The sequence below is a fragment of the Lynx rufus genome, unplaced genomic scaffold (genome assembly GCF_022079265.1).
Source record: "Lynx rufus isolate CCGP_SWC_20201006 ecotype Redwood Valley unplaced genomic scaffold, mLynRuf1.p SCAF_25, whole genome shotgun sequence".
Taxonomy (NCBI): domain Eukaryota; kingdom Metazoa; phylum Chordata; class Mammalia; order Carnivora; family Felidae; genus Lynx; species Lynx rufus.
Genome location: NW_025814840.1, coordinates 8,574,143 through 8,645,487, shown reverse-complemented (window position 1 = coordinate 8,645,487; position 71,345 = coordinate 8,574,143). Strand labels below are relative to the sequence as shown.

The following is a 71,345-nucleotide window of genomic DNA, read 5'->3' as shown; positions in this document are numbered from 1 at the left end:
ATCTCGCGGTCCGTGAGTTCGAGCCCCGCATTGGGCTCTGGGCTGATGGCTCAGAGCCTGGAGCCTGTTTCCGATTCTGTGTCTCCCTCTCTCTCTGCCCATCCCCCGTTCATGCTCTGTCTCTCTCTGTCCCAAAAATAAATAAAAAAAGTTGAAAAAAAAATTAAAAAAAAATGTATCAGAATATTGTATAGTATTTGTATTATTATCAGAATATATTTTCTATATAATATGTAAAAGTGGACATTCTATCACACATTACATAATATTCTGTTATATATCCATATAATCTGTGTTTTGTTTTGTTTTTTAATTTTTTTTTTTCAACGGCTCAGAGTCCAGATGATAAAACTCAGGCCTCTCCCACAACTGGGTGCCAAACTGATGTGGTTGGGAGTGGGGTTCTGAAGCCAACGGCCAACAAAGAATTCTTGAGATGTTTTCAGTGCAAAAAGATAGTTTTTATTATAGCATGGGAACAGGACCCAGGGACAGAAAGAGCTACATTGTATGTGTGAGGGGTGAGTGATTATGGAAGATTTTCTATCCTATGGAGGGGAGGGTGATGTTAGGGCTCCAGGAAATTGAGTCTTTAGGTCTCTGGAAGTCTGGCTACTGATAAGATTGCTTTTTTTCTTATAAATCATTAAGACAGTTGTAAACTGATGGAGATGAATCCCGTGTGGCTGTGATCTCTATCAGCTAACCGACTGTGATCTCTATCAGCTAACCGTTTGTTTTTCCCTTTCCTTTGTTCTCGGGCAGCAGCCAGGATTGCCTGAGGAGTGTCACACGTAGATCCACCTGGGGGGGGTGGTGGCGGTTACGGGATGTTAGCTTGTGATTTGCCCTCAGCTTGCCTTCTGCTCCCTCATCACTAGAACAGACGCACCGCACTGCCTGTTTGCACAGACTCCCCACCGCTGGCTCAGCAGCCCCTGGAGACTCCCCTTAGTTGGGGCGAGCGGTGCACACTCCGGGGGGGGGGGTGAGGGCTGAGAGAACCACACGCCCTCTCCTAAGACTGCTCTCTGCAGTTTCACTGTCTGCACCAAACATGTGCTCCAACTGGACAGGGGGCCAGTTTCCCAGCCGCTCCCTGAACACCCCCCTGAACTTTCTGGCCTCTGGGCTTTGGCTCCTGCCAGCCTCTGCCCCCTCCCCTGGTAGCTGCCCACTGAAAAGCCTCCTGTTCTTCCTGGTCTATGGCACTCAGGCCACACCTCTTTAACAGCAACTGCTTCCTGTTGTTCTGAGGCTGGCCTTTCAAGGCCATGTCACAGCTCCTCTGTCTGATGGCCCCTTGTCTCAGCCCTCCACCCCCCAGCCAGTGGGCTGCTGCTCCCTGAAACTGCTCTGATAAACCTGTACAGGAATTGCTGCCTTATTGCTCTTGGTGATAATAACAGCTACTCTTTCGGAGAGATTATTATGTGCTAGTAGCCGTGCTAATCACCTGGACGCTTTGCGAAACTGATGCCTTTCCGGGGCGCCTGGGTGGCTCAGTCGGTTGAGCGTCCGACTTCAGCTCAGGTCATGATCTTGTGGTTCGTGAGTTCGAGCCCCGCCTTGGGCTCTGTGCTGACAGCTCGGAGCCTGGAGCCTGCTTCAGATTCTGTGTCTCCCTCTCCCTCTGCCCCTCCCTTGCTCATGCTCTGTCTCTGTCTCTGTCTCTCTCTCAAAAATAAATAAACATTTAGAGAAACTAAAAATAAAATGATGCCTTTCCATTTTCATGATGCCCAGGAGCAGACATATAGGCAGATGAAGGGCCCAGACCTCACACTTCTCTAGGTCCCTCACCAGCAGCGTGGCAGTTCCATTTACACAAGGGTAGGTCAACCAGCCAAAGAGATCTGAAACTTGCATCCGTGGGGTCGCCCCAGGGTCCCAGAAGGGGGAGAGCAAACCCTTTCTGCTGCCTAGAGCAGCATTTCTTTGGAGGGACAGTGTGGCATTGGGCTGCCAGAGTGGTGCCGGCTCACTCGGGAAGACCCATGTTGTTTATCTACACGGGGCACCCGCACAAATGTTTGCCTCCGGCCTACAAAGCCTAGGGATGACCCTGCCTCTAAGGCCAGCCTGGTTATGATTGCCCTTTTATAGATGAGAAGATTGAGGCTTAGGGAAGCTGAGAAACCCTCCCCAAAATCTCCCAGGAGAGCTGAAACTTGCATATTATCTTTGACGCCAGAATGCAAGCTCTTCGCTCACCCACGACACTGTCCTTCTCTTCCTTTACAATTTCAACGTGTGCCCTCTCTCCCCAGGTCTCCTGTGGGCAGGGGCAGTGTGCCGGAGCCCTGTGATTTCCCGGTCTGCCTGGCACGGCACCATGCACGTGATAGCTCGGGAACGGCAGTACTTGATGGAAAAGCTAGAGCATTCCCCCATAGTTAAAGTCAACCCAGTGAGATTTCCTGATCTCCAGGATTCTTAACTGCTCCATGGTGCTCTGTGCTGGAGGCCATAGCAAACCATCCCCAGCATGGTCGCTCGAAGCCACGGACATGTATTCACTTAGTTCTAGAGGCCACAAGCCAGAATCAAGGGTGTTGCGGTGCCAGACTCCCTCCGAAGCCTCTTGGGGAGAATCCATCCCTGCCTCTCGTAGTGTCTGGTGGCTCCCGGTGTTATTGGACCTGTGGCTGCATTATCCGGTCTCCGCCTCCACTTCCCCATGGTCTCCTTCCCTGTGTGGCCCTGCGTCTTCTCCTTTTCTGTCACAAGGACACTGTCGTTGGATTTAGGGCTTAGCCTAACCCCGAGATAATCTCAAGACCTTTAAGTTGGAGAAAAATAAAACGTAGTAGCCCCAGGCACCGCACTCATACTTCATCTCATTCTCACAAACACTGTGCAAAGTCAGGCCTTATTAGTCCCATTTTAAAGATGGGAAATGTGAGACTCTGAGAAGCTGTCCAAAGTTTTAGAGCTAGAAACTCACAAGTGTGGCCAGGTTTACATAGCATAGTCCTCACATCCTTCTCCCTTCCTCCCTCCCTCCCTCCCTTCCTTCCTCCCTCCCTCCTTTCCTTCCTTCCTTCCTTCCTTCCTTCCTTCCTTCCTTCCTTCCTTCCTTCCTTCCTTCCATAAATATTGAATAACTACTGCATGTGAAGAACGATTCTAGGTGTTGAAGATACAAAAAACAAAAACAAAAATCTCTGCATGAGGCTGATATTCTAATGGGAGAGACAGACATTAAGCCATCATGTAAAATGCATTGTATTTTGAATGATGACATTGCTATGGAAAAGTTTTAAAGCAACGTGCGTACCTTGTTTGGACTTTTATTCAAACATATCGACTGTAACAAGACATCTTTCAGATAACAGGGAAATTTGAATATGAACTGGTATGTGATACTGTTAATTTGTTACATCTGAGGATGGCATGGTAGCTATGTTTCTAAAATGTAACTAATTGAAAGACGCAGGCTGAAATATTTGTGGATAAACCAAGATTGCAAAAATGTGGCTGATGATTGATGTGTGACGATAGATTCCTACGGAAGGGCCTTCATACTCTTCTAATTTTGTAGATATTTGAAAACTTCCATAATATAAAGTTTTGGATAGGAGTGGCAGTTAAGACATGTAAGAGATGTTGTAAGACCCCAACAGGTAGATGAGGTGTTACAGCAAAGGCTTCCATGAGGCGTGGAAAGAACCATGTGACTCTCTGAATGTTCCAGGCAGAAGTGGGAGATAGGCAGAGCTCTGAGGTGTGAGGTGTGAGGTGTGAGGAGGCAGGGCTCCACCCCAAAGAAACTGGGCCAAACCGTAAATAGGAAATGAAAATACGACAGCTATAGCTTCCCCTCAGCTTTATAGATGTTAATAATGTACTTTATTGTGTGTTATGTAACAGGACATTTTCACCCAGTATCACAACACTACGTAAGTTGTGGCATCATTTGAGACCAGTACTTCAGACTTTAAAAAGGAATTGAAATTTTGAGTGTAGACATCACGACTCTTCAAAAGCCGAAAACAGTGGCCGATTTTCAAACTAGAAAAGGCCACTGAAGGATCCTACAGATTTTAACATCTAATAAGGTAAGTGTAATTTGCTAGAACCCACAGAGTCAAAAAGCTCTTTGGGGTCCTTAACATTTGTAAAAGCCTGAGGGATTTTTGAGACCAAAAAATGAGAAAATCACTGTGGATTATCCTCAGCCTTGACAGGTCCGTTTCTTCCTATGACCTCACACAGAGCTATTGTTTTAAGAATTCCAAGGACCTCACACGGAGCTATTGTTTTAAGAATTCCAAGGACCTCACACAGAGCTATTGTTTTAAGAATTCCAAGGACCAAACCTGTTTCCTGGCTGGGCTTGACCCTTGTAGATCAGGGAGCAGCTTTTCAATGACCTGAGGGACTTTAACCAAAATAAGCTGTTTCCTCCTCAGTGTTTTTTTTTTTTGTCTGGTGGTTATTTACTTACTTTTTCTTTTTCTCATTTTTTTCTATTTTTCATTTCTAAATTCTCCTTCATTATTTTCTTTTTCCTTTCTTCTTAGTTTGTTAGTATTTGTTTGCTTATTTGTTTTTTGGTCTGGTGTTGTGTTTTTGATTCTGCCATAAAGACAAGTTCATCAGGTGAACTTTGAACTGATTCGGACCAAACTCCTCACCAGCTTTTCCCAAATGTAAGGGGCCCTCAGGACACCCTGAACTCCAATTGCAGTGAACATCCGACACAGCGACACATTTGAAGGAGTGGAGGCTGAAGAAACACTCTTACTAGGAAGGGTGCTAGTGGAGGGGAGGTGTGTGAGCACCTAGCGACTTCTGGCGGGAAGGAAAAGGGGTGAAGGCCGATGCCGTCAGTTAGCATCTGCTGTGCAAGCCGTCACCAGAACTATATTGTCCATAGAGATTTAGAGGCAGAAAACCCACTTTTGGGTGCTAGCATGAATATCAAGATTGCATACTTTGGCTTCAGTGGCAAACACATCTTTTACAATAAGCTGCATACCTTCTGTGGCAGCCCCTCCCTGCCCCCCCCACCCCCCATGCTGCCTCCAGAGCTCTTCCAGGGTCCAAAGTACAACCTGGTGGGATGTATGGAGTCTGGAAGTCATCCAGTATACATTGGTCAATGGATTCCTGCCTTTTGAAGGACAGAAACTCAAAGAGCCCCGGGAGGGGTACTGAGTGGAATATATCCCATTGAGTTCTAGTCAATGGAATGTGACAATCTGCTCGAGAAATTTCTCATTCTCAATCCCAGCAAGAGAGGAACTTTGGAGCAAACTGGGAAGGCTCCGTGGATTACTGTGGATCATGAATACGAGGAACTAACACCCTGCATGGAGCCAATCTCCGACTACCAGGGCCCTCGGCAGACTGAATTCGGGGTGTTCGTGGGTTACACGTGGAAGGAGAGACCCAGGACTCACTGACAGGCCAGAAATGCAACGGGGAAGTGGCCACGTATCTGCTCCTGCGTGATAAGAGATCCGAGCCTGAGGGCTATGCCACCACCCTGAAGCCTGAGCCTTCAGCCGATTTAACCAGCAGCCGCCGTCCTCACCATCCACCAAGGTACAGCATGGGCTCTTTGCCAGCCACAGGCTGCACGATTTCAGCAGCCAGCCCTTCCCACCCTAACTGAGATTACTCTGAGAGAGGAGCCAGGCAGATCCTGACGAGGCTCAGGGGACAGGGTGCCAGCTCCCTACCCAGCTTGCAGGGAAAGGAGACCCCTGCCCCTCCCCCCACCCCCGCCCCTCCTGCCCCCACCGCCAGCGGTGACCTCTCCACCAGCATAGATCAGCGCAGGAACTCCTCACTTTTGGGGAGAGCTAGCCTTGGCCGGGCCAGAATGGCAAAGACAGACGAACTGTGTCAGGATCCCACAGCTTCCGCCTCTGCCACCCCTCCCAGACCCCTTGGGGTCTCCCGGCACCCCTGCTCCAGGAGCCCAAGCAGGCCAAGCAGAGAGCACCTGGAGGACCCACCACCCAGCAAAACCCCCGCTGTGTTTTGGTGGCTTCTCGTCTGCCCACAATGTCAGCGGGGGTGGTGGAGACCCGGGGGTGTCCGAAGGGACCTCCACCGCCCAGACAGATGCTTCGCCCTAAGGTGAGACCTTCGCCTCTCCCCACGGCAAGGGCCACTGCTCGCAGGGGACCGCTGGGAGCTTCTCCGGGAAGTCCAAGTTCAAATCTGCAGGCAGAAATCTTTGTCCAAGGTTTTCCGGAACAAGACTCCAAGGAACCTGAAAGCAAAGACAGAGGGAAAGCACTTCCCTCTCACATGGCGGGCAGCTGAGGCAGCGATGCAGAAAGGAAACGAGTTTCCAGTGGCCAAGCGACACTCACTACACTTCAGGTGGGGGAGGAAGGATCATCGGCTCTATGGAGCCCAATGAGCTGACGTGGGAGACAGGCTAGTGATTCACGCAGACCAACGCCAGAGCAGCTGCGGCGGGCCTGGGCCGCCCAGAACCTTCCAGGACGGCCTCCCCCCCCCCCCCCCCCCCCCCCCCGGGGCAGAGCTTTGCCTCCAGAACCATGACTGCCCGGGGGCCAAGGGGAGTCGCCTGGCCGCTGCAGGCCACGCTCTGCCCACCTGGACCAAACCACAGCCAGGCCCTGAGGGTTTCCCTGGAGCATCAGCCCCTCTCCTGTCCTTCTCTGGCTTCTCTTCTGCCTTGCGGGGGAGGGGAGACGACACTGTGAGGTAAACAGATACAATTCCGGCAAGGACAGCCAGCAGCTACTTGCTGGAGCTTGCTGAAGGCAGTGAGCCACCATCCCTGGCAGAGACTCGAGGCAGCAGGGCACTGGGAACCCTGACTGGGGAAAAGGCAAGACTGCACACCATGCTGGTCGGAGACTGTTGGCCCTGGGAAGCTGGAGGAGGGCTAAGGAGAGCAGGACACCTCATGTGACTGTCTGGGGAGCAAATGTAGCTTTCTGTCGCTGGCCCTGAGTTGGGAGTGTGAACATAGGGAGGAAAACAAAACGGGGCAGTCACTGATCTAAATTCTGGTGCCTGTTGCTTTCCTGGATTAAGGGGCCCAAAGTGGTCACCGATTTCAGGCTGCAGATTAATGGGGCCACAAATCGATGAAGACCTATAACTCTGGACACGTCTTCCTCCGGGGAAAATTAACATCCAGGGAACAACCTTTGAAAGCTCTTCCACCTGGAGGAATCCCCATAACCCTTCAGAACCATCCCGGAATAGGGCTGGGGTGCTGCAGTTGTCTACTTTTGGGGACACTGGCACATCGTGCAGAACCATGTATCAACTGGCCCAAACAGTCTCTTCCTTGGTCAACTAGTCACACGGAACTCCCCACGAGGACATAAGTAATGACCGAAAAAGAAGAGGGTGTGTTAGGAGTGTGGGTTGTGGGATCTTGCTCGTGGGACTTATTTTGCCTGTAGGTCCTACAGAGGCTCAGTATCATAGGTGTCTTTCCACTTGATGATGCACGGCTCTTGTGCACACCCAACTTGGTAGTCTGCTGGGTCAGACTACGTCTAATTTATCATGAGTAGGCAAGCCATATATAACTTGGGGGTCCCTGGGCAAGCACTCAGTCTCTACTGGAGCCCCAGAAAAGCTAGACACGGTTCCTCATAGGAGAAAGTAATTTGCAGGGGATGTATAGCTGTGTTTTAAGATCCTAAAGCTGTGTTCTGTGATTCTCCCGGCAGAGGCCCCGCAGAGCACCCCTACCTGCCCTAGACACCTCGGGCACCATTTAATCTGCTGAGTCACCTGGCAAAAGTCCCGGAGCAGCTCGCCTGCAGCTCAGACCGCTTGCAGACCCTTCTCTTTTGCGGGCCCACTCAAAACTGGCAGCCTTTAGGGTAATTCAGAAAATGGGTCAAAGGAGCAGGTGCGAATGAGGTACATGTCGTCTCCAAACTCCAAGGAGCGCTGCTAGGCTCGGTGCCTCTTTCTCCGTGGTCAGGAGGAACACTGGAAACCACTGTCGACACGCCTCAGACACTGGACTCCTAGAAACGTCATTAAGGTGGCAGACCTCTAAAATTTTAAGGGGCTCATTTCCCACCTGCTGATACACAGGTGTCCTACCCAGGAGTCTAGAATGGTTGCAACTCCTGCTTTCCACGTCCACATCAGCATAGTAGTGCCAACACAGTGGGCAGCATGATGTCTTGTCAAATGGAAGAATGATCGGTCTCTGCAGGGGCAGTAGTGACAGAGGACTGGAGAATTCTATATCCCTGAGCTTGGGCAGGGAAGGTGGATTTCTTGTCCTACCAGCTCAAAGCATACTGTTTTTGTGGGTGTTTACCAACACAAATAGATAATGCAGCATTGACCAGATACCCAGCTACATAGCACACGACAGAGAGCATGTTGACTTGCTCTAAAAACAAAAAGACATCTGGAACAGCAGCTAAATTGGAGTGGCCACCTGAATCAGCTGATAACAGACTGTCACCAAAATTCACCTGCCTTTTGTACAGACACAATTGAGCAATTCTTTAAAAAGGAAGACATCGGCATTATGATTGCACAATAGGGGTGCCTGGGTGCCTCAGTTGGTTAAGTATATAACTTCAGCTCAGGTCATGGTGTCACGGTTGGTGATTCTAAGCCGCGCATTGGGCTCTGTGCCAACAGCTCAGAGCCTGGAACCTGTTTCGGATTCTGGGTCTCCTCTCTGCTCCTCCCCCCTTGCACTCTGTCTCTCTTTCTCTCAAAAACAAATAAGCATAAAAAAAAGATTGCACAATAAACGACCAGAATTCAAATCCGTCTGTCTGGTTCCAAACTTTAAGGCCCGCCCCCACCACCAACATTAGACCTCAGAGGCTTTCTGGTCACATTCCACCCTCCCCCATGCCCCCCCCCCCCAAGTCTAGACCTGAAGATTCATGACCAGGAATAGTCTCATTTTTTGGTAAACAAATTAAAAAAAAAAAAGATTCATCTTCTTACAAATATTAAGTAGACTGCGAAGTAGTTACCCCAAATAAGACCCAACCCTTCCGCAAACATTGCATGGTTTCTGATGAACATCCAAATGGTAACTGGCTGTCTTGATGGCCGTTTGGTACCTTTATCCTCAGCGGCCGCGCTGGGCGCGAGCAGTGGGAGCGGGGACCTTCGGGGGCCAAGTGTCCACCACCCACCGGCCTCGCCCCAGTGACTTCTCCGTCTCCTCTCGCGCCCAGCCCCGGGGCCTGGGCGGCAGCGTTCGCCAAAGCTGCGGGATGCACGCAAGCCCCAGCGGAGACCCTGCACAACGAAAAATTCATTTTCAAGCTGCCCACCAAGGATAAAAAGACCTTAGGCTCCGTGGCCAACCTGCAAACGGCCATCGCAGACCGTGAAGGGCTTGGAGGAAAAAGCGGAGGGGTTCACGGTGCTGGGATACAGCCACCGCGCGGGGGGTGTGCACACAGAGGAGGCCCAGAATGTTGAAACTCACATGTAACGTGCCTTGCCTCGTAGGTAACAGCAGGCCTTCTAGAACAGCCTAGCCCAAACAGGACTGTGCACTCCTTCACCGGGGAACAGAGGCTTCCCGGGGATGAGGGCGGCGCGCGGGGGCGCGGGCGCGCTCCGCACGCACCCGAGGCCGGTGCGCGCCTCCCTCCGCGGCCACTTTGGAGCCCAGCACATTACTCCAGCTCTGACAACCTGCTAACTGATCGTTTGAAAGGATCACAAGGGCACGCGTTTGCAACCGAGGTGAACACCACTCGGAAGAAAATACAAGTCCTGTCACCTGACTGGCTTCATGTTGGAAGTCAGCGCGCAGAAGAAGCCTCATCCATGAAAGTGCTAGGGACTCGGTGCCCTCACTGTACCAGTTGAAGACAGAGACATTGGCCTTCCCAACAGAATGATTCATCTTCGGGGGAAGGGGGTCCCGTTTCCCCAGGAGAAAGAGGGCGCAGGGGTAAGAAATGCCTGGATGACATCACAGCAGCCAGGCCCCTACCCATTCCCCGTGTGCCTACGCAGCCTTCCCTAGAAAGAGCGCTTCAGGACCGGCAGAAACAGTCATGAGGAGATGCAAAGCAAGCGCACAGAACAAGAATTAGCTCAGAGACGGAGTTCAAACGCAGAAGAGCTACGGTCCAGAGGGGGCAGGACAGAGAAGGGATGGAGAGCATTACCGCGTACTGTGAGGACAGGAATTGGGCTCCTCTGACTCCCTCCCTACTGAGCTGTGGTCATCCTATGGGCTTTGTAACAGCCTTAAGGTCAGTGTCCGATGATGTTGAGGGCAGGAACTTCATGAAGTTACACCGAGGAACCTACAAAAAATGCCCAGTTATCTGTCAAAAGATGACTTTCAGGTGTTTGAAAAGTGTAATGTTCGAATATTGTGTTTAATCATACCGTATTGAACTTAAAATTTTTTAAAACGTTTATTTATCTTAGAGAGAGGGCGGGGGCACGAGCGGGGGAGGGCCAGAGAGCGAGGAAGACACAGAATCCGAAGCAGGCTCCAGGCTCCGAGCTGTCAGCACAGAGCCCCACACGGGCTCCAACCCTCCGATTGGGGGGACATCATGGCCTTAACCGACTGAGCCACTCAGGCACCCCTGCACTGTGTTGAGCTTTGGTACCATGGCATGGGTTGCTCGGAGTACCGCTTATAGTAGAGCACTTTCTTTTTTTTCTTTGAGCCAAATGAAAGCAGGTGACTGCTGTTTGCCTTATTCTCACCTTTGTCATAGTCTTTATTACATTTCTTCCAGTGAAAGACTTCGTTGTGCCAGGTGTTACTTAAAACGAATTAGGAAGACGTAGCTCTTTTTTTTCAATGAAGAAGGGAACAGTCTGGAGAATTTTAGGCATATTTTCGTAAGGTTATTGAGCTATTGGATGTGAAGAACCTGGGAAGAAGCTCATAGAAAATGCTTACAAAAGTTTATTTCCCTCTCTGCCTTCCCTTAGGAAGAATGTTCTCTTTCTTCTGGTTGGACATAAGGGGCATTTCTACTGAAAGCTGGGGCATGAAGGGTCTGTCTAGGTGACTGGATTTTCCTGGAGGACACTGGGATCTGGGAAGCGTCTAAGGTGAAGGAAGTACCTGAGTTTATGCTCTTCCTGTGTTGAGTACATTGACGTAACAGATACGTTTACCCGACGTTAACACTGGGAAAGGAAATCCATATTTTCAAAAGCTAGAGTTGAATTGCTCTTGCCAATACAGCACTTTAAATTTCCCCCAGAGGGACATACATAACATACAGTAATAATGACATAGTATCTTCCCTGATTTCTCAGTCCCTTCCCCATTAACAGCTGAACTATTTTACAAGTCTGAGCACAACAGACATTTGAGAACTGGCAACTTAGGAGAAGCCAGCAGAAAAGGTTTGTCTATAGTCAAGCACCCAGTTACATGATCCAGTCACTGGCCCACTCCCTTGGGACACCTACTTTCTTACTTTGTACCAACATGATTTATGGTGATGATGGACAAAAGTCATCTTTTCTTTCTCTCTCTCTCTCTTTCTTCCTTTCTTCTCCTTCCTTCCTTCCTTCCTTCCTTCCTTCCTTCCCTTCCCTTCCCTTCCCTTCCCTACCCTTCCCTTCCTTCCTTTCTTCTCTTTCTTTCTTTCTTTCTTTCCTTTCCTTTCCTTTCCTTCCTTCCTTCCTTTCCTTTTTCTTTTCTTTCTTTCTTTCTTTCTTTCTTTCTTCCTTTCCTTTCCTTTCCTTCCTTTCCTTTTTCTTTTCTTTTCCTTCCTTCCTTCCTTCCTTCCTTCCTTCCTTCCTTCCTTCCTTCCTTCCTTCCATTTGGACCAGGAAGAGATGCCTCCCCTACTCTCTACAAGTAGTGTTACAAAGTAGTAAGTGTGCAAAAACTATCATGGCATAATGCAAGACCAGAGACAATTCTTTGCCCTGTTCTATTATTGTGTTAATATTTACTTAAATTATGACTCACAAAATGGTACTCTCACAGATGAAGGAAGCATTGGTAAGACTTAAAATTTTTTTTTAATGTTTATTTATTCTTGAGAGGGAGAGACAGAGCATGAGCGGGAGAGGGAGGGATAGAGAGGGAGACACAGAATCCAAAGCAGGCTCCAGGCTCTGAGCTGTCTGCACAGAGCCGGACACAGGGCTTGAACCCACAAACCATGAGATCATGACCTGAGCTGAAGTCAGAGGCTTAACCAACTGAGCCACCCAAGTGCCCCAGTAACACTTTACATGGCAGAGGAAGTACCTTATTGGCTTCTACAGGATTGTGCAGGTATACCCAACACAATGACTCTAGCAGCATCTCATGAAGGGGAGAAGCCATAAGAATCCCCTGAGATTTATACACGGTAGAAACTGAGGCTCCCTGGACCTGCATTTTTCATGCTCATTAAGAGCATCTTGAGGGAACAAGCCACTGCACTAATGTGATTTGTTTTATGCTATCAATCCAGTACTAATCATGAAATGGTCTTTCATTAAAGAGCTTCTAATTTTATCTAAGGGTCAAATATATAAAGCTCTCTGCTATAAGGACCAGAAATTGCCTGGAAGGTTCAGCTAATTTTATCCCAGCTCTTGCCTTCTCCTTAATAGCATTTGGAGAAATAGCAGTCAGTTTCTCTGATCGCACTGCATACACAGCAAAGAGTCAAAATAAGAATATGTGTAACAGTTTTGAGAAAAATCAGCCAATTTTGCAAAATATTATCAGTTGTCTATCGTATGTTCTGAGGGACACTGAAGTCATATGCCATAATGAGTGAGAGTGCCTAATAAGGTATCGTTTATTTGACTGCTTAATGCTGAGTCCTATATTTTGGCCACAATAATACTAAGCAGTTGTCCATCTGAACGTCAAGTCACATCTGGCAAACTTGCATTGGTGAACACTTTTTATTTTTTATTTTTATTCTTATATATTTTTAATTTTTGACCTTTTTTGCTGTTTACTTTTAATTTTTAAAGTTTTTATTTTAAGTACAGTTAGTCAACATACAGTGTTCTATTAGTTTCAGGTGTACAACATAGTAATTCAACACTTCCGTACGTCACCCAGTACTCATCAGGACAAGTGCATTCCTCAATCCTCATCACCTGTTTCACTCATCCCCCCAGCTACCTCCCCTCTGGTAACTGTCAGTTTGTTCTCTATAGTTAAAAGTTTGTTTCTTGGTTTGCCTCTCTTATTTTTTCCCCTTTGCTTGTTTGTTTTGCTTCTTAAATTCCACATATGAGTGAAATCAGATGTTATTTGTCTTTCTCTGACTTATTTCATTTAGCATAATACTCCCTAGCTCCATCCAGGTCATTGCAAGTGGCAAGATTTCTTTCAAAAAAGAATCCTAACCCTAATTTTTTTTCATTCAACAAATATTTGTTGAGTACCCACTAGGCATACTTAAACAAAACAGAGATCACTGTCTTTGTTTTAATATAACTTATTGTCAAGTTAGCTAACATACAGAGTGTAATGTGTGCTCTTGGCTTCGGGAGTAGAGTCCCATGATTCACTGCTTACATACATCACCCAGTGCTCTCCCAACAAGCGCCATCCTCAGTGCCCATCATCCATTTTCCCCTCCCCCCTGCTCCCCATCAACCCTCAGTTTTCTGTATTTAAGAGTGTCTTATGGTTTGCCTCCCGCTGACCCTAACTTTTTATGGCTGAATAATATTCCATTGTGTAACACACACACACACACACACACACACACACACACACACACATCTTCTTTATCCATTCATCAGTCTGTGGACGTTTAGGCTGCCTTCATAATTTGGCTATTGTAAATCATGCTGCTATAAACATAGGGGTGCCTGTATCACATTGAGTTGGTGTTCTTGTATTCTTTGGGTAAATACCCAGTAGTGCAATTGCTGAATCATAGGGTAGTTCTATTTTTAACTTTCTAAGGACCCTCCATATTGTTTTCCACAGTGGCTGCGCCAGTTTGCATTCCCACCAACAGTGCACGAGGGTTCCCTTTTCTCTTTCTCTTTCCCTTTCTCTTTCTCTTTCTCTTTCCTTTCCCTTTCTCTCCACATCCTCTTCAGCATCTCTTGTTTCTTGTGTTGTTGTAGCCATTCTGACAGGTGTGAGATGATATCTCATTGTGATTTTGATTTGCATTTCCCTAATGACGAGTGATGTTGAGCATCTTTTCATGTATCTGTTGGCCATCTGGATATTTTCTTTGGAGAAATGCCTGTTCACGTCTTCTGCCCATTTATTAATTGGATTATTTGTTTTTTGGGTGTTGAATTTTATAAGTTCTTTATATATTTTGGATACTAAATCTTTATCAGATATATCATTTGCAAATATCTTCTCCCATTCTGTAGGTTTCCATTTAGTTTTGTCATTGTTTCCTTCACTATGCAGAAACTTTTTATTTTGATGGAGTCCCAGTAGTTTATTTTTGCTTTTGTTTCCCTTGCCTCAGGAGACATATCTAGGAAAAAATTTGCCATGGCCAATGTCAAAGAAGTTCCTGCCTCTGTTCTTTTCTAGGATTTTTATTGTTTCAGGTCTTACATTTAGGTCTTTAATCCATTTTGAATTCATTTTTGTGTGTTTTTGGTGTAAGAAAGTGGTTCAGTTTCTTTCTTTTACATGTTGCTGTCCAGTTTTCCCAGCACCATTTGTTGAAGAGACATTCTTTTTCCCATTGGAAATTCTTTCCTACTTTGTCCAAGATTAATTGGCCATATAGTTGTGGGTTCATTTCTGAGTTTTCTATTCTGTTCTATTGTCTATGTGTCTATTTTTGTGCTAGTACCGTACAGTTTTGATTACTACAGCTTTGTGATATAACTTGAGGTCCAGAATTGTGATGCCTCCAGTTTTCTTTTTCTTTAAAATTTTTTTAAAAATATTTATTTATTTTTGAGAGAGAGAGAGAGAGAGAGAGAGACAGAGACACAGTGCAAGTGGGGGAGGAACAGAGCCGGGGGGGACACAGATTCCAAAGCAGGCTCCAGGCTCCAAGCTGTCAGCACAGAGCCTGATGCAGGGCTCAAACCCACAAATCGTGAGATCATGACTTGAGCTGAAGTCGGACACTTAACCAACTGAGCCACCCAGGCACCGCTCCAGTTTTGCTTTCCTTTTGGAAGATTGCTTTGGCTATTTGAGGTCTTTTGTGGTTCCGTACAAATTTTAGGATTGTTCGCTCTAGCTCTGTGAAAAATGCTGGTGGTATTTTGACAGGGACTGCATTAAATGTATAGATTGCTTTGGGTAGTATAGATGTTTTAACAATACCTATTATTCCAATCCATGGTGAACATTTTTAAGTTGTGACAGCTTGTTGTATTTACCTAGACCTGTAGGCACCATCTTTTGAGTTGACAAACTTTCCTAATGTTTAACACTAGCCCTTGCATATAATGAATGCTCAATATGTGCTAATTGACTCAGTGAACACTTTTTAAAATGCAAGAGAAATTAAAATAATTCAAGTTCAAATCTCAACAACAAAAGTATTCTTTCTGTAGCTCTTGGTTATAAAGTTTAAGGTTACATACACCTTATTAAAAATGCTTTTTCACAGAGGCACCTGGGTGGCTCAGTCAGTTAAGTGTCTGACTTTGGCTCAGGTCATGATCTTGTGGTTCGTGAGTTCGAGCCCCATGTCGGGCTCTGTGCTGACACCTCAGAGCCTAGAGCTTACTTCCTATTCTGTCTCCCTTTCCCTCTCCCTCTTCCCCCCTCCCGTTTGTGCTCTGTCTCTCTCAAAAACAAATAAACATTTAAAAAAATTAAAATAAATCTGTGCTCATCAAGTGATTTGTGGTGAATCATAACTTTCTTTGCATGTTTGTTTATTTCCTTTGGAGGGTTGAAGGACAGAAATAACTCCTACCACGGTGAACAGAAAGAATCTCAGAGACTGGGTTGTTTTCCCGAACATAAAACTAACCAAGGATCCGAGAATATTAAACTTGATATCTCTAGTTATTTGGTAGCAATCCATTCAAAGATCTCTTATACAGTCTCTCACAAAATAGAACAGTGCACGGGTAAAGTCCAACACCGAGATCACAACCTCCAATTGCTTTTATGGTCTTTCTTTCTAAAGTTGGAAGAATATTTGGACACATGTCAGGTTGGAACAAAAACAATGATCCTTGCATGTAAAAAGCTTAACAAGTTTTTGTCAAGGTTTGAGAGTTCAGAGGAAAAGTCACACCTGGGACAAGTATGGAGAAGTGGAGGAAAGCAGATTATGAAACTGGAGTCTCAGACAGAAGAATTACTCCTAATTCAGTGCCCCTGAATAAACTTGTAGGAAGAAGGTGACCATTGGTGACCATGCCCATGCATTTAAAGAAATGCCACAGCTGGTCTCAGTTTCAGTACCCTCACTTTTGCTAGCAGACAGGACTTAGATTCAGAGCTTCAAACTTTATTTTTTTATTTATTAGAAAATATTTTTAACATTTATTTATTTTTGAGAGACAGAGCGAGACAGAGCATGAGTGGGGGAGGGGCAGAGAGAGGTGAGTACACAGAATCCAAAGCAGGCTCACAACTGTGCTGACAGCTCAGAGCCTGACGTGGGGCTCGAATCCACAAACCACAAGATCATGACCTGATCCGAAGTCGGACGCTCAACTGACTGAGCCACCCAGGAGCCCCTGGAGCTTCAAACTTTAGATCAGCTTCAATCTACCCATCAGCGACCTTTCCCACCTTTGATTCTGAGAGAAAACAAGCTGAATTGGACCTCCTTCTTATGGTACGAATTGTTTCTGACGACCTGATCAGGAAAGTTTCTTTGGGGCTTGTCCAAACAATAGCATCATGGGCCAGAATAGGGCCTATTACTTGTCCCTTCCTTCAATTGTGTGAGGGAGAACTCCTGGAATGGTGGATTTTCAAGCTGTTCACGGCTTGTGTCAAGGCAGAAAATTGGAACAAGATCACCAACCTTGTGGCGAGACTAAGTCTGTGCCATCTAGCACTGGGGACCAGGCTACACCATCACAGATCCATGGATTACTGCTGGATCTAATAGGCTTGCTTTTCACTCTGGACACTTGGGCAAGGGAGTCTTAGAGGTGGCGGAGGACAATTAGGTGGAGGAGAAGGGAAAGTGAAAGCCAGATTGGTCCCGATATCCTGACAGTGATCTCGCTTGGGAAGAACAGTTCCAGCAAGAAATGAGATAAGAATTTGTAAAGACCTGTAGGAGTCTCTTGCCTTAGCTGCCAACGGTGACAGGTCAGCCTTCTTCTGTAAAGTGCAAATGTTCTTGGACTTGTCGCTGTGCCCCCGAAAGAGATGGTCATTGGGAAGAGAAGACACACTGGACAAGAGCCCCCTAGAATTTGTAGTGAAGTGTGAGTCAAGGCTTTGGAATTGTTTTCATGAAATTTACCAGAGTAATATGGAAAATATTTTTGATATACAAACGAATTTCTGAATTGGAATCTTATAAAGTGTGCTTCTCAAACACTCATCGTATGAGTCACCTGAGAATCTTGTGGGTATACAGATGAATCAGTAGGTCTGGGGTGGGGTCTCAGATTCTGCATTTCTAACACTCCCAGGGGAGGTCAACGTTCTGCCCTTGGGACTGCGCTTTGTATGTAACAATGTCATAAAGGTTGGGACAGGCTGGTAACGCCAGCAAAATGGAGATAGGAGAAAATCAAGGTGCACTTGGAAAAGGTGGGACTCAGACTGGAAGAAAAGAACTGAGATGCTGCCACGCTTCCATCATCATGGTGCCAGATAGGGGCCTTAGACTCCTGCAGACGGGGACCAGGACAGCGAGCCTGTAGCAGATGCTGAATGGGGAGTGGAGGGACCGAAAGAACTGCTGTGAACAGAGTGCAGACCCAGACCGAGGCCACCGAGGAAAGGGCCACCAGAGACCCAGTCCCATTTAATTCACACCTTGTGGCCTGCATGGTGGTATGCATGAATTTTTGTTTTGAAGAGCTCCTCCAGTGGTGTGTGCTAAATGAGAGCTCACGACGGAATGCCTGCCCGTGGAGGATACCGAGGGCCTACAAGTCCTCGGCACAGTTGTGTGAAAAAAAACAATCTCCTCTTTCTGTGATTTCATCTGATTCTAGCTTGGAGGGGCCACAGCAGGGATGGGGGTAAGCGATAGGAGGAGCAGGAGAAGGGGAAAGAGCAGAGCACCGCCCCCTTCCTGAGGCTGGGTTCCATCTCCAGGCAGGTCTGAGATGAAGGAGTGGGGGATTGACATTGGAATTGACATTGGAATTGGACTGGTCGGTCGTGGCAGGGTCAGCCCAGCGGACTTTTAAGGGACGGGGAGGTGGATTTCAAACACAGCCCCTTGGAGCGCAGTAATGTGGTTCCCCCTGTCCCCTCCCAGGCTCGGCCCATCAGACATGAACTAGTACCAATGCACAGGTTTGAACAAGGACAACTAAGAACAGACTGGAAAAGGTGAAGGGTGGGGAAGGCAGAGGCCTTTTCTCTGCACTGCAGGGTGGCTGAACTTGAACCCAACCCTGCAGCTCCAACGGATTTATTCCTTTGCAGTGGAGAGCCAGCTTTCTCCCTGCACTCACTGAAGCCTTAAAGTCCCGAGGGCTTTAATTTTCTGGAAGCGTTAAGTTCTGACTCACACAGGAAGGGATGGGTTGCAGGAAGGGGTGGAGGGTAAGGAGAGATTCTAGAACCCAAATAAGGAGCAAGCCAGCAGATGTAAAGGTGCAGAACATCTTTTAAAGCTAATGTTGCGTCTGCTGGTTCCATCTGTAGTTGCTTCCTGAACTGTGTGTAGATCTGTGCTCTCTAGAAAAGTGCACATGAATTCTGCAACACCTGCAAAGACATGATCTTATGCAGTATCATTGTGAGTTTGGCCCTGGATCCTAGAACTGGCTGGAATTTCGAATTGGCTCTGCCTTCCATGCTGCCAGGGTTCGTAATGTAACCAGGACCCTGTGGGAGAACATGGCACGACTGGCCACTGGGCCCACTGTGGCCTTTCCTGGGGCTCAGCCTGCCCCTTTCTCTTCTCCTGAAGGTCCCAGGGATTTGGCCTAGTCCTTGCCTTCTCTAGAAGATTCCTTCTCTGTATTGAAATGAATGGTACAGACTAAAAGCCTAATGCTTACTCTTTCTCTAATAGCTCTCCTGAGGTGTTTTTTTTTTAATTTGCCTTGTTTTATAACCACAAATCACTTTTTAAATGATAATATATTTTTTGTTTATTTTTTAATATTTTTGAGAGAGAGAGAGCAAGTGAGCGTGCAAGCAGGGGAGAATCAGAGAGAGAGAGAGAGAGAGAGAGAGAGAATCTCAAGCAGACTCCACACTCAGCATGGAACCCCACGTGGGGCTTGATCTCACAACCCTGGGATCATGACCTGAGCCAAAATCAAAAGTCAGACACACAACCAAGTGAGCCATCCAGGCGCCCCTAAATTATAATATATTATAGAGCTCCAACAGAAATTTGTGGATTATAATGTGACACGGGATAGAAGGCCCTTAGACAAATAGGTGAAAGACATAAGCACAATTTTGTTGTTTCAAAATACTGTGTGAGTGTATAATAGAATGACCACCAACTCCTCAATCATAACCAATATTAAAATAAGACAAAACATTTTCTTTTAAGATTTTTTTCTGTTTTTCTTTTTGATTTTCTTTTTTCTTTTTTAAAATTTACATCCAAATTAGTTAGCATATAGTGCAACAATGATTTCAGGAGTAGATTCCTTAGTGCCCTTTACCCATTTAGCCCATCTCCCCTCCCACAACCCCTCCCGTAACCTTCAGTTTGTCCTCCATATTTATGTGTTGTCCCCCTCCCTGTTTTTATATTATTTTTGTTTCCCTTCCCTTATGTTCATCTGTTTTGTGTCTTAAATTCCTCATATGAGTGAAGTCATATGATTTTTGTCTTTCTCTGGCTAATTCACTTAGCACAATACCCTCCAGTTCCATTCACGTAGTTGCAAATGGCAAGATTTCATTCTTTTTGATTGCCGAGTAATACTCCATTGTGTGTGTGTGAGTGTGTGTGTGTGTGTGTGTGTGTGTGTGTGTGTGTGTATACACATACCACATCTTCTTTATCCATTCATCCATCAATGGACATTTGGGCTCTTTCCATACTTTGGCTATTGTTGATAGTGGTGCAATAAACATGGGGGTGCATGTGTCCCTTCAAAACAGCACACCTGTATCCCATGGAGAAATGCCTAGTTGTGCAATTGCTGGGTTGTAGGGTAGTTCCATTTTTAGTTTTTTGAGGAACCTCCATACTGTTTTCCAGAGTGGCTGCACCAGCTTGCATTCCCACCAACAATGAAAAACAGATCCTCTTTGTCCGCATCCTCGCTAACATCCGTTGTTGCCTGAGTTGTTAATGTGAGCCATTCTTACAGGAGTAAGGTGGTATCTCATTGTGGTTTTGATTTGCATTTCCCTGATGATGAGTGATGTTGAGCATTTTTCATGTGTCAGTTGGCCATCTGGATATCTTCTTTGGAGAAATGTCTATTCATATCTTTTGCCCATGTCTTCACTGGATTATTTGTTTTTTGGGTGTTGAGTTTGATAAGTTCTTTATAGACATTGGAAACTAACCCTTTATCTGATGTCATTTGCAAATATCTTCTCCCATTCTGTCAGTTGCCTTTTAGTTTTGCTGATTGTTTCCTTTGCTATGCAGAAGCTTTTTATTTTGATGAGGTCCCAGTTGTTCATTTTTGCTTTTGTTTCCCTTGCCTCCAGAGACGTGTTGAGAAGAAGTTGCTGTGGCCAAGATCAAAGAGGTTTTTGCCTGCTTTCTCTGCGAGGATTTTGATGGCTTCCTGTCTTACATTTAGGTCTTTCATCCATTTTGAGTTTATTTTTGTGTGTGGTGTAAGAAAGTGGTCCAGGTTCATTCTTCTGCATGTTGCTGTTCAGTTTTCCCAGCACCACTTGCTGAAGAGACTGTCTTTATTTCATTGGATATTCTTTCCTGCTTTGTCAAAGATGAGTTGGCCATACATTTGTGGGTCCATTTCTGGGTTCTCTATTCTGTCCCATTGATCTGAGTGTCTGTTCTTGTGCCAGTACCATACTGTCTTGATGGTTACAGCTTTGTAGTATAGCTTGAAGTCTGGGATTGTGATGCCTCCTGCTTTGGTTTTCTTTTTCAAGATCACTTTGGCTATTTGGGGTCTTTTCTTGTTCCATACAAATTTTAGGATTATTTGTTCTAGCTCTATGAAGAATGCTGGTGTTATTTTGATAGGGATTGCATTGAATATGTAGATTGCTTTGGGTAGTATTGACATTTTAACAATATTTGTTCTTCCTATCCAGGAGTGTGGAATCTTTTTCCATTTTTTTTGTGTCTTCAATTTCTTTCATAAGTTTTCTATAGTTTTCAGTGTATAGATTTTTCACCTCTTTGGTTAGATTTATTCCTAGGTATTTTATGGTTTTTTGTGCAACTGTAAATGGGATCGATTCCTTGATTTCTCTTTGTGTTGCTTCATTGTTGGTGTATAGGAATGCAACTGATTTCCGTGTGTTGATTTTATATCCTGAAACTTTGCTGAATTCATGAATCAACTCTAGCAGTTTTTTGGTGGAATCTTTTGGGTTTTCCATATAGAGTATCATGTCATCTATGAAGAGGGAAAGTTTGACTTCCTCCTGGGCAATTTGGATGCCTTTTATTTCTTTGTGTTGTCTGATTGCAGAGGCTAAGACTTCCAATACTATGTTGAATAACAGTGGCGAGAGTGGACATCCCTGTCTTGTTCCTGACCTTAGGGGGAAAGCTCTCAGTTTTTCCCCATTGAGGATGATATTACCGTTGGGTCTTTCTTATATGGCTTTTATGATCTCGAGGTATGCTCCTTCTATCCCTACTTTCTTGAGGGTTTTTTATCAAGAAAGGATGCTGTATTTTGTCAAATGCTTTCTCTGCATCTATTGAGAGGATCATATGGTTCTTGTCCTTTCTTTTATTGGTGTGATGAATCATGTTAATTGTTTTGTGAATATTGAACCAGTCCTGCATCCCAGGTATAAATCCCACTTGGTCGTGGTGAATAATTTTTTTTAATGTATCGTTGGATCCGGTTGCCTAATATCTTGAGGATTTTTGCATCCATGTTCATCAGGGAAATTGGTCTATAGTTCTCCTTTTTAGTGTGGTCTCTGTCTGGTTTTGGAATCAAGGTAATGCTGACTTCATAGAAAGAGTTTGGAAGTTTTCCTTCCATTTCTATTTTTTTGGAATACCTTGAAGAGAATAGGTGCTAACTCTTCCTTAAATGTTTGGTAGAATTCCCCTGGAAAGCCATCTGGCCCTGGACTCTTGTTTTTTGGCAGATTTTTGATTACTAATTCGAGTTCCTTACTGGTTATGGGTCTGTTAAAATTTTCTATTTCTTCCTGTTTCAGTTTTGGTAGTGTATATGTTTCTAGGAATTTGTCTATTTCTTCCAGATTGCCCACTTTATTGGCATATAATTGCTCATAATAGTCTCTTATTGTTTTTATTTGTGCTGTGTTGGTTGTGATCTCTCCTCTTTCATTCTTGATTTTATTTATTTGGGTCCTTTCCTTTTTCTTTTTGATCAAACTGGCTAGTGGTTTATCAATTTTGTTAATTCTTTCAAAGAACCAACTTCTGGTTTCATTGATCTGTTCTGGTTTTTTTTTTGTTGTTGTTGTTTCAATAGCATTAACTTCTGCTCTAATCTTTATTATTTCCTGTCTTCTGCTGTTTTTGGGTTTTATTTGTTGTTCTTTTTCCAGCTCCTTAAGGCGTAAGTTAAGGTTGTGTATCTGAGATCTTTCTTTCTTCTTTAGGAAGGCCTGGATTGCTATATACTTTCCTCTTATGACTGCCTTTTCTGCATCCCAGAGGTTTTGGGTTGTGGTGTTATCCTTTTCATTGACTTCCATATACTTTTTCTTTTCTTTAAAAAAAATTTTTTTTTAATGTTTATTTATTAGTGAGTGAGAGAGAGACAGACAGACAGAGTGTGAGCAGGGGAGGGGCAGAGACAGAGGGAGACACAGAATCCAAAGCAGGCTCCAGGCTCTGAGCTGTCAGCATAGAGACTGACGTGGGGCTCGAACTCACAAACCGTGAGATCATGACCTGAGCCAAAGTCGGACGCTTAACCAACTGAGCCACCCAGGCACCCTGACTTCCATATACTTTTTAATTTCCTCTTTAACTACTTAGTTAGCCCATTCATGCTTTAGTAGGATGTTCTTCAGTCTCCAAGTATTTGTTACCTTTCCAAATTTTTTCTTGTGGCTGATTTCGAGTTTCACAGCGTTGTGGTCTGAAAATATGCACGGTATGATCTCGATCTTTTTGTACTTACTTAGGGCTGATTTGTGTCCCAGTATATGGTCTATTCTGGAGAACGTTCCATGTGCCCTGGAGAAGAATGTATATTCTGCTGCTTTAGGATGAAATGTTCTGAATATATCTGTTAAGTCCATGTGGTCCAGTGTATCATTCAAAGCCATTGTTTCCTTGTTGATTTTTTTATTAGATGATCTGTCCATTGTTGTGAGTGGGGTGTTGAAGTCTCCTACTGTTATGGTATTACTATCAGTGAGTTTATGTTTGTGATTAATTATTTTATATATGTGGGTGTTCTCACATTTGGTGCATAAATGTTTACAATTGCTAGGTCTTCTTGGTGGATAGACCCCTTGATTATGATATAATGCCCTTCTGCATCTCTTGATACAGTCTTTATTTTAAAGTCTAGATTGTCTGATATAAGTAAGGCTACTCTGGCTTTCTTTGGCAACCATTATCATGATAGATGGTTCTCCATCCCCTTACTTTCAATCTGAAGGTGGCTTTAGGTCTAAAGTGGGTCTCTTGTAAACAGCATGTACATAGATCTTGTTTCCTTATCCATTCTGTTACCCTATGTCTTTTGATTGGAGCATTGAGTCCATTGATGTTTAGAGTGAGCACTGAAAGATATGAATTTATTGCCATTATGTTGTGTGTAGAGTTGGAGTTTCTGGTGGTGTTCTCTGGTCCTTTCTAATCTTTGTTGCTTTTGGTATTTATTTATTTCTATACACACACACACACATATATATATATATATATTTTTTTTTTTTTTCATCTTGTCTCTCCTCAGATAGTCCCCCTTAAAATTTCTTGCAGGGCTGGGTTAGTGGTCACAAACTCCTTTCATTTTTGTTTGTCTGGGAAACTTTTTATCTCTCCTTCTATTTTGAATGACAGCCTTGCTGGATAAAGAATTCTTGGCTGCATATTTTTCTGATTCAGCACACTGAATATATCCTGCCACTCCTTTCTGACATGCCAAGTTTCTGTGGATAGGTCTGCTGCAAACGTGATCTGTCTTCCCTTGTTGGTTAGGGACTTTTTTTCCCTTGCTGCTTTCATGATTCTCTCCTTGCCTGAGTATTTTGTGAATTTCACTATGATATGCCTTGTTGATGGTCGGTTTTTGTTGAATCTAATGGGGGTCCTCTGTGCTTCCTGGATTTTGATATCTGTCTTTCCACAGGTTAGGAAAGTTTTCTGCTATGATTTGCTCACATAGCCCTTCTACCCCTATTTCTCTCTCTTCCTCTTCTGGGACCCCTATGATTCTGATGTTGTTTCCTTTCAATGAGTCACTGATTTCTCTAATTCTTAAATCATGAATTCTTAAATTAATTCTAAGTTAATTCTAAATTAATTCTTAAATTAATTCTAATTCTTAAATTAAGAATTCTTAAATCTAAATCTTAAATCATAAGTTTGTCCTCTCTATCGCTGATTCTCTGTTCTGCCTCGTCCATCCTTGCTGCCGCTGCATCCATCCATGATTGCAGCTCAGTTATAGCATTTTGAATTTCATTCTGGCTGTTTTTTACTTCTTTTATCTCTGCGGAAAGGGATTCTAATCTAGTTTCGACTCCAGCTCGTATTCTTATTATCGTGATTCTAAATTCTGGTTCAGACATGTTGCTTTTATCTGTGTTAGTTAAATCCCTGGATGTCGTTTCTTCATGCTTTTTCTTTTGGGGTGAATTCCTTCATTTTGCCATTTTGAAGGGAGAAAAGAAATTAATGAGGTAGGAAAATTTAAATAAAAAAAGTAAAATTAAAAAAATATTGAAATTAAAAAATTAAACACACATAGCAATCGAATAAATGATGCTAGATCTTAGGTGTGTTTGGTCTGGGTGTTGAAAGTGGTTTGACAGATTAGAGAAAAAAAGTGGCAGAAAAGAAAAAAAAGAAAATCGTTTGAGAATTTGAAAAAATGAATACACTGAAGTAGACTACAATGAGATGATGGAAGTAAAATAGAATTTGAAAAAATATACACAAATTAAAGAATATAGTAGCAAAAAATTAAAGAAAAATATTTTTAATAAAAATTAAAAATAAAAATGATTTTTTTCTATATTCAAGAAAAAAAGAAATGAAAAAGAGAAAAAAGAAAAAAGAAAAAAGGAAATCATTTGAAAATATGAAAATGTGAATACACTGTAGTTGGCTAAAATAAACTGATGGAAGTAAAATAGAATTTGAAAAAATTTACATAAAAGCAAAAAAGTATAGTAAAAAAATTAAAGAAAAATATTTTTAATAGAATTTGAAAGTAAAAATGAAATTTTTCTTTCTGCAATCAAGAAAAAGAAAAGAAACAAAAAAGAAAAAAAAAAGGAAATCGTTTGAAAATTTGAGAAGGTGAATACACTGAAGGAGACTAAAATAAAATGATGGAAGTAAAATAGAATTTGAAAAAATTTACACAAAATTAAAAAATATAGTAATAAAAATTAAAGAAAAATATTTTTAATAAAAATTAAAAATAAAAATGAAATTTTTGGGGCACCTGGGTGGCACAGTCGGTTAAGCGTCCGACTTCAGCCAGGTCACGATCTCGCGGTCCGTGAGTTCGAGCCCCGCGTCGGGCTCTGGGCTGATGGCTCAGAGCCTGGAGCCTGTTTCTGATTCTGTGTCTCCCTCTCTCTCTGCCCCTCCCCCGTTCATGCTCTGTCTCTCTCTGTCCCAAAAATAAATAAATGTTGAAAAAAAAAATTAAAAAAAAAATGAAATTTTCTCTTTCTGTATTCAAGAAAAAGAAGTGTAAAAGAGAAAAAAAAAAGAAAGAAAATTGAATACATGGACCTGCTAAGAGATTGAAGTAGGACTGAAATTATTTCATTTTCCCCTAGAAGTCAGACTCTGAAGGGCTTTATAGTCCATAAACTAAGCGGGTGGTGAGAACTCAAGGAGGGAGGTTGGCCCAGTTGGGCGGGGCTCAGTGTAACCACTCCACCCTCCACTAGATGGTGCTGCTCGCCTTCTGGGGTGGAGTGTTGCGGCGCTCTTGTGTGCGTATGCGCATGCGCGGCAGAAGTGCAAATGGCGTCAGCCACCTACCCAGTCTGTTCTCCCTCTTCAGCCCTCCGCCACAACCCGCTTTCTCACTGTCCGTGACCAGGCCCGGGGCAGCACTTCTCTCCCGAGTTCTGTCTCAGACATGGCTGTTTTCCCGGCCCCTTACTTCTGAAGGACCGCGGCTTTGACCCGTTCCGCCCTCTGCGGGAGGGTCTCACCCAGCAATGGCCGAATGAACAATGGCCGAGTGTCGGCTGCACCCAGGAACGCTTGCGGGACCCTGCTGCTGCCGGTGCCCGAGACTGCCGCCGGGTACCGGCCCCCCCCCCCCCCCCCAGAAAAAGTTCTCGAGATGGTGTAGCAGGTGCTTTTCAGGGATTATGGAAAATCACAACACACATCTGGCACCAGACTTCAGCCTTAAGGACCTTGTTCCAGCCCCAGCGAATGTGGCCGTTTTCTGGGGTCTGCCCGGACCAGGTGGCTTCAACCGTCTCCACCAAGTGTCCTTCCAGCAGTGGAACCAATTTTCCCCGTGTGGCCCGAGAACCTCCCGGACCCCACCCTGCTCCTGGGGATTCGCCATTCTCACCAGAGCACCACCAGGTAGGGAGCTGTGGAGTTGCAGCCTTTGCGTCCCCCTTGTTTACAGTCTTAATGGAATTGAAACCCTCTCCTTTCTCCTTTTTCCCTTTTTAGTTTAGTCCCTGCGGCTGTTTCCAATTTTCCACTTTCTCTCCAGCTGCTTTTGAGGAGGGGTGCTTTTCCCGTATTCTCACCCCCCGCCCCCCGCAGTCTCTGTCCTCTCTCTCTCTCTTGCGAAAGCACCTCCCTTCCTGTGCCTTCTCACTCCCCAAGTTCACTTCTCCGCACCGCATACCTGCTGAATTCTGTGGTTCAGGTTGTGCAGATTGTTGTGTGACTCCTCCAATCAGTTTTCTAGGTGTGTAGGATGGGTTAGTGTTGGTCTGCCTGTGTTTCATGGATGCAAGATGCACAAAAAACTTCCATGCTGTTCCACCATCTTGGCTCCTCCCCTGAAAACATTTTCAAATTAGTTAAAGCCTAAGTTCTCACAAGGATTTATGAGGTCATGCACGGTGGCCTCCCCATGTCCTTACCTTCCTCCTCCGCCTCATTGGCCCCCTGGATGGAACATGCTTGGGGCAGTCAGGCCTCTGCACCTGCCAGGTCTCCGCCTGGAATGCCCCCACCCCCACCCCAATGTCTACAGGGCTAGCTTACCCATTTCCTTTAGGGCTTGGCTCTATTGTCCCTTCTCTGTGATGAAGTAAACAAAAAAAAAGTTTCAAACAGAGAGGGAGGCAAACAATAAGAGACTCTTTTTTTTTTTTTAACATTTATTTATTTTTGAGACAGAGAGAGACAGAGCATGAACGGGGGGAGGGCCAGAGAGAGGGAGACACAGAATCTGAAGCAGGCTCCAGGCTCTGAGCTGTCAGCACAGAGCCTGATGCAGGGCTCGAACTCACGGACCGTGAGATCGTGACCTGAGCGAAGTCGGACGCTCAACCGACTGAGCCCCCCAGGCGCCCCCAATAAGAGACTCTTAAATACAGAGAACAAACTGAGAGTTGATGGGGGGCGGGGTAGAGGGGGAAATGGGGGATGGGCCTTGAGGAGGGCGCTTGTTGGGATGAGCACTGGGTGTTGTATGTAAGTGATGAATCAAGGGAATCTACCCCCAAAACCAAGAGCACACTATACACACTGTATGTTAGCCAACTCGACAATAAATTATGTTAAAAAATAAAAAGACCTGCTGGTGGCTAAACTACTAAGAAGGAATGGAAAATTGTAATAGAAACCACAAACTTATGAGAGGCCTGAGAAAATTGAAACTTAAAAGCTTAAGTTATGGGAAACTGAAACCTAACCAAGCTTAACCAGCTTGTTCCGCTTGTGTACAATTGCTTGGCGCGCCCATGTATTCCTGATCAATCATTATTGCCTGGCACATCCGTATATTCTTGATCAACCATTGTTACTTGGCACATCCGTGTATTCCTGATCAATCATTGTTGCTTGGCACATCCGTGTATTCCTGATCAATCATTGTGATACCCGTACCCCCGGTTGTGGTCTGACCTAAAGGCAGGAGCCAATCGAATACTCTTAAGTGTCCAACTTTAAACACCAACCAATTGCAGCTCTGTAACTGTGGAAAATTCCTGATTTCCCCATGACTTGTTTGTACCTGTCTATAAAAGGGGTGTAAAAACCTCTCTCAGGGCCTCTTGGCGTCACCGGCAACGGGGGCGCAGAGGTCCAGGTTCGAACCTGCAATAAATGACCCTTGCTGCTTAGCTTTGACTCTGGACTCTGGTGGTTCGTTTTTGGGGGTCTCTTAGACTCTGGGCATTTCACTTAGAGTCCCCAGATTCGTAAAAGTGATAAACCGCCAGGCTACACCCTGATGTGTATCACAGCTCAAATTTTTCTGACACCAGTTTGCTTCAGCTCACACATGGTTTTTAGCAGCTTTATTGAGATGTAATTCACAGACCGTAACATTCACCCCTTTCAAGTGCACAGTTCAGTGGTTTGGCATAGAGTCACTAAATGGTATGGGGTAAAACAGTCCCACTATCTGATTTGTTGAATTCCAGAGCAGTTTCGTCATCCCCCAAAGAAATCCCGTACCCATGAGCCCTCACTGCCCATATCCTCCTTGCCTTTGCGCCTGCCAGCTGGGAATCTACTTTCTCTTTCTATAAATGGAATTAGACAATATGTGTAACTGTGAACGGCTTCTTCCACTTAGCATGTTTTCAAGGTTTGTCCACACTGTAGATGGATATATTACCCGATATCTGTCTATTGTATGGATACATCCCATTTTTATCTACCCATTCGTCAGTTGAAGAACATTTAGGTCATTACTACTTTTTGGCTACTCTTGTAACTAAACCAAGCCAGAGCTGTCCAGCCGATAAGCAGCTAGCTAATGGAAAAACTGACACAGTGCTTTGGTGGTGAAGCAAGATAGGCTCCTGGTGTGGCTCCAGCGAGGAGAACGGGGAGCTAATGCTCAAAGCTCTGAACTCCCGGAAGGCTAACAAACAGGGGATTTTAAAGGGTGAAAGTTCAGGGTAAGGGTCTCGGCCTTGGATCATGCTGACTGATGAGAGGTTAGGTCAGCTGTAGTATTTTCTTTCTCTGGTCATCTTGTTCCTTTGGGTGTGATTGTAGTGAGGGGGTCGTCCTGCTTCAGGGCCCTGGACCTGCAAAACATTCTTAGCCGACTGCACCAGTGATGTCATCTGTGGGCACAAGGGCCGAAGTGCTACATCCTGTGACTCTTACTAACCTGCAAACTGCTATTATGCTTTTCTTGAAAACACATTGTGTTAACTTCAGGCGGAACAGCAGTCCACAGATTCTTGGGGAGGCAACTTTATATTATTTCCTGAGGCAATTTTACACGGTTCTTTAACCGTAACTAAGGCTGCATGACTCTGGCCAGAGGCAACACTGTAAACTTGTATTTTCCCTAAGTTTACTTTTAGACAGGACCCTAGAAATAAATCGTACTTAAATCTCAGAGATATGTCCAGAAAAATCAGATGACCTGATTAAGTCAAAATAAATTAGAACTAACACACACTCTCACACACACACACACACATACACAATCCCCAAAAGTTAGGGTATAAAATGTTATATATAAAGTATTTCATTCTGGGAAAATATAATCATGTATGCAGGAAATAGATCTGGAGAGATAGATAGTAAATGTTACCAACGTTTTTCTCTTAGTGAGATTATTGTAGATTTTTGTTTGTTTTACTTATTCTCATTTTCTGTTTTTTGCTTCAATTAACTTGGGTTACTTGTGGAATTACAAGAATAGTACTTATGTAATAGAAAGACAGAAATAACAACTGATAACGAATGATTACTTACTATTTTCCAGACAAAGTTTAAACAATTCCTATGTATTTTAAAATATAAGACATGGGAATGTATAACTCCTTTAAAAATTCTTAAGAGCCCTAGTAGATGAGGACTCTGATAATCCCCCATTTTACAGCCGAAGAAACTGAGGCAAGGAAAGGCCCCAGAAACAGCTGAAAAGTGAACAAAAATTACTAAAAGATGCACGGTGTCCACCAAGTTACTAAAGCATGAGAAAAATATCAGTTACTCAGAATATTGATTTTGACCAGTGTTTTATTTTAACAATTTGTTGTTGACAGACTCATCTGGAACTGGTGTATCTGGGGTGAGATAAGGAGCATGTGAAGTGGAGAAACAGATTTTCTTGAGAAGGGATTGCTTGAACCAAATCTTCGAAGATGGCTAGATGCTCACCAAGTTGACAGGCTGGGGGTACAGGATATGGGACCGGCGAAGGCATATCATAGATGAGATATAGAAGATATAAGGTTTTTTACATTTTTTAAGAGAAGCCAGAGTGATAGATTTTTATGCAAGCTCTTTTGATTTTTCATTGGCATCCACTAACTCAAATTTCTAGAACATCCTATGTTCTATACCAGCTATGTTGGCAGATGAAACATATCTGCAGGCTCTTGGATCTGACCTCTGGACTAGGCATCATGCCAAGTTACTGAGGCACCGAAGGCTTGGACTCATTCATTTTAGTGCCCTCAGCTGGGGATGGTCTTTAGTAGGTATCTACAAATGTCACTAATTGGAATCAAAGGCAGTTGTGTGCTGGGAATCAATGGCTCCTTGTACATTCGTTTCCAGAAATTCTTCTGGTGCTGGAATGTGCCACTGCCAGCCACCATTTGCTTTTTGTGCTGGAACTAACTGGAAAGCCCAAATGAGGGAAAGGAAGAGGCAGAGCTCGATTCTGCCCTCTCAGGTCAAAGCCTGGGGTGTCCCGGATTCCTAAACTCCATCGATTCTCCGTGACAGCTCCTTCCCCTCACCCCCAAACCTACTTCATTTGGTAGTATCCATTGCCTACCAATAAGCATCTTCTCAGAGACAGAACAAAACAAGATATGTTTAAACGCCCTCCTTTTGGGATGTGGGACAGTCACTAGAATTTATTGAGCACAGAGAAGTGGAGTCCCCTGGAACCTTCAGCCCTGAAACTTGTGTAGGGATAAAAGGTGGAGAAAACAGGGCCAAAGGCCTGTGAGACCCTAAGGCCCTAAGCACCGGATGGGACAGGACCTCCCTGTGTGAGTCCCAAATGTAGAACCAGTTTTCTGGGGGAACTTCTGCCACCTATTGTCCATGAAGGGAGAGACACCATTCTGAGTTCTAAGGGCCGAAGACTCAGCCTATCTTTCTCCATATGGTACCTAAACTCTTGACCACAGGCTAGGAGAGCTGGGCTAGGAGAGTTGGACCTTCCTGCTCTGAGGTTCCAGTTCCCCACCTCCTCGCCTCCTGCACTCTACTCTGAGGGAAGGGGCAGGTGTTTTCTACTTCTGAATCCTGGACGCCCAGGAGGGCACCTGGCCTTCAGAAAGACAATGAGAACGGGTTACTGTTAAGTGCTAAGTGGTTAATGATTCAAGAAGTTAGTTTCTGTAAACTGTTTAGTATCTGGCACATAGCAAGAGCTCAGTGAATCGACGCTATTCAGCTTTTTAAACAGGTCCAGTTGAGGTACAACTGATGAAGGTTAGGCTGAACACATTTAAAGAGTACATTTTGATGAGTTTTGACATATGTGCATGGCTGTGAAACCCTCACCACAATCAAAATAATAAATACATTCCCTCTAAAAGTTTGCTTGTGCCCTTTTGGAATCCAACCTCTTCTCTTCTCCAAAAGATACTCCCCTGTCAAGCAACCAGTAATAGTCTTTCTGTCACTGTGGATTAATTGACATTTTCTAGAATTTTCTACAAAGGAAATCATACAGTGTCTACTGTTTTTGTCTTCTTTCCCTCAACATAATTATTTTAAGAGCCATACATGTTGCTATGTGTATCAATATTTCATTATTTTTTAATGTTTATTTATTTTGAGAGAGAGAGAGAAAGAGCATGAGCAGGGGAGGGGCAGAGAGAGACGGAGAGAGAGAGAATCCCAAGCAGGCCCCGAGCTGTTAGCTCAGAGCCTGACTCGTGCTTGAACTCATGATATGTGAGATCATGACCTGAGCCAAAACCAAGAGTTGGATGTCTACACTTTTTAATTTTAGCCATTCTGGTGGGTAGAGTAGTGGTGTCTCATCATGACTATAATTTGCATTTGCCTGATGACTAATGATGGTGAGCATATTTTCACGTGTTTATTTGCCATCTACGTATCTACTTTGGTGGCACGTCCAAACCTTTTGCCCATTTTTGACTGGGTTTTTAGTCCTGTTACTAAATTGTAACAAGTATACCTTATCATTTTTATAAAGTCTTAAAAACAGTGTATTGAGGTGTAATTCATGTACCACACAAGTCACTCTATGAAATGTACAATTAAATGACTTTCAGTTTATCCACAGAGTTGTGCAACGAACACCACAATTAATTTTAGAACCCTTTCATCACAGCAAAAAGAAAGCCACAACCTTTAGCCATCAACCCACATTCTCCCAATCCCTGCCCCCACCAGCCCGAGGCAACCACTAATCTGCTTCCTGTTGGGATAGACTTGCCGATTCTGGACATTTCATGTAAACGGAGTTATTTTCCCTTTTTGGTGCGTGTGACTGGCTTTTATCCCTCAGCATGTGTACAGGGTTCATCCATGTCATAGCATGCATTAGACATTCATTTGTTTTTATTATGCAATAATATTCCAGCGTAGAGATAGATCACATTTACCCATTCATCAGCTGGTAGGCATTGCGCTGTCTCTACCTTTTGGCTGCTCTGAGGGATACTTCTATGAACATTTGTGGACGGTTTTTACGTGAGCACGAGTTTGCATTTCCCTCGGGTGTATACACGGGATGGGAATTGCTAGGTCATATGGCAACTGTATGTTTATTGAGCCTTTTGAAGAACTACAGGCTGTCTTCTGAGGCAGCCGACCATCTTATATCCCAGCCTGCTTTGTGTTCTCCACATCCTCTTCCCCGTGTATTATTATCTTTCTTTCTTTCTTTAAGTTTCTTTTAAGGTTATTTGTATTTATCTTGAGAGAGAGAGAGAGTGAGCATGAGCGGGAGAGGGCCTGAGAGAGAGGGGGAGAGAGAATCCCAAGCAGCTCCACACTGTCAGCAAGAAGTCTGATGTGGGGCTCGATCCCACGAATCGCGAGATCATGACCTGAGTTGAAATCCAGAGGTGGTCACTTAACCAACTGAGCCACCCAGGTACCCCTCTGTCTTTTTTATTATAGTCATCCTAGTGGATATGAAGCAGAATCTCACTGCAGTTATAAAGTATTTTTTGAAATAGAAAAAGTTTTTTATTTTGAAGAAGTCCAATTTGTTAATTTTTTTTTTCCTTCATGGGTTGTGCTTTTTATGTTCTGTTTAAGAAATCCTTTTGGCAAACCCAATATTTTCCCTGATCTCCCCATAAATTTCAAATTTATGGCGATGGTTCATTTTGAGTTAATTTTTTAAAAGTTTATTTATGTTGAGAAAGAGAGAGAGCATGAGCAGGAGGGGCAGAGAGAGGGAGAGAGAGAGAATCCCAAGCAGGCTCTGCACTGCCGGCATAGCCCAGGTGGGGCTCAAACTCACGAACTGTCATATCGTGACCTGAGCCAAAACCAAAAGTCAGACGTTTAACCAACGGAGCCACCCAGGTGCCCCCAGTTAATTTTTGTGTACGCTGTGAGGTAAGGGTGGAGGTTAACTGCTGTGCGTGGAGCCATCCAGTTGTTCCCACACCATTTGTCAAAAAGATGGTTCCTTCCCCACCGTGCTGTCTTGTGAAAATCAACCGAGGGTCTCTTTCAGGACTCTTACCTTTAAGCAGGCTTACTTAGGGATAATTTTGCCCCATGCTGAGGCAATAATATCCTTCTGAGTCCACTGCCAAGTGTCTTTTATATTATAAGGTTTTTCCCTTCTGGTCCGGTATCGCCTGAACTAGTCTCAATCCTTTGTAAACTTGGGGGATTTTCCCATTTGTTCCTCTCAGGTGTCTTTTTCCCTGGTCTAGTGTAGTTTCTTCACATACAGACTCTGGGTAATACTCAGCCCAGGACTTGAGAGGAACCCTTGGTAGATCACTGGAGTTCTCTCTCTCTCTCTCTCTCTCTCTCTCTCTCTCTCTCTCTCTCTCTCTCTCACACACACACACACACACACACACACACACACACACACACACCACCTTGCACCTGCTGTCTTCTGTAAAGCTTTCTCTTTATACTAAATGTATGGGTCATCTGCCAGTCACTGTGGCTTACAATGGCCCAAAGCAGAAAGTGGGGAAAATCCTCCCTTAGTTGGATGAAGGGGCTTCGTGGTTGGATATTTGTTTGTTTGTTTGTTTGTTTATGGATGAAAAACCTGGACTTAATTTGCCTGGGCTGCGTCTCGGACCACTTTACCCTCTACCTTGTGACTTGAGGCAATATATTGAACCTTTCTAACCCTCCATTTACCCACTTGTAAAATGGGGTTATGGAGGTAGTTTTGACGGTTGAAGGAGATACTCTGCGTAAAGGGCTTAGCACAACGTCTGACACAGAAATATTGCTAAATGTGATGCTCATTCTTCAGTGCTCAAGTGTGGGCCAGTCATCTCTCTCTTGACTTGGTTTCACATCCAACACGATTCTCCAACCTCACTGTCTTCTCAGTTTTTTCTAAAAAAGTTTATTTATTTATTTTGAGAGAGACAGAGTGCAAGCGGAGGAGGGGGAGCAGAGGAGGGAGAGAGGATCTGGAGCAGGCTCTATGTTGACGGCATAGAGCACAATACGGGTCTCGAACTCGTGAACCGTGAGACCATGACCTGAGGTGAAATGAGACGCTCACCCGACTGAGCCACCCAGGTGCCCTCTTCTCAGCTTTCGTATCTTCTGAGTCTCTATGTTATTTTTTGTTATTTATGCTTCCTCTCTGGGAGACCTCATACAGCCTCGGGGCTTTAAACACCATGATAAGCAGATTATTCCCACGTTAAATCTCCAGCCTGGAACTTGACTTTGAACACTGGATGTGTACATGCCAGTGCTCATCTTTGCCAGTTTGTCTCTGGAACCGTTCTCCGTCCGTCCTCTGCTCTGTGTCTTGGAGGGTGAGGGGTCCGATCCCTGCAGCCTGCATTGCTTAGGGTCCTCGGTCAGCCAGCGTCAGGTTGCATTTGAGCCTAAGGAGGGACTGGTGGGAGACCGGAGGGCGGGAGCCAGGGAAAGCCACAGGATGTGTGGTTCTCCTCTCTCGGCCTTGGAAGTGTCTCTGGCAGAGACTACTGCTCGACGCAGGAACCTCCGGTCTCTGGCGACACTGTCTTCCCCCGATAATGCCTCAGCCTTGCCTGCTGTCGCTGGTCTCTGCGGGGCTTGTGCAAACCCTGTTTGGCTTCCTGGAAATTCCGCCACCTGTGTAACCATTTCTTCTTCTGTTTGGGATCCCTGGAGTGAGTTCCGGTTGCCGGCAGAGCCTTGGCGGAGAGAATTCTCTAACGAGTGTCTCAAAATCAACACATCTAGAACAAACACTTGATTTTCCTCCCAAGCTGCTCTTCTCGGTGCTCACTCCATTTGAATTCATGGTACTTTCTCCATTTGAATCTGAGTATTTTTCTCCACCTCCACTGCTCCCACTGCCCCAGTCCAAGCCATCATTAACTCGCGCTTGGACGATTGCAGTAGCCTTCCAATTTGTCTCCCTGTTTCCATAGTTGACCCTAGCCGACAGAGTGGTCTTTCTAAACTATAAACCAGAGTATGTTGCCTTTCTTTGGGAAACCTTCCACTGGCTTCTTCTCTAAAATTGTCCTGCAGGGCACCCAGCTACTTCTAAGACTTCGTGTTCTACCACTCTCTACTACCACATTTGTTCTTCCTAGAACCCATCAGGATATTCTGCCTCAGGGCCTTTGCACGTGCTATTCTCTCACCCCAGAATGGTCTTTCTCCAATATCCATATGGTTCTTAGTCACCTTCCTGTTTGTGTTCAGTGGTCACTTCATCAGAGTCCTTCTCTGATTACCTTACATATAACATAGCATCTTCCTTTATTGTCTCTTTCCTGTTTTATTGTTCTTTGTAGAACTTTCTAGTACTTTATATTACATATTTATTTATGGTGTGTCTCTTTCCGTTGGAATGTAAGCAGGAGAACAGGGACCTTATTTGGTTGGCGGCTACACTGCAGTGTCTTAATGGTTGGCAGTTTAGAAATAAAAATAAAATGTACGGCAAGATTGCTTTGCGTCAGACACACTGCTTAGCCTTTATACTGAACACATTATTTCTTTTCACGTAGAGAGCCCATAGCCTTATGGCAGGTGCAGAGGGTGCCAACCCTGCAGGAGCTCCTTTGGCAGGGCGCAGGCAGCCGGCCGCTGCCTGACGATGTCCTTGGGCTACTGCTGGGTCTGGGAGGCGGAGCCTCCGCCCCGCTGGGGCCCGCCCACAGCGCATGCTCTGCGGGGTCGGGCCGCTCGGAAGCACAGGGCAGGGCGGGGTCTCTGCCGCACTTCCCGAAGGCCCGCGGCTCCGATTGGCTGCGCACAAAGCTTAAGCCGGGGAGAGGGGGGAGCGCCTGCCTCGCGTCTGTCCCTCCAGGTGCCCGGCTCCGCGTGCGGGCACTGCGGCTCTGGACAGCTGCAGGGGAGGATCAGTGCAGGTGAGTGGGGCTCTGGCTGCGCCGCCAGGTGAGGTGCGGCAGCCCCTGCCTCCATGTGCGCCGCCGCCGCCACCCCCCCCCCCCCCCCTTCTCGCCGTGAGCCTCTGCAGGCTAGCGGGACCCACTGCGCTTGGCGCCTGAGGCATCCCACCTGGAGCACCTTGTCTGGAGCATCTGCGGGCGCCCCTTCTACGGGCGGCGCGGTCCAGGTTTCAGGGTGGGGGGTCCCCCTGAAGTTGCCCGCCCTTCTCCGGGTGCCCTTCGATTTCCTGGACGGGAGCGGCCGCCGATCAGCGAAGCCGTCCGGAGCCCGCGGACTGCGGTGACAGTCGGGACTCCTGATTCCCAGCTACCCCCTTTCCCCTGGTCAAGCTTCCCTCTAAACGCGTTGCCACTTTGCTTCCGGTACGGAACCTAGGTGCAATCTCAGCCTCTCTCGAAAGAAGATTTAACGGTACCCCCCAGATTTGCGCAGAGTAGTTCACACAGCTCAGCAGCGCTGCGGGCGGTGTCTGGCGCGTAGCGCAAGTTTAAATGGGAACCGAAATTATTGGTGGTGGTGGTGTCATTATTAGAAAGCAAAATGGAAGGCTGCTTTGCGGTTTTTCTTTTCTCCAGCCACTGAACTTTTGGACCACTCCCTATCCCGTATTCCAATCTGAACTGTGCATCCAATATTTGCCTGGCATCTCTTCAGGCCCTAGGGGTTCAAAGTTGAGTCAGACGCCCGCTTTGCACATGGGCTGGGGTGAAATGAGGGCCAGCCGAGCACATACTTGGATTGTTACAATGTAGAAAGACCCGAGATAAAAGTTGCTAAGAAAACCCAGGAAAGCACACAGAATCCAGCCTGGATGGGGGCTTTTTCTCCATTTAAGCTTCTCAATCATCAGCCTTCCGGGAATCCCTTGACTCCTAGGTTGAGACGCTTGCTTGATGTTGTGTCGGAAGGAAAAATTACCTGGGTGATAGATCCTGTCGCCCTCCTGGAGCCTCTCCGTGGACAGCTGGCCCAGGTTCTGTAGGGCAGGACTGAGTGCAAACAGTCTGCTGCCACATGATTCTTTGTTTTAAATTGTGGGCACAACTTTTCCGTTTCCTTTTCAATCTACACCCCATTCCCTAGTAAAAATGGACTTTGGGGAGGTTGAATTTATGGCTCGGGCCGAGGCAGCCCTTCCCAACCACCACAAAGAAGTCTACACTTGTGAGTAAAGGTCAGTGAGTTTGCTTTGGCGGTGCAGATTCAAGGTGACATGACTTTCTTTGTAGGTGTTCAGGGTTCACTGCTGGTTGAATACTAAGTGCAGTGCTTGCTTTGGCAGAATTCACTATTTGTAATCTCCTGAGAACCAATGCCCTAAGATTTGTGGATTACTCAGTTAAGCACAAGTCTCAAAAACAGCCGTATTATTGACATACAATAACAAGACTTTTTTAAGTGAACAATTTAGGAATTTTGACATATGCATACACCTGCAAAACCATTGGTAAATTCAGTATAGTGAACCTGTCCATCACCCTTCTCGTGCATACCCCTTTGCAGTCTTTTCCTCCTTTCCCTTTTCTTCTCAGGCAGCCAGCCCTAGATCTGCTTGTAGAGTTTTCTATAAATAGACTCAGATGTATTTATTCTTCTTGTGTTTTGGTCTTGCTTTCATTCACCATAATTAGTTTGAGATTCATCCCTGTTACTGTGTGTTCATTCCTTTTTATTGCTGAGTAGTATGTGTATATCATGTTCATGTCCTATCCACAACCATTCACCCATTTTGGACATTTGCGCTTTTCCAGTTTTTGTTTATTACACACAAAGCTGTTTTAAACATTTTTATACAAGTCTTTGAATAGGTATACATGCATGCATCTTTTTTTTTTTTAAGTGATTATATTTTTAAAAATGTAGGATGCCTAGGCTGTAGTTCCTGCTTTGCTTCTAATCATCCAGGTTCCTTGGGGAGACTCACTTTACTTTGCCTTTAACATCCATCCCCGAGGTCTTTGCTGTGCTGTGATTTTGTACCATCCCTGGCAGAAGCTAGATCATCTTTGTTGGTGTTCTGGAGGGTCTCAGAAGGAGAAAGGGATGTTCTTCTATCCTGTTTCTCTTGCAGGCTTCCTTTCATTTCAGCTTTTTCCTTGGATGACCTATTTGTTTTATTTATTTTTTTTTAAATTTATTATTATTTTTTAACTGAAGTATGGTTGACACAATGGGCCATTCATTTCAGGTGTACAACATAGTGTTTCAACATCTTTGTGTGTTATGCTATGCTCACCGTAAATGTAGCTACCGTCTGTCACCATGTAACTCTATTCCAGTACCCTTGAGGACATTCCCTACCCTGTATGTTTCCTCCCTGTGATGTATTCATTCCATAACTGGAAGCTGGTATCTCCCTCTCCGCTTCACCCATTTTGCGGGACCTCCCACCTGACAGCCACTCTGTATTTATGTAGGTCTCTGTATTTATGGGTTTGTTTCTGCTTTTTGTTTGTTTATTCATTTGTTTTTTAGATTGCACTTATACGTGGAATCATGTGGTTTTTGTCTTTCTCAATCTGGCTTATTTCACTTAGCAGAACATTTGGGTGACAAATTCGAATCCTGATGTGTAATTTTGGGCAAGAACGGAAATAAGTAGACAGTGGGAGGCAAGCACTAATACTGCACTTAAAAATGAGAACTTAAAAATGTTAAATCATTATTAGAAGGGAAAAGGTGGGAGGTTAACCAGTTCTGAAATTTTGTGGATCTTCCCTTTTTTTCCAGCCTATTATCCTCTAAGTCCTCTTCTCTGTTATTTCTCTGGAACAATTTGTTGAACCTTGTGGTGAGAGGGTGAGTGGGTGTGCTGGGCTCCAAAGGTCACATGGTAACCTTGTGGAGGATAGCAGGTAGAGAGGTTTCTTAGTAAAAAAAAAATAATAATTCCTCACTTTTTTCTGTTTCCAGAGAGGGCCGAAGTCCTTTGTCTCATGTTTGCCCCTGAACCTGACTTTGACTTGCCCCTAAGCCTGGTTCAGAACTTTTTATGGGAGCATTAATCTACCGGCATAATTTGTGCAGTGAAATTCAGACAAATAACAATAGACTACTTCATACAGAATGAAAATGCAGCTCCTGGGGTTGGTGTTCTGTTTGGTCCTTGGGACCTTGCAGTGCGAGGCGTTCAAAGGGAAGCTGGCAGCCGTGGATCCCGAAACAAATATGAATGTGGTAAGTCTCTCAAAATCTCAAAGATGCTTCAACAGAGAGACCGAGACAGCATGAGTAGGAGAGGGGCAGAGAGAGACGGAGAGAGAGAATCGCGAGCAGGCTCCCCACTGTCAGCGCAGAGCCCGACGCAGGGCTCAAACTCACGAAACTGTGAGATCGTGACCTGTGCCGAAACCGAGAGTCCGACACTTAACTGACTGAGCCGCCCAGGCGCCCCTGAAAGATGCTTTTAAAATGCATGTGACGGGGGGGGGGGGGGGGGGGCGCCTGGGTGGCGCAGTCGGTTAAGCGTCCGACTTCAGCCAGGTCACGATCTCGCGGTCCGTGAGTTCGAGCCCCGCGTCAGGCTCTGGGCTGATGGCTCGGAGCCTGGAGCCTGTTTCCGATTCTGTGTCTCCCTCTCTCTCTGCCCCTCCCCCGTTCATGCTCTGTCTCTCTCTGTCTCAAAAATAAAAATAAAACGTCAAAAAAAAAATAAAAAATAAATAAAATAAAAATGCATGTGACAAAGGTCAGTTATTTTCTGAGATTCGGTTAAGTGGGCCACATGAAGCCACCAACTCACCTCTTTGAAGGATAAAAACGTATCAAAACTTTGCAAGAATGCTACTCCCGAGTGCTGCTGTTACAACACAGTGAACAAGAAGTGTGATTAGCAATGTCCAGGGAGCACAGTTCGATATAAAAATCAAAATATCTGAAAAAAAAGTTTTGTTAGAACAAATAAGCAAAAACAATTTGTGGAGTAATTAATATTTCAAATTTGAAATTAACGTTTCAAGGTTATTAATCTTAAGGAAACAATAAAACCTGGAACTATCTCATTTAGGCCTAAAACATGGGAAAATACAAATGACTAGAGACAGTAGCTACTTTAAAATAGATGAAGCAGTGACCCAGCTGAAGAATCAAGACACCACGGTTAGAAGCTGATAAATCCAAAGTGAGTCAAGAGAATGTAACTTGATCAGGGTCTTAGGGTCAAGTTTTAGTTCTTGTCCCCAATTTTTTCTTATTCCTCCCCTCCTTTAATTTTTTTTTCTGTAAAAATGAAAGAATTAAATTCTTTCAGATACTTGCAGGGGAAAGGATAGTGAGCATTTACTTACATTAAATCTAGATAATTGAATTATCCATATTCTACTGAGCTCCTGGTTAAGAGTTTCTCCATGGACTGCTCCTTATGGAGAAGTGAATTTGATCACAATCTCCTGCTTTTCATCTTTTCTCGTCCTCCAACTCCACCTTGCCATTCTGTATTTTACTAGTGTAATTTCATTAGTTCATTGATAAGAACAGATTAATGCTACGCTTTGTTTCCCAGGAAGGGACCTCTGAAAATAAGGATATTTTATGCGTGCAGATCACAATATTAGCTGGCATATTTAGAAAAGAAATAAAGAAGAATGTTTACTTGTACCTGGGAGCCAGGATGGAAACAAAGAGGCCCAACGCGGTGGTGAAATCAGACACGCGTGGTGTAGAACATGTTAGAATGTTGAAACCAAGGTTAATCCAACACCTGTGAGTAGAAGATCCGGATGAAACCAGTGGAGGATTTACTCTTGCGTGGGGGGTGCTACTAGGTTGAACACACTAAAATGTCACTAACAACTGATTTCTTAGAGCCTGGAGAATGCCTGCTGGCATTTTGTCTTCTTTGCCTGTTAATGTGGGAGATCTTGTCAGATTCTGTGCACAGAAATTCCATTATTCTTTTTCTCTGTAGACTGAAATTATCTCTTACTGGGGATTCCCTAGTGAGGAACACTACGTTGAGACAAAAGACGGCTATATTCTCTGCCTTCACCGAATCCCTCATGGGAGGAAGAATCGTGCTGACAAAGGTATGGGTGTCTCCTGTGGTGAGGCAGGAAAGCTCTGGAAAGTACCTACACTGCTGGAATTTGGCTGGTTTTTGTGTCAGTAATCAAGTTGAGATTTAACCTGAAAACATTGAAATGGGGTTATTTTTAGGCTAAAGTACTAACCGTGTCACATTTATGCAAGGCATATGAAAATACTGTTTTTGAAGAAGTAAAGACAGGTATGTAATTTCACATTTTGCTTAACGATTTGAAGGTCAGTTTTGTTTGATGATATGTGAAATCTTTGCTTTCCTTGTTTTAAGGAAGCATCTTATTAGTGAAATGTCTTGAGCATTAAGTAAATCGCTTTTGCTGTTTGAATATTGATTTTTTTGAATGGGCAATATATTCACATAGTTCAAAACTTAGAGTAAAAAGACATATAGTGAAATACCTCCCTCCCTTCTCATCCTTCACCTCCCTAGTTTTGTGTGTATTCTTCCAAAATCTCTTTAATTTCTTTAGCTCTAAAAAAAAATTTCTTTAGAAATGGATACAGACATAGGTGATTATTTTTCCCTGCTTCCGATTTAATACAAAAGGTGGTATATAGTGTCAATTCTTTTGTTACTTGAATTTTTTACTTAATATTATGCAGATAGTTCCATACAATACATAGAATACTTCACCACTCAGGGCACCTGGGGGGCTCAGTCGGTTAAACGTCCAACTCTTGGTTTCGGCTCAGGTCATGATCCCATGGTTCGTGAGTCTGAGCCCTGCGTCTGGCTCTGCACTGACAGTGTGGAGTCTGCTTGGGATTCTGTCTTTCCCTCTCTCTCTGCCCTCCCTTGCTCATGCTCTCCCCACCCCCCAAATAAATAAATAAACTTAAAAAAAGAGAATACTTCACAGACACTTGGTGTTCCGCAGAGTTGTTCCATGATTTATTTTACAGGTGTCCTAGTAATGGGCATTTGGGGTATTTCTAGTCCTTCTGGTAGAAGGAAGATACTGCTGCTTAACACAACCTTGTACGTGTGCAAGTTTGTTTATAAGATACATTTACAGAGATAGAATTTTTGAGTCAGAGGATATGTACATTTATGATTTTGATAGATACTGTTAAATCTCTTTTCAGGCAATCTTGTTCCGGTAATTACTCTCACTAGCAAGATGTGAAAGTTCTTATAGTTTTGGAGATACGTATGTCTATATCTTCCCATAGCGAAAGTGCCGCTTCCAGGAGATGAATGAATTTCTTTCTAGGCAGGCTATTTGAAATTGTGAAACATATGTCAGAATGAAGATCGATCCCAATGCAATGTACCTTATTCTTTAACATTTTGTTTCTAAAGATTTTCCTTGGGGGCGCCTGGGCGGCTCGGTCGGTTAAGCGTCCGACTTCGGCTCAGGTCACGATCTCACGGTCCGTGAGTTCGAGCCCCACGTCGGGCTCTGTGCTGACAGCTCAGAGCCTGGAGCCTGTTTCAGATTCTGTGTCTCCCTCTCTCTGACCCTCCCCAGTTCATGCTCTGTCTTTCTCTGTCTCAAAAATAAATAAACGCTAAAAAAAAAAAAAAAATTAAAAAGATTTTCCTTGGACAACTAAGGTTGAGATTAAGGTAATTTGATGACTCAGTGTTCTTCAATTACAATTTTATATGAGCAGAAGAGCCTTTTTGCCTCAATTCCTTCCCAAATTATTCAAAGCAAACTTAAAAACCTGTGTTACATGACCTTTGTATCATTGTTTGTTTTTTTTCTTAATATAATCTGGTCTATTTCCCCCTGCCCCCCAGATTGTAACTATAATAAGGGATTTTATAACACTTAAGTGGCTGAGACAGCCAGTGCTGTTTTTGAAATTTCATTTCTCATTTTTTTTTTTAAATGTTTATTTATTTTGAGAGAGAGTCTGGGAGGGGCAGAGAGAGAGAGAGAAAGAGGGAGAATCTCAAGCAGACTCTGTGTTGCCAGGGCAGATCCTGACACGGGGCTCAGTTCCATGAACTGTGAGATCATGACCTGAGCCGAAATCAAGAGTCAATAAATCAAGATGACGTCAAGATGCTTAACTACCTGAGCCACCTAGGTGCCCCTCCTTTCTCATTCTTGAGGTTTTTATGATTTATAGATTCATGTTCATACTAGTAAGCTTCCTTCTTATAAGTACGTTACAAAAATGAGTAGTGAGCTGAAGTGAGGGCTTACATTTCTTTTTCTGCTCAAAACACGCAAAATGTATATTTTATTCCAGAACAAACATATGATCTTAGTTCCCCTGTTTTTTTTTGTTTTTTTTTCTTTTTTGGTAAACCCTTTGATTTCAGATCCCATATAAAGAAGAATATGTACTGATCATTACTTTCTTAAAAGTGATTGGGTAACTAGTATAATTAATAATGTGAATCCTTGTTAGAGCACCTGGGTGGCTCAGTTGGTTGAGTGTCTTGACTTCAGCTCAGGCCATCATCTTGTGGTTCACGGGTTCGAGCCCTGCGTGGGGCTCTGTGCTGACAGCTCAGAGACTGAATCCTGTTTCGGATACTGTGTCTCCCTCTCTCTCTGCCCCTCCCCACCTCTCAGTCTGTCTGTCTCTCAAAAATAAATAAGCATTAAAAAAAAAATGTTAATCATCATTAAAAGATGCAGGGAACCTCAGTGAAAACATGCTTGGGGAATGCTTCTCGTGTGTTCTCCGTCGCCCACCCCTGGAATTCACGCCACAGCTAGAGCAGATGGTGCCCCCACCCGCGTGTGTGAGCAGCAGCACTGTGGTGCGGGGCTGTGCCCTGCCAGGTGAGGAAACGAACAGGAGCCTAGATGTGCTCCCCGGTGGCAGGAAGGAGTCAGGGCAGCTGAGCGTGAGATCTCCGTCAGCCGCGAGGTCCCCTTGGGCGTCCGCCTCCGTGCGCCTTGGAATCTCCGTCCGCAGGAACAGTTGATTGACTGTGATGGTCCCAGTGTTCCTCTTTGTCACTCTGGTTCTGTGGGTTATAGTCCACACTCGTTTTTTTTTTTTTTTTTTTTTTTTTTTTTGGCTGGGGTGCATGGTGTGCAGCAGTGGGTGGGTACTCGTGGACTTTGGAATGGGGAACACAGAGGGAAAGCATTCTCAGTGTGGCCACGCCGCTAGGTCCGCACCCTCTTCCTCTGTAGGCGTCAGTGAGGGCTGCGTAGACCCTTCTCTGACGGTGTGCACACCCGTGGTCCAGAGCAGGGACTCCTCATTGTCCCCTCAGCATCCTCAGGAGCAGTCTTGTCAGTGGTGTTACTTCGGCTCATTTAAGCCAAATAGACAAAAAAAGAATTCCTAAGAGCCCTTCCCATCCAGCGTGGAACTTACCCTCTTATTCAGGCCACCCCCCTCCTGACCTCCTCCCCTATTCAGAAGACCATCGTCCTCCTGCCCTGGAAATGCAGAATCCTTCTCGAGTCCGGTGCTCCGGTGGCCGAGCCCACGTTACCTGGCTTCAGTCCATCCCTGTCTTCTCTTGGCCAGGCCACCACCCTCCGTATGCTCTCGTGACCATTCAGCTGGGTGCCTGAGAGAAGCTCAGAACCCGAGGGAGGCTTTGCTTTCATTTTTGAGTCTTCCTGTGTATTAGAGGAAGGAAGAATTTCAAAACTGGTCTATGGAAACTGCTGATCTTTTAAGAAATTAATACTTTTAATATGTACAAAAATAACGCAGGGCATCTGTACCAATTACAGGGCGTTGCAAGATACATTAAAACATCTCTTCATTTATTGGGGATGAAGTGAGACCGTCCCTCTTACCCTTTCCAGTGTGGTTTTTCTCCGTTCTTGTGCTGTCCGGAGGTGCTGCACAAGTTGAGTGAGAGCTGTATGGACAGCGTGTTCGGGTCCTGTTGGAGTGGCCCACTTGCAGATTTGTTGGGGGTGGGGGGCTGTGTGATCACGTGGCCTGGCCACACCGCTCCTCTTCCTGCTAGCTGTGCTTGTCCATCTTGTGTAGTTTTGCAGGGTAAGAACCCAGGGGTTGTTGTATGGTACCGGCCATTCAGCAGTCTTCAGGGACCTAATAAATGAAGCTATGTACCTTTCCTTGATATTCTGTCTCTCTGTTGTCTGTACCGCTCATACAGCAGAGGAAATCGGAAGCTTCCCACGGGTATGTGCAGAGACCTTCGTGATTTGGCACATCAGTGATTACAGTTCTGAACTGTGGTGTCTGTGGTGTCAGTGTCTACTTAGAATGGGGTGGCACACCTCTTTCAGGACGTTTATGAGGAGTGCTTAAGCACCATCTGGGTTCATTCGTTATCTAAGAAAAACATCCATCATTTTTTTTAAGTTGATTTATTTATTTTAAGAGAGAGAGAGTGTATGCACATGTGTGGAGGAGGGGCAGAGAGAGAGAGGGAAGGAGAGAATCCCAAGCAGGCTCTGCACTGTCAGCACAGAGCCCTACATGGAACTCAGTCTCATGAACCGTGAGATCATGACCTGAGCCAAAGTCAGGAGCCAGAGGCTTAACTGACTGCAGGTGCATCAGGGACATTTATCACTTATTAGCTGCCCAGGTTTAACTTGGCACCTTAGCCAAATTATGAGTAACTGAAGTCAGGTCTCTGTGGTATTAATTAATTAAGACTACTTTCTGACCCTCTGACATCCAAGGGAATAATTTTCCTTTCTGCTGAGCTTACCCTGGACTTCAGCTGGTGAAAACAGCCTCTAGAATAGTTCTCAACCTGCCTGCCATCTTCATTTCTATATATTTTAATTTAATTTAATTTAATTTAATTTAATTTAATTTAATTTAATTTAATTTAATTTAATTTAATTTTTTTTAATGTTTATTTATTATTGAGAGACAGACAGACACAGAGCGTGAGCAGGGGAGTGGTAGAGAGAGGGGGAGACACAGGATGCGAAGCAGCTCCAGGCTCTGAGCTGTCAGCACAGAGCCTGACGTGGGGCTTGAACTCACCAGCTATGAGATCATGACCTGAGCCGAAGTCAGTCGTCCAACCAACTGAGCCACCCAGGTGCCCCAATTATTTTTAAAAACAATTCTTTCCCCCAGCTCCAGGCCCAGCCTAAGTGGCGGGTGTCCTTGATTACATGAGCAGGAAGGAGACGTACTTCTTCTGAGCTCCCAGACACCTTTTTAACACCCTTCTTGATGTGCCTTTCTTATTCTGCTTTGGGACTGACTTATTTGTGTACTTCTTCCTCCCCTCCCCGCCCCATGCCCCTTTGCTCCCTGCAGCTGCTCCTTGAAGGCAGGGGCTGTGTCCTGTCACCGTTGTATCCGTCAGCACGGTGGGTGGCACCATGTTCCCTGCATGGTCAGCCTGAGTGAGGGTTATATGAGGGCAGTCTTCAGAATTGGGGTTCTTAACTGGACTATGCAGCCAATGCACCTTCTGTGTAGTGACATAAAATACAGCCCTGTGCGCACACGCATACTACGTACATTTGTAGAGAGTTGATGGACCCACTAAGATGACCCTGTTTACACATTTACCTGTGTCGTCAAACTCCTACTAACTAGTCAGCTTGGAACACACATTTAGAAACAGACTGAGGGTTTTGAACAAACTGAGGGTTGACGGGTGTGGGAGGTCGGGGGGCGGGGTGGGGAAAATGGGTGATGGGCACTGAGGAGGGCGCCTGTTGGGATGAACACTGGGTGTTCTATGTAGTGATGAATCACAGGAATCTACTCCCGAAGCCAAGAGCACACTATACACACTGTATGTGAGCTAAGTTGACAATAAATTATGTGTATAAAAAAATAAAACTCTCATACAATCCAAAACAAAAACAAAAAAGAAAGAAAGTTCTTAGTGGCCTGGTGAGCATGTGTATGATGCTTCCCAGTGTTAAGCAAACTTCTCCATCAAGTGTTGCACTTCCCCTGCTTTGCACTAACTCCAAAAAGGAATTGAAAGTCATCCTGAATAGGGAAGTGATTCTGGTTTCGTGTGCTCAGCCATATCTCCGACAGTCATGGGATGTTAGCACTAGAAGGATCTCAGAGTCCTTTCTGAGCCAGAGATTTGGAGAGTTTGCATTTGTAACATACTCCCTGGTGGATTCCAAAGTAAAGTCCTTGAGTTCTGGAACCTGTGTCTAGATGAGCACCCTCATTTTGCTGGGTGAGACAACCAGCTTGAGAGAGAAAGGGAAAGAGGTTGGCTTTAAGGCAAAAACTAGTGGCCTAGCCAGTCTGACTCCAGAGTCTGTGCGATTTGAACTAGAAGATGCAGTCTTATGTAATAAGCATTGAGCAAGTTGTTCCCATGATATTGATTTTATTTGACTAAAACAAGGAAATACATATTGTCTTGCCTAAAATACATCAAACAGCAACGGCTACAAGGCAGACTTCTTGCCAAATTGGGAAATAAATTGTTCAGTAAATCAATTGTCAAATAAAGCAACAATAGTGGGTTATTTGTGTCCAATATACATGCATGTATATCCGTAAATACACACATACACATACATGTATATGATATATAGGTATCTGTTGGCCTAATGAGGACAGTGGTGTTCTGGGATCTGAGTAATGGTCTTCAGGCATTTTGAACTTCACCTTGGCAAAGACTCCAGGGCTTGCCCCTTAAGCTTTTTAAGTCATAATTGAAAATTCACAACCTGGCTTGGGAAGTAGGTCTTTGGACAGAAAGGCCGCTGACCTGTGTTTTCCTTTGCATATTTTAGGATTCTGATCATTTCTGGATTTTCCATTCTTTCCTTCTCTGCAGTTCCTAGAGGAGCTGTCTTTTTGAATAAATGCTGTGCTCTGACATGTCCCCAGAGGTCCCGTCGGGCCGAGATGCAGCTCCTTGCCTCCTGGTGGCATGGAGCAGGCGCAGGGTCATTCCTGGGTGCTGGACTTGATGGCACTGGCTGGCTGAACTCATGGCCAGGTTCATTTGGCTCTGATGGTGCATTAGGTGCAGGGCTGTGTTCGGACCCTTGACCTAATGGAGAAGCACAAGCCAGTGTCGGCTGCACGCTGACTCCTGTGTGCAGGGTGGGGCTGGAGCCAAGAGTCAGGGTGGAAAGGACTAGGGTGTGCTGCCAGAACCTGTCTCCTGCAGTGCTCCCCGTTGTCCTCCGGGCTAACCCATCTTACCCGCTGTCCGTCGTCATCCTCAGTGTCAGTTCTTCAGGGAGCGTCCCCGGCCGCTCACCCTGGGCTAGTTCCTGCTGCATGTTCTCTTTGCTCTCTGGGTGTTTCTTCCTAGCACTTAGGACGGTAAGGCTGAAGCTTCTCTTGGTTATTCGATCATCACTCCAGCCAAGTCTCTCCAGGAGCTCCTCTGGGCCTGGGCCCTCCTGGGACGGGGTTGAGCAGAGCATCGACAGTCGGGGCCACACTGGTGAGGGATTCCATACTCCTGAGCGCAGACAGCCACAGACACAAGTGTAGGCCTTCCAGTGGTGGGTAGAATTAGGGGCATCTTGGGCAGAACCAGTGGAGCTGTAGCTTCTGTTTTCAATGAAAAAAAAAATCCTTCTGGATTCGACGGTAGTCTCTGATGTCTGCTTCCTCTGTATCCAGTCCTCCCTGATGGGGAAGGTGCTATAGCCCGAATGTTTATGTCCCCCCGGAATGCAGGTGTTGAGTCCTAACCCCCGTGTAGTGGCGTCTGCAGGTGGGGCCTTCGGGAGGTGACTTGGGCCTGAGGACAGAGCCTTCTAGAATGGAATTAGTGCCCTTATCAGAAGGAGACCCCAGACTCCCTTGTCTGCCTTCTGCCAGGACACAGTTAATAGACAGCTGTCTGTGAACCAGGAGGTGCCTCACAAGGCACCAGGTCTGCCAACACCTTGATCTCGGACCTCGCAGCCTCCAGAAGCGTGAGCTAGAGTTTCCTGTGTTCACAAAGCCATCCAGTCTGTGGTATTGATACAGCAGCCTGAATGGACGCACACACAATGCATTCCGGAGAACAAGGACAGGAGAAGGATGTGTATTTCAGGATGTGTTTGCTGTGTGCAGGAGGTCCTTAAGGGAGAGCACTATAGAGAGAAGCGTATCTGGGGGTCAGAGTCAGCGTCTCTGGCCAGGTGCCCTCTGTTGTGCACTTGTCTCTCCGGGCCCCTCTGTTCCTTCTGTTAGTTGAGCATTTTGGACTACAGCTACGTACTTGCCCAGCGTCAGGCCAACCGTAAGGCTCCATGAACTGGAGCGTGGAGATGCCACCGTGCGAAGCCTTTCAAAGGGCAGCCAGGGTAGCAGAGGCAGGGAGGGCAGAAGGCAGTTTGCGTGGAGGTGAGGCACACTTTGCCCTCACATGACCTGAGGTTGGTTCCTGGTTCCACCGCGTACTAATCGTGTGTCCTGTCCTGGGGCACTCATTCCTTCTCTCTAGGCCCCAGAGCCCCCATCCGTAAGGTGAGAAGAGTGACGTGAATGGCCCAGTGGCACCCTGGGCATGTAGAAAACTAATCAAGGCGTTGCCTGGAAGGTGCACATGGCGTGCATGGTGTGCGTGCGGGCACGTAGTGGGTTTTCTTTCTTTGCCTCATTTATTCCTTCGTTATTGCATTTATTCATCAGATTTGTCACAAGTGAGGACCACAAGCCAGACTCCACGTTGGGTGCTGGGGACGGGGTGGTGGGCAGGACCACCAGGTCTCTGGCTTCATGTTGCTCGGGACCAGAGTGGCTGTGGCCGGTGTGTGTGTGTGTGTGGGGGGGGGGCGGGGATGGTTCTCTTTCCTGTCTGTGATCTGAGGGCTGTTGTGTTCCCTCCTGCAGAGGCCACTCCTCTTCAGCAGGGTGCCTGAAATGTGAGCACAGTGACCTGGACCGTGGCAAGGGGTGTGCACCCTTCCGAGTGCATCTTGGGGACGGGTCAGCGGGGGACGGGCCAGGTTCTCCTGTGGATTCTCAAGCGAAGAGATCTCCTGCAATGCTTACCCCTGTTACACATGAGGAAACCAGGGGTTATAGGGCTCAATGAATTTGCCTGTGGCAAAGACAGGATTGACGTGGCTTAGGGCCGAGTTTCTACCCACTGCGGCGATGTCCCCGATAAAGCCACAGTGGGGAGAGTGCTCTGTTTAGGTAAGCTGTGCACCAGCTTCTGTCGTTTAAGATCTGGCAATAAAGGCCTGCGGATAGGTGCCTCCTTCTTATTCTCTCCAGGGGCCATAAGTGTCGTGACTCCGGCTTCCCACGGATGTTATTTGCTCATCTTGCTTTTGGCCGTGTTTTGAGGCCAACTCTTCCAACCAGAATTAGACTACAGAAATTCACTCAGGAGCCCTTGCTTTGGATCAGTGGAGGTCTGCTCTTAATGATTCTTGGGAAGGAGGCCCTAGAGCTCCCTCCAGGGGCCTGTCAGATGTCAAGCAGGGCTCTGCACACCTGGCCTGTCTCCAGGCTGGCCCGGCCTGGTAGAGCGATGGGCGGCACGTTCCGCTTCAGATGACTCCTCCTTGAACCCAGCTGTGGTTGGGCTCCTGAGAAGAGCTGAGGGAGCTTGTGGAAAATAAGTACTTCCAGGCTGTGTCCCTGGAGTTCTGGATCCCCTACCTCAGAAGTTGGGCCACAAATATGTGTGTTTTTTAAATGTTCCAGGTAGTTTTGATGTGCATGCATTCAGTTTGGGGAAATAGTGCGTGGCTTGCTTGGAAGGGGCTGGGTACAAAGGGAATACTGAAAAAAAAATTATTTATTTTTGAGAGACAGAGACAGAATGTGAGCAGGGCAGGGGCAGAGAGACAGGAAGACACAGAATCTGAAGCAGGTTCCAGGCTCTGAGCTGTCAGCACAGAGCCTGATGTGGGGCTTGAACTCACGAACTGGGAGATCAGGACCTGAGCCAAAGTCGGATGCTTAACTGACTGGGCCACCCAGGCGCCCTGAAAGGGAATACTTTCAAGCACATCTCTTCTCCCCTACCTCTTTAGTTATTAATGAAGGATTTTTTTGGAGTAGTGGTTAAAAGCAGGGGCTTTGGAATGAGACCAGGAAGGCCGCCCAACCTGGAGGGATGTGCCCCCTACAAAGCCCTTCACGTCTGGGTCAGACAGGGCATTGACCTTCACCTGCTTTGTGTCTGCCTCCTGAGGGAGCCACCTGTGTGTGCCCCATGGTCCTGTCTGGCTGCGGCCTGGGGCAGTGTCACCTCTACAAATCCAGGGTCCCTTTTCTTCTCCAGAACCCTCTGTGGGGCGGTCTGTGTCTCACTCGGGAGCTGGCAAACACGTTCCTGCCCCTGGCCACGTCACTCTCTTTCCTGTGGGCTTCCCTGGGTGCTGATCGGGCTTTTTCACACTGGCCTAGAAGGTAACTGTGGGACTGTCTCCTGGGCTGGACTGGAGCCCCTTGGGGGCAGGGAGCGGGGCTTACCCTCCTTTGTGTCCCCCACAGCTGGCGCAGTGGCTGAAATATCACAGGTGCCAGGAAGGGTTTACACAAGATGTGGGGCCTGAGCACACGCTTCAGCGGGCCGTCGGCCTTTCTGGCTTCGAGCTCACCTCCTGAGAGAGTGCTAGCGGCTTCTCGTTGCCCCTGGGAATCCAGGAGTTATTTACCGGTAGTGTTTAAAGAGTTTTCTGGTATGCCTTCAGTCTGTCATTCCCACATTTCTCCTCCAAAGCTCCTATAGGTTAGGGAGGGAAATACAATGCACAGAGACTTCAGGGGGATTTTAAACGCTCCCCACTTAAATGTTCCCCAGGGGTGCCTGGCTGGCTCAGTCAGTTAAACGTACGGCTCTTGATATAAGCTCAGGTCATATAAGTTCACAGTTTGTGGGTCTGAGCCTGCATCCGGCTCTGTGCTGACAGCTCAGAGCCTGCATGGGATTCTCTCTCCCCCTCTCTCTGCCCCTCCCCTGTTAGCTATGTCTCTCTCAAAAATAAATAAAAATATTAAAAAAATGTTCCCCAGTGTAGAAAACCTGCCTGGTCCCCGCAGGCTGACCCCTGCCACCCCTTCCAGCCTCAGTCCTGGCTGCCCCCCGCTCCCCCCCTCCCCTGCCCCCCAGCTCTGCCTTCCCATCTAGATCATTCCTGCCTTTCTCAGTGCTGGGCCCTGAGGAGTCAGCTAAGCAGACACAGGTTTTCCACCAGGTGTCTGAAGAGGCACAGGTTGGAGGAAACAGCAGGAGTTTGGCCACCTGCCATGCTTCTGGCCCCGCCGGACCCTCTGTTCCCAGGGGAGACCGCTCCAGTGGCAGACCATGGTTATGTGTAATTGCCTCTCGGAGCACAGTGGTCCTGCCCGGCTCATGCCCGTGTGCTGTCAGACTCTTGCCTCCGTCAGCCTGACTTGCTGACTTCACTTAAGGCCAAAAAGTCTTACTCCTCACAGCCCAGCCCCAAAGCACCTTCGATGGGAGAGAAGTGACCTAACGTGCGGAAGGGACTCGTCAGCACCCTGGTGTGGCTCCTGGGGGTCACTCACACAGAGACTCACAGTCACCGCGGAGCGATGACGCCTCTTGTCACCGTCTCCGCAAGGCAGCCTGCTTAGGAGCGGGTGTCATTTAAAACACATTTCATCAGCTACAACTTAATGAGGTTATTGTCTTGTACTTTGCTTTCTTTCCACCCTTCAAGGCTGGGTTATAAATTTTTCTGGGATGCCACAGTCCTTGTCATTGGTGATGGTTTAATTATTGCAATCAATTATTTGACGTCTCAACAGTTAGCTCTTTCCCTTAGCACTTCACTTTCTTTCTTTTTTACTCAATTAAAAAAAATTTTTTTTTTGTGGGAGAGTGCGAGTGAGTGAAGGACAGAGAGAGAGGGAGAGAGAGTGTGGAGCCTGAAGCAGGGCTCGAACTCACGTACTGTGAGATCATAACCTGAGCCAAAGTCAGATGTTTAACCCACTCAGGCACCCCCACGTTTCACTCTCATAACGAACGAGCAGAAGGCCAAAGGAGCTCTTACTTGTTCGTTGTGATCTGTGTGTCTGTCACTATGCCAGACACTTAATTGCCGCATTTATTTCTATTAACACTTATTGATGGAGCAGAGGCCCAGACTGGGTTAATGTTTATTGAACTCTCGCTGTGCTGGGAAGCACTTTGCGAAGAACTTTTCACGCAGTATCTCCCAGTCATTGCTCTTTGTAAAGTGCCTGTTACATTTCCCTGCTGCAGGTGATGATTCAGGTTGAAGGGATGTTGGAGGGATGTTGAAATATTTTTGCACCCAGTGGCACATTCGAGGTTGGAGAGGACAGACTCGAGCCCAAGTGCGTCTGTCTCTGACACTCGTGGTCAGTCTGACATCAGCTCCGTGAGGGTGAACCGTCTTCCTCCTGGTTCTGTTCTCTGCTGTGTCACCAGTGCCGAGAATGCCAGCACACAGTCGGTGTTCAATAAATGCTTGTTTAATGAATGACTAAATGGTCTTAACATGATGCAAGCAGCCAGAGGTTATGTTTCTTTGTCTCCTGAGTCTTTGTTTTTCCACAGCATCACTGTCCCAGGTATAGGTGAGTAGAAAATTTATTTGCATGTGTATACATAAAAGTAGAAATATATATGTAAATAAAGGAATATGTGTCTATGTATTTATAAATTTGTGTACATGTGATCTTTTCCTGTCTTTTGGTTTATTTTGTTAGGATACATTGTAAGAAATTCGATTATGGGAGCAAATACAGTATAGAAACATTTCATACAGTCTTAAGAATACGGTAAAAAGTTTTTTATGGTCAAATCTACACGTCTTGTTATTAGATACACGAGGTAGCCTATTTTTGCTGCTACTTTGCCAGCACTGTTTAAAAAGATACTTTTCACTGATGTTCCGTTGGAGTGCATTGCTGCCTCGCTGTTTTTGCATCTGCCTTATGGCTGGGTGCTGCTGAGTCCTAAACATGGATGTTTTCCAGGTCCTAAGCCAGTTGTGTTCCTGCAGCATGGCCTGCTGGCCGATTCCAGTAACTGGGTCACAAACCTTCCCAACAACAGCCTGGGCTTCTTCCTGGCAGACACGGGTTTTGACGTGTGGATGGGGAACAGCAGGGGAAACACCTGGTCTCGGAGACACAAGACTTTATCCCCTTCTCAGGACGAATTCTGGGCTTTCAGGTAGGTTGGAATTGATGGTGACGGGGGCCTACTTCCTTAGTACGGGGAGGCAGGTGGATGGGTAGCTCAAGGTTATCAGAGAGGGGAGACGGATGCCTGGGGAAAGGTTTTAAACCTTATGAGGAATTTGGTAAATCACAGTGAAGTACATTATAAGTAATGATTACATTTAAGAATTAGACTCAACTATGGACTTTTAGTTACTTGGGCATTCCGGGTCCTGCGGGAGGTGGTGGGCAAATTACGTCCTGGAAACTTCTTCTTTCCCCCATAAACAGGCACACCGAATGTCTGCTTTTCCATTTCCAGAAATTGTCCTTTTTCTGTCAATCCTGGCTGTACCTATTAATCCCCGCGTGACACTGGGCATGCTGCATAAGCCTTCTGTGTCTCCGTTTCTTTGTTGTAAAATGGGGTAATAACCGCCTATCTCCCGAGGCCATTGGGGGATAAAAGGAGAGGATACGAGGAGAGAGTCTGGCACGCTGCAGGCAGTGGTGACAGTCCGCTTACCCATCTCCTGATGACGAATGGCACACACACATGTGACGTGTCCAGGGCTGTGTCCTGCTACCTGGCATGAGGGAAGGTCAGAGCTCTGGACTCCTTCAGGCTTGTGTCTCGTTTGTGGAACCACAGCTTACCTACACGCATGAAATGCAAGAATGACACATTTTACCAAAGGAATATACTTGTTGGGCTGCCACTGGTAATAGTGAAAAGCCAGAAACTACCAAATGCCCATCAGCCACGAATGGACAGATGAAGTGCCGTGTATCTATACAGTGAACATCCCATGGCTCTGTGACAGCATGAATGTAGCCGGAAGAACACGTACTATTTGATCTCATTTATAGAAGGGTTCAAAAATGGGTATAACATAACTTATGGCATAAAAAATGAGGACAGGACCTTTGGGAGGGAGGCAGAATTAGAAAGGGGCCCGCGCAATCCTGTTGATGTTTTCTGCGCTCAGTTCTGTGCTGCTCTACGCAGCTGCGCTCAGCTTATGGTTATTCATCCCCCCGCACCCTTCTTGTTAGCGTGCGGTTATGTTTGCGTGCAGCGTCTTAATGAAAGGGTTCCTTTTCTGGATTACAGTTATGATGAGATGGCAAATTATGACCTATCAGCTTCCATTAACTTCATTCTGAATAAAACCGGCCAAGAACAAGTGTATTACGTGGGTCATTCTCAAGGCACCTCAATAGGTACGTATGTCATAAAGCCTGGTGGTGGATACAGTGTCTTCTTACAGAGTTTGTGCCTGTTCTTAAAAGGGAAATAGTAACAAATCATGTTAGTGCAAACAGAGGTGTTTGTTTTTTGCTTTAATGCCAAGCAGAAGTGATGAATAGGGGAAGGGCAGGAAATTTGGGGTAATATTTCACGTTCTCTGAAAATTCAGACTTTCATATAAATGGATACACATGGTCTATGGTTCTCTTGACCCAGAAGGAATTAAAGTAAGCCTCAGCCTGGTGCATATTTTCCTGGTTACAGCAGTATGGGGATGTGAGAAGGTAGAAAACAAGAGGTATTATAAGGGCAGAGACTTTTAAACAGAAAACAAAAAATACACTTTTTTTTTAAGTTTTTTTTTTCTTTTTAAAAAAAAATTATTTATTTTTGAGAGAGAGTGGGAGGGAGGGAGGGGGGGAGAGAGAGAGAGGTGGTGGGGGGGGAATCCCAAGCAGGGACGCTCGATGCAGGGCTCAAACTCACGACTGTGAGATCATGACCTGAGCTGAAATCAAGAGTCAGATGCTCAATCGACTGAGCCATCCAGGCACCCCAAAAATACAGTGAGTCTTAAAAGTTAAATGGAATAAAACTAACTACAAAGATGGCATGTTATGCTTCATTTCTGAATAGTTTCTAAAAGCTCTATGCATTTTTTATTTATGCCGATTATAAAAAGAACGTGTGTTCATTGTATACAAAAGTAGAAAATTTGGCAGAGTTGAAGGAAAATAAAAATTGCCTGTAATTGTAGCGAACAAGAGTTCCTCCGATGAGGAACTAGGGACCTGTCCCATAATTTATGCAGTTCCTCCTTTTTGTGTGTGCTCTCATCAGTAGCTGTGTGTTTAAGTCACACGGTCTCCTTAGAATACATTCCTAAGGAGGAGAATCACTCCTGAGCGATTCTTAAGTGTCTGGATGTACTGTAGTTAAATGTCTGCGCTCTGCCTACTGCCAAACACTCTTAGCCAGTTTGAGAGACGACACACAGAAAGTAACATGTGACACAGATGCGTGTGCCATTCTCACACGTCAAGAGAAGTGTTTTCGTTCATTTTTGGTCCTTCTCCCATGACTTGCCTGCTTGTGTCCTTTGCCCCAGTGCCTTCTAATGTGACACTTGGGGGGCCAAGTTCAAAGCAAGAAGTGACCTGAGAGAAAGCTAAAAGGTATTTTAAAGCTAGAACATCCTGCATGTGCAGGTTCCTCTGGAGCCCTTGGCGACTGATCTGAATGCCCCTGTAAACTGCTCCCAGGGGCCGGTGGACGGGCGCTGGGGCTGGTTGCTAATGTGGGGCTGTGAGGGAGAGTCCTTCCTTTGCTCAGCTTCCAGGATAAGAGGAACAGGGGCATCTTCTGATTTCTGTAGGTTAAAAACTGAATCAAGCACTTAACAAGTACTTGACTGACTAGTTTAATCAGACTCCGTTTGGAGTCTCCGCTTGGAGAAGCTCAGAGGCCCCCCCATGTGGTTGCCTCCTGGTGGTGGCGTTGCCTGCATGGCTCTCAGATCGCCACTAGAGGGTGTGATGTGCGACCACCTTTGGTTTTTCAGAGAAAGTCCTAGAAGATGGAAACTCCTGTTAATCTTCTTTGTGTTTCTGCAGGTTTTATAGCATTTTCACGGATTCCCGAGCTGGCCAGAAAGATTAAAATGTTTCTTGCCCTGGCTCCTGTGGCTTCAATCAGTTTCTCTACTAGCCCTCTAAATAAATTAAGAGACATTCCAGATTTTCTCTTCAAGGTACTTGAACTCTCCCCAACCCCCCTTGAGCCCCACCAACAACATTTCAGACCTGAAGAACTGGCCTTTAGAAGAGCATCCGTGCCTTCCTCCTCCGTGTTTCACTGTCAGTGGAACAGTGGCTCTTCTCCCCGCAGTGTTTCCTTCCCCCTTCACCCCTCCTTCCAGACCCTGGGGAGTCAGGGAAGGTGAATCACTAATTCTACCCGAGAACACCAACTTCTGATGGTCGGCATGTCAGTGCAGCTATCCCCACACCACACAGAGGGAGCACAGGTGGTCCAGAGTTGCCCTGTACCCCACGCGGTAGCCTGTGCTTGGGCGTAGGCAGGAGACGGGACGTGGGAAGTGTGTCGCTCCCACTCGCCTGACCGTGGCCATACCGAGGGCCACCGAAAGACACCGTTCCTATGACATTTCATAATGTGGCCAGTAATATGGTTACAAGCCAGTAACCTCCCTGAGGCTCAACCCTAGAACTGTGTGACCCCCGCGGCCCTGGCTCTGTTCACAGAGGAAGCAGTTTTCATGAGGAGGAGTTGAGAGCCAGCTGAGGCCGGATGGCCCATTATGTGCGCTCCGTATGCGTTCCATGTGTGATATGTGTATACGCACACACGTTTCCACACAGGACGTATACTTAAAATGAGGTGTAACATATCAGCCACCTCAGAGACGTGCACAGGAGGTACAGACGGTGTATCTCAGAATCCCGACCCACACCTCAGATGGATTCTCGGTACCAGTGACCAGACGTGCAGACAAGATGTGGCCCCCTCTAAGCAATTTTAGCTCTAATGCCTTGGGTCATAGAAGCCTCCGTTCTCACTATAAACAGTTCAGAGATTCCAAATAAAGTATCCTTCAGTTACCAAGGCCTCTCTTACTCCTTCCTCAGAATTAAAACAGTGCTCAGTGTGAGGTTTTCCTATACACCTTGTGTGTGAATTTAAATACGTACAAACGTCCTGAGAGAAATTTAGTGTTTCGTGTTAACGTAGACGGTAGCCCGCTATGTATCTTGTTTTCCAGATGACACGTTTCACTCTTGGTGAGCTGTCACGTTAATACATACAACTCCCTCTTGTTCTGAATTGCTGTGTAGTAAGTATTCTGTTATCAGGAGCTACTGCCTGGTAGACGTTTAAGGTTGTTGCTAATTTGCCGTTGCTGCCTCACTGTGTCCTTAAAAAACATTTTTTTTTATGTTTATTTATTTTTGAGACAGAGAGAGACAGAGCGTGAGCGGGGGAGGGGCAGAGAGAGAGGGAGACCCAGAATCTGAAGCAGGCTCCGGGCTCCAGGCTCCAAGCTGCGAGTACAGAGCCCAGTGAAGGGCTCGAACCCACAAACCGCGAGTCTGTTTGGACCTGAGCCAAAGTCGGATGCTTAACCAACTGAGTCACCCAGGCACCCCTCCTTGTGTCCTTTTTCATAAAGAACTGAAATGGCCATCATAGGGATGTTTTGGATTTAATTTAACCCTTGGAGATTGTGATCTGGTAGCTTTGTAAGGATACCAACTCCCACTCCCCACCTTGGAGATGGTGTCCTTTAAATCTGGAGTGGGGCCAGGAGCTGCGTTTCACAGAGCACCCTGTGGGATTCTAAAGTAACTAAACAGACCGGTAGTTGAGAACCACTGTCCCAGACAGCGGTGTTTCCTAATATCCTGGGAGAATGACAAAGTGAAAAAATAAATGTCCATAAAGCCTTTGGATTAGCTGCCCTGGGAAATCAGTGCTGCTGCCACGAAAGTTTAGTACCCTCTCAGCCTGCAAAGATATAAATTCTAAAGTCATCAAGATTGATCTGGGCAGGCCTGTAAATGTGTAAGGTGAGTTTTTCTTTCTCCCTACGTGCTCTCCTGCTTTTACATGCTCTCGGTGAGCACGCAGCTCTGAGGGACAAGGTCAACTTCACGTTCTTTGTCGGCCAAAAGGAAAGCTTGGCTTCTCATGCTACAAGTCAGTGATACATTGTCCTCTTGTTTTTAGTAGAGAACCTCAGAAGTATATGCATTTATCTATCTATCACATGTGACCGTTATGTAGACTCAAAGCCAGGAGCCTCTTCCTGCCCTGCGACCTTGTCTGCACGTGATACTTCTTGATTCTCCCCGGCTAATCTTAATGTGCTTCGTCTGCAGAAGAGGAGCATTTGAGGAGACCCGGTATCTGTCCGTAGATATTGGTTGGCTATCTTGTGGTAGGCAGATTTGAGAGAGGTCACAGGCTGTGTGTATGTGGACAGCATTTGCCTGAAGAAGTGCCGAGTATGGCCCATACAGTTTTATGACTTCAAATTAGTTGCAGCCTTTAAGCAGCATATGTAATGTTGGAATCTTGATCACTGGTTGTTTGGAGGGCGTGGGGAGAGGGTGGGAAGGGGTGGGAAGGGAGTGAGAAGGGCGCCGTGCACCACAAAGCAGTCGCACCCATAGGCTGAGCATAAGCTTTCCAGTTCATCACGGTTCTTAATGCTCCCTAAACATCCCTGTGGGCAGGGTGGCATTTAACACTTGCCCCTTTAGGGTGTGCCTGGGGGGCTCAGTCGGTTGAATGTGCGACTCTTGGTTTCGGCTCATGTCATGATCTCACGGTTGGTGAGTTCGAGCCCTGAGTCGGGCTCTGCGCTGACAGTGTGGAGCCTGCCTGGGATCCTCTCTCCCCCCCCACCCCCCCTCTTTCTCTGCCCCTCCCTCCCTTTATTTTATTTTATTTTATTTTATTTTATTTTATTTTATTTATTTATTTTATTTATTTTTTAATTTATTTTATTTTATTTATTTTATTTTATTTTATTTTTTTATTTTATTTTTTTATTTTAATTTATTTTATTTTTTATTTTTTTAATTTATTTTATTTTATTTTATTTTATTTTATTTTATTTTATTTTATTTTATTTTATTTTTTATTATTTATTTTTTATTTATTTTATTTCCCTCCCTCCCTTTAAAAAACCCCGAAAGCGTTTGCCACTTTACACATTTGCATTTTTGTGCTGCCTATGTTAGTTTGCTCCTATATTAGTTTGCTCCTCCCGTGAGGAGGAGGCTGCCCCCTGCCCTGCCCTGGCTTCTGGGGGCTTGCCTGCCATTCCTGGTTTGAGAGGAGCATCCCTCCTGTTTTGGCCTTCACCTCCACATGTGTGCGTTCTCCCTGTGTGTGTCTGTCTGCTCACGTTTCCCCATTTCTAGAAGGACCTCGGTCCTGCAGAGCACCCACCCTGCCCACCACATCCTCACTTGATTGCCTCTGAGAAGACCCTGTCCCCAAATGAGGTCACCTGCTGAGATAACTGGGAATTAAGACCCACCCCCGAGGTGTTGGTAGGCATTTGAATTTTTTCACTCCTGCTTGTCCCTCCAGAGGGTAGGCATCAGCAAAAGTGTAAGTTATCAGCGGACAAATTTGGGTTCAATATAAGGAAGGTTGTTTTTCTATTTCCCATTGCACAGGTGTGTGAATATCTTTGAGGGTGTACAGCCCTGGAAACACATGCGCACGGCTTCAGTGGCCATTGGTCAGGGCTTGTGTAGATCAGGAGTCGGCAAGTTTTCTCTAAAGGTCCGTATGGTAAATCTCATTGTCTTTGCGGATCATATGGTCTCTGTTGCAACTGCTGAACCCTGCCGTTGTAGTGTGAAAACAGTCTGAGAGACAGCATAGAAAAATGAGCATGCCCGTGTTCCAATAAAACTATTTATAAGCATAGGTAGTGCTGGTGGAAGGAATGAGGAGTTACCATTTAAGGGGGAGAGTTTCAGCTTGAGATGTTGTAATAGCTTTGCAGATGGATAATGGTGTGGGTTGCACAATAATGTGAGTGTACTAATGCCACTGAGCTGAATACTTAAAAATGGTTAAAATGGTAAGTTTTGTGTTATGTGTGATCTATCACAGTAAAAAAGTATTAGAAGAAAAAAGACAATGGGCTGGAACTGGCTCACTGACAGTAGAATTGGATTGGATGTATGTGCCCTACGTAGACGCATTGTTGACCAGTCTTGGTTTAGACTCTTTCTTGGAAGTCACTACCAATCTTCCAGCCAATGAAACTCTTTGGGGATGGTCCTGGGGCGAGTGATCATTAATTGCCCCTTCTTGCTGTGAAAAGTCTGCTGTGAACTTACTTGGTTTTCTGCCCTTTTCTTCACTGGAGACTTAACAAAATTTTTTTTTATTTAAATTCAATTTAGTTAATGTACAGTGTAGTATTGGTTTCAGGAGTAGAACCCAGTGATTCATCTCTTACACAGGACGCCCAATGCTCATCCCAACAAGTGCCGTCCTCAAGGACCATCACCCATTTAGCCCATCCCCCAGCCAACACCCCTCCAGCAGCTCTCAGTTTGTTCTCTGTGTTTAAGAGTCTCTTATGGTTTGCCTCCCTCTCTGTTTTTATCTTATTCTTCCTTCCCCTCCCCTATGTTCATTTGTTGTGTTTCTTAAATTCTACATATGAGTGAAGTCACATGATATCTTTCTCTGCCTGGCAATTTTGCTTAGCATAATACATTTTAGTTCCATCAATGTTGTTGCAAATGGCAAGATTTCATTCTTTTTGATTGCTGAGTAGTATTCCATTGCATATATATATCACATCTTTATCCATTCATCAGTTGGTGGACATCTGGGCTCTTTCCATACTTTGGCTATTGTTGATAGTGCTGCTATAAACATGGGGGTGCATGTGTCCCTTCGAATCAGCACTCTTGTATCCTTTGGATAAATTCCTAGTAGTGCTATTGCTGGGTCATAGAGTAGTTCTATTTTTAATTTTTTGAGGACCCTCCATACTGTTTTCCAGAGTGGCTGCACCAGCTTGCATTCCCACCGACAATGCAAAAGAGATCCTCTCTCTCCACATCCTCGCTGACATCTGTTGTTGCCTCAGTTGTTAATGTTTGACATTCTGACAGGTGTCCGGTGGTTTCTCATTATGGTTTTGATTTGCATTTCCCTGATGATGAGTGATGTTGAGCATTTTTCATGTGTCGGTTGGCCATCTGGATGTCTTCTTTGGAGAAGTGTCTATTTATGTCTTTTGCCCATTTCTTTACTGGGTTTTTTGTTTTTCGGGTGTTGAGTTTGATAAGTTCTTTATAGATTTTGGATAGTAACCCTCTATCCAATATGTCTTTTGCAAATATCTTCTCTTATTGCCTCAATTGCCCTTCCCTGGAGACTAAGTACACATCTGTAACATCCACTTTTGCCTTAGTAAACACATCGTATAAATATCCTCGCGTGAACGTCCACTGGTTCCCATTTCTTTTGAGTCGTATGTGGAGACACTGGGCATGTGTCTCTTCTTCTGACGCGGGTCATGGAGTCTCATATTCCAGAATAAATGCCGACGTATTCTTGGTTTTCTTCTTCTTCTTTTTTTTTTTTTATAGGACTTATTTGGAGTCAAACAATTTCTTCCCCAAAATGCGGTTTTGAAGTGGCTGAGCACAAATGTTTGCAATCGTGTCATTCTGAAGGAACTCTGTGGAAATGCTCTTTTTGTTCTATGTGGATTTAATGAGAGAAACTTAAACATGGTATGTATGTTCATAATAAAACTTGCTTTAACTTTTAGCGAGTTTATTTTATCTGTGAATATGCTTATTTGTGCTGAAGGATGTGAGAAAAGCAGGAACGACCTCATCCGAGTGCTAACGGGTCTGACATTGAAGAGGTTCAATGTGGGCAAGTGCCTGGAATGTTCTCTGCTGCTTTCCTCAGGCTAGCAGCTTCCCACAGGGTGCCCGTGAGGAACTACTGAGTGAGGACATCTGTCATAATTTATGTCCCAATATTTATATTTATTCTAGTGATCTGTTTCTTTTAAAAAACTACTGAGTGTGTATTTAAATTTGGAACAGCAATTTCCGTGTGTGTGTGTTTGTGTGTATGTACACATTTATTTACCTATTTTTATTTCGTAAAATGTAAACCCTTGGCCAGCAAAATGCTGGTGTTTCTATGTATATTTGTAGTTTGTAATGTTGCATCATGTGAAAACGGATTTTGAGATTCTCGAATGAAGGCTCTAGTTTCTCGTTCCTGATGATAGAAAAAGGTCTGATTATTCTATGAAATGTTGGAAATTCAGAAAGGCTTGTAGCAGAAAATAAAAATGGCTAGTAACCTCAATCCATGCAGCCCTACGGCTGCCATGTTGCTCTGTTTCCTCCATATGTATTCTGTGTGTGTGTGGCTGTGCAGTTTTTCTAGAACATATCTGTAGTCAGAGAATTTTTTTTCTTGTTCTTAATCTCCTATATATGAGATTATGGCTTTGAAGTGCAGAAGTGATTTATTAGCAATGCTTCCTTAACGCTGTATCCATCATTTATGTCAATTTATCTCTTTCGCAGTCTAGAGTGTCGGTGTATATAACACACTCTCCTGCTGGAACTTCTGTGCAAAACATATTACACTGGAGCCAGGTAGGCATTCTGGAGGGGCTGCTGGGGTTTGTATAAAATCAACGTCAGAGGGACCTGTGCCTTCCATGAAGCACTTGTGCGCGAGCCCTTCCCTTCTTGTCGCAGACCAGGCCGGTCGCTTACACATCAGAGCTGGTTTCCTTCCCCTGAGTCCTGGGTTCCTGTCATTGTGTCATTGTACCCTGTGTGAGTTCACCAAACAGGCTATTGGGCTTGACTTTTTTCTCTCCCCTCCTGCCCCACCCCATCAGTTTCTCACCAAGTCCTAGATTTATTTTATTTCTGTGATGCTTCATCAAGCCAGATTTTTGAGCAGCTTTAAGATGTAAGCTAATGTCAGCGTTAACCCGTGAACACTGTAGGACTGAAGACACCAGTGCATAAACCAGAGCAAGCCAGTCAGGGGTGTAAATGGGAGCCAGTCACTTTTAAAATGCAGCTCTCATTGTTTTAGCACATACCACAAAAGCAATGCATGCCCATTCTAGAACATTTAGAGATCATGTACTATAGGAAAAGGATAATAAAAATTGTCTTAGGGATAAAAAACAAAGCTCTGCAATTGTCCGCAGAGATAGAAGATGTGTACCAGGAGATAGGAAATGTCTTTGCTGCCTACTGTATACCTTTTACTGCAGATCATTCCAGAAGGAAGTGGTTAAGGATGCAGATAGAAATATAGTTGCAAAAATAGATTAATTAAATTAGGTGACTTAATTTATTTTCTTCTACTTACTCTTTTACAACTTGTGTCCCCCCCCCCCCCCCCCCCCCCCCCCGCCTAACAATATATCGGGGGCTTAGATCTACCTTAGGACATATTTCTGTAGAAATTTCCTTCCTAACTTCTTTTTGAACATGAAATAACTCACCATTTAAGCTCCAAACCAAGATGCTGTGGTCTTGGATAGCAGTTGCCAGGCACTGGGCAGTCACTGCCTGCAGCAGAATCACATGAGCTGCCTTTAACATTCCACCTTTTAATAAAATATTGTTTTAAAAAATGAGGGGAGTTGGATTCATAGTAGAGCTATTGGATTGGCTACAATCTGGCTTCTAAAATATATTTTTTTAATGTTTTATGTATTTTTGAGAGAGAGAGAGAGAGAGGGAGAGAGAGGGAGGGAGAGAGAGGGGCAGAGCACAAGCGGGGGAGGGACAGAGAGAGAGGGAGACACAGAACCTGAAGCAGGCTCCAGGCTCCGAGCTGTCCGCACAGAGCCTGACACGGGGCTCAAACTCACACTACGAGATCATGACCTGAGCTGAAGTCGGACGCTTAACCGACTGAGCCACCCAGGCGCTCCTCCATTACCTAAAATTTTAAATTACTATTTTTTGCCTTTTCTTTTCCATAGTAAAACATCCTGGGGCAGATGTTCTTGAATTAGAAGTGTATCCTTATACTCGAGGCACATTACTTTCTTAGGATACAGTTGTGGGAGTAGACTTCATGGTCAGAGAGATTGGCATAACTTGAAGACTTGCAATACATATTGTACTTTAGTGAGATTGAAACTGTACGTTTTCATTACCATTCAAGACCTAAGAATAACCTTCTGTCACTTAAAAAACCATCCATCCTAATACTTTAACCTTCTCCTCTGCCTCGTTATCCATATACCATTATCACGGGAGTGTAACCACAGTGCATGTTCCATTTCATTTTCTGCCTGCTTCCCACTTAATAGTATTTATGAACAGTTTTCTCTTTCTGTTGTATTATGTTTATTTGTGACGGGGCCACGCTGTTGTGCATATGGATGTAGCATAATGTATTTAACCAGATCCCTATCCCTGGACTTCAGCTGATTTCCGGGTTGTTAGTGCGGTGTCCTTCACATCGTCCTCCTGCTGAAATGCCCTTTCCAGTGCGTGGCGTGAAGTCCTATGCCTCTTGAGCACAAAAGTCAACTTTGGAGTTCAGTCTGAGTTCCAGGCAGATTTTTCCTTTGTACCCCATACCGTCTCCCGGTGCTTTATACAAATGTTAAAAGACACATGTGAGAGAGTGAGAAACTGATGTCTGTCTACTGTGGTGGATTTTCACTGATAATTTTAGCTGAGAACAGGTGCCCTGATGGGTGCGGTGAGTCCAAATTTTATTCTGCTTGTTAAATTTGCTTCAGGTACCGGTGTCTGTCCTTTGCAAGGGCAAAGGCAGACGCTGAACATTTCTCCTGTAGAAGTAGCATTTTATGCCATTGCTAAGAACTGAAGCTTCGCACAGATTGAAAGCAGTCGAGATGAAGCAAGTCTAGGTTTTTCTCTTTACTGGGCACCACCGACTGGCCTGAGCTGAACAGTTTCCGATTCATTCAGCTGGTCAATTTTGGATTTGATTCTTGGCAGTTTTTAATCTGGGGATACAGAGGAGGTACGGATTGGTGTCATTTCAAAATTTTCAAAAAAGTGACTTTTTAAATGTTTTAATGTCACTATTCTAAATATGCATCCATTACAGTTTCACATATAGTATTATTCCATGGTTGTAGGTAGAATTGTGTTGGTGTGTGGTATGATTTGGTGATTATACTGGCTATACTCAAGAATAAGTGTTAAATAAAATCATTAAAGTATTGAGAAAACAATAAAAACAAGGGGCGCCCGGGTGGCTCAGTCGGTTAAGCATCCTATTCTTGATTTCAGCTCAGGTCATGATCCCAGGGTCGTGAGATTGAGCCCCGCATCAGGCTCCGCACTGAGCATGGACCCTGCCTTGGATTCTGTCTCCCTCCCCCTGACCTTCCCCCCTGCTCACGTGCTCTCTCTCTAAAATAAAAAATAAAATAAAATATTGAATCATTGAGTGGAGTGCATAGCTAGAAAACATGGGGATTATAAATAAATATATTAACTCATAGATTAATATAAGGATAATACAGGGGCACCTGGGTGGCCCAGTTGATTGGGCAACTGACTTCAGCTCAGGTCACGATCTCACGGCTCTTGAGTTTGAGCCCCGTGTGGGGCTCTATTCTCATAGCTCAGAGCCTTGAGCCTGCTTCAGATTCTGTGTCTCCCTCTCTCCTTGACCCTCCTCTGCTCATGCTCTGTGTCTCTGCCTCTCTCTAAAATAAACATTAAATTTTTTTTAAATACAAGTATAATATAGTGTTTATATTATCCCACAGAGGTATGTTCATACATAATCAATATTTTTACATACTAATCTGAATATATTATTCCACATACATATGAATCCACCTATTAGCATTAATCCATATATTGTACGTAATACGCATTTCTTTCCCAAATAAGAGTGTTAACTCTTTGAAAAAGTTTAGGCTTCAAATCTCAGTAAAAAGCCATCATGAAGCTTATCTAACAAGTACAGTTGTCAGCCCAGTGTCCTTCACGGCATGTGTGCAAAGCTGCTTTATTGGGTCGGATGGTAACTCTATTCCGATCAGAATAACATAACTTTATCATTTAGATTATCGGAGTACAGATGACACACAGTGTTGCACTGGTTTCAGGTGCACGACACAGTGATTTGACAAGTCACGTTGTGCTGTGCTTTCTGCCCACGTGGCCGCCATCAGTCGCCACACAACTCCGTTACACTACGAATGCCATTTTGTTTTTTCAAATTTTTTTTTTGTGTTTATTTTTGAGAGAGAGACAGAGTGCAAATGGGGGAGGGGCAGAGAGAGAGGGAGACACAGAATCCGAAGCAGGCTCCAGGCTCCGAGCTGTCAGCCCAGAGCCCGACGCGGGGCTCGAACTCATGAACTGCGAGATCATGACCTGAGTTGAAGTTGGACACTCAACTGACTGAAGCCACCCAGGCGCCCCTGATGCCATTTTGTTTGAAATCACAGTTTGGAAATCAAGAGTCAAACTGCACACGATGTAAAATGGACTTCTGAGGATGTAGTTAACTCCTGCAGCCTGGGAGCCTTTCTTGAACTTCTGTGTCACTCAACTTTTTTCCCCCTTTTATCTTCTTTTTTAGGTTGCTAAATACCATAAGTTTCAAGCCTTTGACTGGGGAAGCCACGCCAAGAATTATTTCCATTACAATCAGGTAAAGCCTTCAAAAGTCTTTAGAATTAATGAGCTGGGCTCTGAAAGCTCACCGGGGAAGCCACCTGAGTCACAGGGCTCTGGTGGGCTCGGTGCTCCCTGGCTCTGTCCCCATCACCGTCACACATCAGTCACAGTGACCAGGAACATAGATTTCAGAGTGAGACTAGCCTCGGCCTGTCACCTGGTCGCTGGCGGGCCTCAGCCACATTACATGGCCAAGATACACAAAGAAACGGACTGTGGTTTGAGTGCTACATGCTCTGCAGCCTGAGGCACTTTGCCCATGCTTGTCTTGTTTCGTTGTTTCCTACAACATCCGTGTGACGGGTGTGCTGGTTGTTATTATGGAAGGTAAGGAAACGGGCCTACGGAGGCCCCGTGGCACGTGTTACATGCGTGGGGGTACGACCCCAAAGCCAGTGCCCCATCACCTGGCTCCCGCGCTTTTCACATCCACTCCCGGGGAGCTCAGCGCCTTTGCGAGGGAACTTAACACTTGTTAGGGTACCCGGTGCGCGGTAACAGTCCGACCGCCGGCAGGTACCATAGTTAGGATTCTGTCACTGTGGCTCAGGTTTCTTCTCATTGTGGTCACGGTAACTTGAAGAGCAAACGGAGACCGCTTTTCACCACGTGATCCTCGCTGGTAAATCTCACCGGGATTTAAGGAGGATCATGTCCACGGTGTTTGTTTTGTAAATTGAAACGCCTCCGGTTGCTTTTATCCTAGACTTACCCTCCACTTTACAACGTGAGGGACATGCTTGTGCCCACCGCCGTCTGGAGCGGGGGTCAGGACTCGCTGGCGGACGTCAATGACATCAGCATATTGTTGCCCCAGATCACCAACTTGGTGTACAACAAGCTCATCCCCGAATGGGAGCATCTGGACTTCATCTGGGGCTTGGACGCCCCCTGGCGGCTGTATGACGACATGGTGAAGCTGATGTCGAAACACCTGTGAGCCGCGCCGGCCAAGTTCACCGTCACGACGCCGGGGATCGGGCAGGTTAAAACGCGTTCGCTTAATTTCTCTAAAATAGTTGTCTGTCTTTCCTAGGCTTTTTATATTTTTGTGTGCAATCAGATTATGCCATTGAAGGTGTTCGAGTCCAATCATGGTGTATTATTTTCCCGTTTTTTTTTTTTGTTTTTTTTGCTTTTTTTTGTCCAATCATGGTGTATTTGAGGCTAGTGCCTCTAACCTACCGTAGCCTTCTTAAGTTTTTTTCAAAATCCCACTGATTCATGAAAGATCCTAACCGTTGTGTAGAGCCTTACAATTTGAAACATACAAATACTGCTTTTTTTGCCTTCACACCGGACACACTGTGGGTGTGTCGGAGTTTCGAAGCCGGGTGGTTTGTTGGCAGATAACCTGACGCTGATTTGAAAAAGCTCAGTGTGTGAAGTATCTGGTTCTCATCTCTTTGCCTTAAAGGGCTCTTCAGTCCGGTGGCTTTGTGGTCATTAGGGAGCCGAATGCCATATTCTTATGTCCTCATGCAGCAGGTGCAAAGTCAAATCCCGTGATGACCCTGTGGTGCCAGGTGTGAAGATTCTATGGTGAATGTTATCGAATCTAGAAATGTTTAAATTGCTCAGACCAAGCAGCATTGTTTGCCGGGGTCTGCAGACAATAGATGGCACTCATTAAAAAAAGACTGACTCCTGTATTTTAAATAGCTTGAAGACTCATGCCTGTAACCCTCTGTCTTCCCGAGTTCGTAATTGTGTGGCAGGCGATCCCTCCACTCGTTTGAGAACAAGAGTGCTGTGTAGAGGCAATACCGCTCTCTTCCGTGAAATTACTGTATTCTCTTGGCCAGCTGTCATATCAGCGCCGATGACCAGACGCAGGAGCCCAGAGGCTGCCCGGGGGGAGCATCCTAACTCATTTTCCCACAAGAGAAACATGAGCGTGAATGTTTTGAGATCAGAGCTCAGGGAGTCTCTGTTTTCTAGTTTTCTGTGCGTCCATAGTTTTAATTCTGATTTGCGTGCCTGCTTCAGGACACCCGTATTCACCCGCTTTCCACATTGCGCCGTTCCCTTGCAACACTGACAGATGGATGGAATGACAGTTGACGTGTTCTTCTGACACAGCTTCTTCAGCTGCAGTAATAAAGGATATTTTACTGATATTTACTTATTTTGCACTGGTAGATGCAGACAGCATCCTACTACTTTGTAACACTTAAAAAGCCTTGAACTTTTCAATAAAACTGAGTAGCCTCGTAGGCGTGAGGGATTGTGTGTGTATATGTGTGTTTTCTCCTTTATTTAATGGCCATCCTGTACTTCCCTTTCTCTTCTGGAGGGACTGACACTTTTCTTCCTCATCTTCTCCCCTCCTCCTAACTCTGAGTAAGCTTCACTGACCCTGCCCTTCAACCTTTGATCCCTCACCGTGGTGAGGAGGGAGCCGTCTCAAACCTAAGGGAGGGTGGGGCATAGTTTGGAAACGCTGGCTGTCAACCTGATCTCACAGGGTTCACTGAGTGAAACTGAGTGGAAACTAAGGAGAGACCTGGGCGCCGGCTGCGGTGGGACCAGGGGTTCAAGGACTGTCCATCCAGCGCCCTCCTCGAGCAAATGAAGCAGCTGAAGCCGGCAGAGACGAGTCATGCTATAGGGTCCCTAAAACATAGATTTGTCGGGGGGGGGGTCCTAAGGCGAGTTCTCCCACTACTCTGTGAGCTTGAGGGCAGATCTGTCTTACTTGTTTCTATGTATCCAGAATCGAACACAAACCCTGGAATATGGTGAGTCAATAAATCCACGTGGATT

At 45.4% G+C, this 71,345-nt stretch overlaps 1 protein-coding gene across 3 annotated transcripts; it reads left to right on the top strand.

Moving 5' to 3' along the window:
* Positions 1-36,905: 36,905 nt before the first annotated feature.
* Positions 36,906-70,795, top strand: LIPA (lipase A, lysosomal acid type). 3 transcript variants are annotated; one of them, XM_047088592.1, is made up of 10 exons: positions 36,906-37,012; positions 40,121-40,232; positions 41,962-42,079; positions 54,894-55,092; positions 56,194-56,303; positions 57,945-58,081; positions 63,486-63,632; positions 64,452-64,523; positions 68,482-68,553; positions 69,397-70,795. In XM_047088592.1, the coding sequence occupies exons 2-10, from the start codon at positions 40,122-40,124 to the stop codon at positions 69,517-69,519; spliced, it is 1,089 nt and encodes a 362-aa protein (XP_046944548.1). In that variant the 5' UTR covers positions 36,906-37,012; position 40,121; the 3' UTR covers positions 69,520-70,795. The 3 variants fall into 3 exon arrangements, with proteins under 3 accessions (XP_046944548.1, XP_046944545.1, XP_046944546.1); XM_047088589.1 differs by having other exon boundaries at positions 69,286-70,795; XM_047088590.1 differs by having other exon boundaries at positions 36,912-37,012; positions 39,969-40,232; positions 69,286-70,795.
* The last annotated feature ends 550 nt before the right edge of the window (positions 70,796-71,345 follow it).

Excerpts from the sequence above, each read along its gene's own strand:
- LIPA (XM_047088589.1), top strand. The coding sequence starts at position 40,122 with ATGAAAATGCAGCTCCTGGGGTTGGTGTTCTGTTTGGTCCTTGGGACC. Across the intron at positions 55,093-56,193 it reads GACGAATTCTGGGCTTTCAG|TTATGATGAGATGGCAAATT; the intron begins GTAGGTTGGAAT and ends TCTGGATTACAG. Across the intron at positions 63,633-64,451 it reads ATGAGAGAAACTTAAACATG|TCTAGAGTGTCGGTGTATAT; the intron begins GTATGTATGTTC and ends TCTCTTTCGCAG.